Here is a 72089-nt window from a genome sequence, read left to right on the forward strand (position 1 = left end):
AACTGATAAATAACTAAATAAGGCAAGAATCAGTTCAGTTCAGTTCAGTTACTCAGTCAGAGTCTCTGACTCTTTGCCACCCCATGGACTGCAGTACGCCAGGCCTGTTTGTCCATCACCAACTCCCGGAGTTTACTCAAACTCATGTCCATTGAGTTGGTGATGTCATCCAACCATCTCATCCTCTGTGGTCCCCTTCTCTTCCTGCCTTCAATCTTTCCAAGCATCCAGGTCTTTCCAAATGAGTCAGTTTTTTGCATCAGGTGGCCAAAGTATTGGAGTTTCAGCTTCAGCATCAGTCATTCCAATGAATATTCAGGACTGATTTCCTTTAGGATGGACTGGTTGGATCTCCTTGCAGTCCAAGGGACTCTCAAGAGTCTTCTCCAATACCACAGTTCGAAAGCAATTCTTTGGTGCTCAGCTTTCTTTATAGTCTGACTCTCACATCCATACATGACTACTGGAAAAACCACAACTTAGACTAGACAGACCTTTGTTGACAAAGTAATGTCTCTACTTTTTAATATGCTGTCTAGGTTGGTCATAGCTTTTCTTCCAAGGAGCAAGTGTCTTTTAATTTCATGGCTGCAGTCACCATCTGCAGTGATTTTGGAGCCCCCCAAAATAAAGTCTGTCACTGTTTCCATCGTTTTCCCATCTATTTGCCATGAAGTGATGGGGCCAGATGCCATGATTAGTTTTCAGAATTATCAAAACACTTTTGAGAACACAATTCTACTTGGAGGGCTCCATGGAGGAAGCGTCTCATTTTCAAGAAAGGGATGGCGTTTCTTTTGTTTTCGTTCAATTCTTTCCTTCCTTTCTATTTTTTCCTAAAGAGAAAAGAAAAAAATATAAATTTATATACAAATATGACCATTATTTTAAACTCGAGTTGCTTGCTCAAGAACAAAATAATCATTATAAGGTATTTAAATGTCATTTGTTAGCTTTGTTAAGTCGTGTCTGATTCTTTTCAACCCCATGAACTGCAGCATGCCAGGTTTCCCTGTCCTTCAGTATCTTCTGGAGTTTGCTCAAACTCATGTCCATTGAGTTGGTGATGCTATCTAACCATCTCATCCTATGCAGCCCTCTTCTTTCCTTGCCCTCAGTCTTTCCCAGCATCAGGGTCTTTTCCAATAAATTGGCTCTTTGAATCAGGTAGTCAAAGTACTGGAGCTTCAGCTTCAGCATCAATCCTTCTAATAAATATTCAGGGATGATTTCCTTTAGGATTTGATCTTCTTGCTGTTCAAGGGACTCTGAAAAGTCTTCTCTGGCACCACAATTTGAAAGCATCAATTGCTCAGTGTTCAGTCTTTTTTATGGTCCAACTCTCACATCCATACATGACTACTGGAAAAATCATAGCTTTGACTATTTGGACCTTGGTTGGCAAAGTGATGTCTCTATTTTTTAATATGCTGTCTAGGTTTGCTATAGAGAAGGCAATGGCACTCCACTCCAGTACTCTTGCCTGGAAAATCCCATGGGTGGAGGAGCCTGGTAGGCTGCAGTCCATGGGTCACTAAGAGTCGGACACAACTGAGGGACTTCACTTTCATTTTTCACTTTCATGCATTGGAGAAGGAAATGGCAACCCACTCCAGTGTTCTTGCCTGGAGAATCCCAGGGACGGGGGAGCCTGGTGGGATGCTGTCTATGGGGTCACACAGAGTTGGACATGACTGAAGTGACTTAGCTTAGCTTAGCCATAGATTTTCTTCCAAGGAGCAAGCGTCTTTTAATTTCATGATTGCAGTCACTATCCAGTGACTTTGAAGTCCATGAAAACAAAGTCTGTTACTGGTTCCACTTTCTCCCCATCTATTTGCCATGAAGTGATGGGACCAGATGCCATGATTTTAGTTTTTTGAATGTTGAGTTTTAAGCCAGCCTTTTCACTCTCCTCTTTCACCCTCATCAAGAGACTCTTTAGTTCCTCTTTGCTTTCTGCCATTAGAGTGGTATCATCTGCATATCTAAGGTTGTTGATGTTTCTCCCAGTAATCTTGATTCCAGCTTGTGAGTCATCAGCCTGGCATTTCTCATGATGACCTCTGCATAGAAGTACAATAGGTGGGTGACAATATATAGCCTTGATGTACTCCATTCCCAATTTTGAGTTCGTTGTTCCATGTCTGGTTCTAACTGTTGCTTCTTGATCTGCATACAGATTTCTCAGGAGACAGGTAAGGTGGTCTGGTATTCCCATCCCTTGAAGAATTTTCCACAGTTTGTAGTGATCCACATAGTCAAAGGATTTAGCAGAGTCAATGAAACAGAAGTAAATGTTTTTCTCAGTTCAGTTTAGTTGCTCATTCATGTCTGACTTTTTGCAACCCCATGCCAGGCTTCCCTTTCCATCACCAACTTCTGGAGCTTGCCCAAATTCATGCCCATCCAGTCAGTGATACCATCCAACCATCTCATCCTCTGTCATCCCCTTCTCCTCCTGCCTTCCATCTTTCTCAGAGTGAAGGTCGTTTCCAATGAGTCAGTCCTTCACATCAGGTGGCCAAAGTACTGGAGCTTCAGCTTAAGCATCTGTCCTTCCAGTGACTATTCAGGACTGATTTCCTTTAGGATTGACTGATTTGATTTCCTTGCAGTCCAAGGGACTCTCAAGAGTTTTCTCCAACACAGTTCAAAAGCATTAATTTTTTGGCACTCAGCTTTCTTTATAGTCCAACTCACATCCATACATGACTACTGGAAAAACCATAGCTTTGACTATACATACCTTTATCTGCAAAATAATGTCTCTGCTTTTTAATATGCTGTCTATTAGGTCATAGCTTTTCTTCCAAGGAACAAGCATCTTTTAATTTCATGGCTGCAGTCACCATCTGCAGTGATTTTGGAGACCAAGAAAATAAAGTTTCTCAGTGTTTCCATTGTTTACCCATGTATTTGCCATGAAGTGATGGGACAAGATGCCATGATCTTAGTTTTTTGAATGTTGAACTTTAAGCCAACTTTTGCACTCTCCTCTTTCACTTTCATCAGCACACTGTTTAGTTCTTCGTTTTTAGCCATAAGGATGGTATCATCTGCATATCATGTATTTCTGGAAATCCCTTAATTGGTTAGAAAGCAATAGCAGCTAGGGAATGTTGCTGATTTATAAGTATACTATCAACAGGTATTAGCACACTACTTAATTTTTTAAAATATTAAAAGTGATAATATTTTAAAAGAATTATGTAAAATAGGAAGAAAAAGACCTGTAATTCCATAATTCAAAGAGAATAATTGTCAGAAGTTAGTGATGACTTTTGGAAAACAGGGTCTCACAAATAAATTACTAGATGCAAAGGTTGAGTATGTGATGGCAGCAGAAGATACTTCAGTGTTTACCAATATTTGAATATTGAGGCTCATATTTCTTTGCTTATTATTGAGCTTGAGCATCTTTTCACTTGTTTAGTCTTCTTGTGAATTTTTTGCACAATTATTTGCTCACCTAATTGCATGGGTATCAGTGTTTACAATTTTTAGCAATTTGCATATTTTCGTGTAATGCATATTATCCTTGTAGCATTTTCTCTACATTATTTTTAGTCCTTAATTAAAAAAAATTAATATTTAAACCATAGACAACTTTAAAGAGTAATACAGATAAAATCTGTACACTCACTGCCTGCCTTTTGAAATAAAACATGATCAATGCTTGCGCAGCCCTTGTATCCATTCTCTCAGTGCACTTGCTTTTTCTCTACCCTCCAGACCCAACCATTACTCTGAATGTAGTGCTACAGTTGCAGCACACCTCTTAATACCTTTATCATGCGTGCATTCATCCCAAATCACAAGTCTTTGGCAGATTTTAAAAATTTATGCAAAAAGGTGTTACTGTTGGACTCTCAAGAGTCTTCTCCAGCAACACAATTTGAAAGCATCAATTTTAAATCAATGCTAAATGGCATCAAGCTATATATTCTTTGGCAACTGTCTTCTTTATCATTATATCTCTAAGATAAATCTATATAGAGTCATAGTTCTAATTCAGTAGGGCACAGAATCCTAGTATATCAACATATCACAATTTACAACACACCTATTTTGGTCTTGAAGACATGATGTTCTAACGTTTTCTTCCCACACAAAGACAATGCTGCTGTAAATGTCTGATTTCTTGTGCTTATAAGTCAAGAATCTCCATATACATGCCTAGGAATGAAACTGCCAATTTGTAGGGTATGAATATGTACGGATTTGCTGGATGACAACGATTTATTTTCCCAAGTTGTAGGAAATTATTGTCCAACAACCTATCAATCAGCAGTCAATTCAGTTGCTCATTCGTGTCCAACTCTTTGCAACCCCATGAACTGCAGCACGCCAGGCCTCTCTGTCCATCAGCAACACCAGGAGCCCACCCAAACTGATGTCCATTGAGTTGGTGATGCCATCTAACCATCTCATCCTCTGGGTTCCCCTTCTCCTCCTGCCTTCAATCTTTCCCAATGTCAGGATCTTTTCAAAAGAGTCAGCTCTGTGCATAAGGTGGCCAAAATAGTGGAGTTTTAGCTTCAACATCAGTCCTTCCAATGAACACCAAGGACTGATTTCTTTTACGATGGACTGGTTGGATCTCCTTGCAGTCCAAGGGACTCGCAAGAGTCTTCTCCAACACCACAGTTCAAAAGCATCAATTCTTCAGCACTCAGCTTTCTTTATAGTCCAACTCTCACAACCATATATGACTACTGGAAAAACCATAGCATTGACTAGATGGACCTTTGTGGACAAAGTAATGTCTCTGCTTTTTAATATGCTGTCTAGTTTGCCCATAACTTTCCTTCCAAGGAGTAAGTGTCTTTTACTTTCATGGCTGCAATCACCATCTGCAGTGATTTTGGAGCCCCCCCAAATAAAGTCAGACATTGTTTCCACTGTTTCCCCATCTACATGCCATGAAGTGATGGGACCAGATGCCATGATCTTAGTTTTCTGAATGTTGAGCTTTAAGCCAATTTTTTCACTCTCCTCATTCACTTTCATCAAGAGGCTTTTTAGTTCCTCTTCACTTTCTGACATAAGGGTGGCGTCACCTGCATATCTGAGGTTATTGATATCTCTCCTGGCAATCTTGATTCCAGCTTATGCTTCCTCCAGGCATTTCTCATGATGTACTCTGCAAAGAAGTTAAATAAGCAGGGTGACAGTATAGAGCTTTGATGTACTCCTTTTCCTATTTAGAACCAGTCTGTTGTTCCATGTCCAGTTCTAACCGTTGCTTCTTGACCTGCATAAAGTTTTCTCAAGAGGCAGGTCAGGTGGTCTGGTATTCCCATCTCTTTCAAAATTTTCCATAGTTTATTGTGACCACACAGTCAAAGGCTTTGGCATAGTCAATAAAGCAAAATAGATGTTTCTCTGGAACTCTCTTGTTTTTTTGACGATCCAGCAAATGTTGGCAATTTGATTTCTGGTTCCTCTGCCTTTTCTAAAACCAACTTGAATATCTGGAAGTTCATGATTCACGTATTGCTGAAGTCTGCCCTGGAGAATTTTGAGCATTATTTTACTAGAGTGTGAGATGAGTGCAATTGTGCAGTAGTTTGAGCATTCTTTGGCATTGCCTTTCTTCAGAATTGGAATGAAAACTGACCTTTTTCCAGTCCTGTGGTCACTGCTGAGTTTTCCAAATTTGCTAACACACTGAGTGCAGCACTTTCACAGCATCATCTTTTAAGATCTGAAATAGCTCAACTGGAATTCCATCACCTCCACTAGCTTTGTTTGTAGTGATACTTCCTAAGGCCCAATTGACTTCACATTCCAGGATGTCTGGCTCTAGGTGATCACACCATTGTGATTATCAGGGTTGTGAAGATCTTTTTTGTACAGTTCTTCTCTGTATTCTTGCCACCTCTTCTTAATATCTTCTGCTTCTGTTAGGTCCATACCATTTCTGTCCTTTATTGAGCCCATCTTTGCATAAAACGTTCCCTTGGTATCTCTAATTTTCTTGAAGAGATCTCTAGTCTTTCCCATTCTGTTGTTTTCCTCTATTTCTTTGCATTGATCGCTAAGGAAGGCTTTCTTATCTCTTCTTGCTATTCTTTGGAACTCTGCATTCAGATGCTTATATCTTTCCTTTTCTCCTTTGCTTTTCGCTTCTCTTCTTTTCACAGCTATTTGTAAGGCCTCCTCAGACAGCCATTTTGCTTTTTGCATTTCTTTTTCTTGGGGATAGTCTTGATCCCTGTTTCCTGTACAATGTCACAAACCTCCGTCCATAGTTCATCAGGCACTGTGTCTATCAGATCTATTCCCTTAAATCTATTTCTCACTTCCACTGTATAACCATAAGGGATTTGATTTAGGTCATACCCGAATGGTCTAGTGGTTTTCCCATTTTCTTCAATTTAAGTCTGAATTTGGTATTCATGATCTGAGCCACAGTCAGCTCCCGACCAGAGCTCTTTTTTTTGCTGACTGTATAGAGCTTCTCCATCTTTGCCTGCAAAGAATATAATTAATCTGATTTTGGTGTTGATCATCTGGTGATTTCCATATGTAGTCTTCTCTTGTGTTGTTGGAGGAGGGTGTTTGCTATGACCAGTGCATTCTCTTGGCAAAACTCTATTAGTCTTTGCCATGTTTCATTCTGTACTCCAAGGCCAAATTTGCCTGTTACTCCAGGTGTTTCTTGACTTCCTACTTTTGCATTCCAGTCCCCTATAGCGAAAAGGACATCTTTTTTGGGTGTTAGTTCTAAAACGTCTTGTAGGTCTTCATAGAACCATTCAACTTCAGCTTCTTCAGCATTACTGGTTGAGGCATAGACTTGGATTACCATGATACTGAACGGTTTGCCTTGGAAATGAACAGAGATCATTCTGTTGTTTTTGAGATTGCATCCAAGTACTGCATTTCAGACTCTTTTGTTGACTATGATGGCTACTCCATTTCTTCTCAGGGATTTTTTCCCACAGTAGTAGATATAGGGTCATCTGAGTTAAATTCACCCATTCCAGTGCATTTTAGTTTGCTGATTCTTAGAATGTTGACGTTCACTCTTGCCATCTCCTGTTTGACCACTTCTAATTTGCCTTGAATCATGAACCTAACATTCCAGTTTCCTATGCCATATTGCTCTTTACAGCATTGGACATTGCTTCTATCACCAGTCACATCCACAACTGGGTACTGTTTTTACTTTGGCTCCATTCCTTCATTCTTTCTGGGAGATATTTCTCCACTAATCTCCAGTAGCATATTGGGCACCTACTGACATGGGGAGTTCATCTTTCAGTGTCCTTTCTTTTTGTCTTTTCATACTATTCATGGGGTTTTCAAGGCAAGAATATTGAAGTGGTTTGCAATTCCCTTCTCCAGTGGACCACATTCTGTCAGACTTCTCCACCATGACCCATACATCTTGGGTGGCCCCACATGGCATGGCTTAGTTTCACTGAGTTAGACAAGCTGTGGTAAGTGTGATCAGATTGGCTAGTTGTCTGTGATTGTGGTTTCAGTCTGTCTGCCCTCTGATGTCCTCTCTCAACACCTACCGTCTTACTTGGGTTTCTCTTACCTTGGACATGGGGTATCTCTTCACGGCTGTTCCAGCAAAGCACAGCCACTGCCCCTGACGTATACTTACTTTTTATTTTGTATTATTATGTATCCTATTGTTTGGAATTTTACTGTTGTTTTTTAGTCAGTAAGTCGTGTCCAACTCCTTGCAAACCTCATGGACTGTAGCCTGCCATGCTACATGTCCATGGGACTTCTCAGGCAAAAATAAAGGACTGTTTTGCTATTTCTTTCTCCAGGGGATCTTGCCGACCCAGAGATTGAACGCGCATTCTCTGAACTGTAGGCAGATTCTTTACCACTGAGCCACTGGGGAAGCCAGCTTAATGCTTAAGTCTTTTGAAGTATGTATTACAATAAAGAATTGTTTGAAGTGACTTTATGTCCAAATGTCATGAATAATCCCAATTGTTACTGCCTCACATCCATTAATTTGTGTTACTTTATTATATAGTACATCCTTACAGGTAACAGGTTCTGAGGAGTCCATGGTCTATTATTCTCCTTGTTGCTGCTGTTGTTCAGTTGCTTAGTCATTTCTGATTCTTTGCGACCCCATGGACTGCAGCACGCCAGGCTTCCCTGTCCTTCGCCATCTCCCAGAGTTTGCTCAACCTCATGTCCATTGAGTAGTAGATGCCATCCAACCATTTCATCCTCTGTCGTCCCTTTCTCCTCCCGCCTTCAATCTTTCCCAGCATCAGGGTCTTTTCCAATGAGTCAGCTCTTCGCACATCAGCTGGCCAAAGTACTGGAGCTTCAGCTTCAGCATCAATCCTTCTAAAGAAATTTCAGGATTGATTTCCTTTAGGATTGACTGGTTGCATCTCTTCACAGACTAAGGGACTCTCTAGAGTCTCCACCAAAACCACAGTTCAAATGCATCAATTCTTCACCACTCAGTCTTCTTTATGGTCCAACTCTCACATTTGTACATGTACATTTGGAAAAAACATAGCTTTGACTATACGGATCTTTGTTGGCAAAATGATGTTTCTGCTTTTTAATATGCTCTCTAGGTTTGTCATAACTTTTCTTTCAAGGAGCAACCATCTTTTAATTTCTTGGCTACTGTATGCTCTTTCATTCTGTTAAGCACCAAGACTTTACCATGGTCAAGTAGTATACAAGAAGCCATGCATGCCCATCACAAGCACGGAAATTGAAACTGTAATCAAAAATCTTCCAGCAAACAAAAGCCCAGGTCCAGACGGCTTCACAGCTGAATTCTACCAAAAATTTAGAGAAGAGCTAACACCTATCCTATTCAAACTCTTTCAGAAAATTGCAGAGGATGGTAAACTTCCAAACTCATTCTATGAGGCCACCATCACCCTAATACCAAAACCTGACAAAGATCCCACAAAAAAAGAAAACTACAGGCCAATATCACTGATGAACATAGATGCAAAAATCCTTAACAAAATTCTAGCAATCAGAATCCAACAACACATTAAAAAGATCATACACCATGACCAAGTGGGCTTTATCCCAGGGATGCAAGGATTCTTCAATATCCACAAATCAATCAATGTAATACACCACATTAACAAATTGAAAAATAAAAAACCATATGATTATCTCAATAGATGCAGAGAAAGCCTTTGACAAAATTCAACATCCATTTATGATTAAAAACTCTCCAGAAAGCAGGAATAGAAGGAACATACCTCAACATAATAAAAGCTATATATGACAAACCCACAGCAAACATTATCCTCAATGGTGAAAAATTGAAAGCATTTCCTCTAAAGTCAGGAACAAGACAAGGGTGCCCACTTTCACCATTACTATTCAACATAGTTTTGGAAGTTTTGGCCACAGCAATCAGAGCAGAAAAAGAAATAAAAGGAATCCAAAGTGGAAAAGAAGAAGTAAAGCTCTCACTATTTGCAGATGACATGATCCTCTACATAGAAAACCCTAAAGACTCCACCAGAAAATTACTAGAACTAATCAATGACTATAGTGAAGTTGCAGGATATAAAATCAACACACAGAAATCCCTTGCATTCCTATACACTAATAATGAGAAAACAGAAAGAGAAATTAGGGAAACAATTCCATTCACCATTGCAACGGAAAGAATAAAATACTTAGGAATATATCTACTTAAAGAAACTAAAGACCTATATATAGAAAACTATAAAACACTGGTGAAAGAAATCAAAGAGGACACTAACAGATGGAGAAATATACCATGTTCATGGATTGGAAGAATCAATATAGTGAAAATGAGTATACTACTCAAAGCAATTTATAGATTCAATGCAATCCCTATCAAGCTACCAACAGTATTCTTCACAGAGCTAGAACAAATAATTTCACAATTTGTATGGAAATACAAAAAACCTCGAATAGCCAAAGCAATCTTGAGAAACAACAATGGAACTGGAGGAATCAACCTACCTGACTTCAGGCTCTACTACAAAGCCACAGTTATCAAGACAGTATGGTACTGGCACAAAGACAGAAATATAGATCAATGGAACAAAATAGAAAGCCCAGAGATAAATCCACGCACATATGGACACCTTATCTTTGACAAAGGAGGCAAGAATATACAATGGATTAAAGACAATCTCTTTAACAAGTGGTGCTGGGAAATCTGGTCAACCACTTGTAAAAGAATGAAACTAGAACACTTTCTAACACCATACACAAAAATAAACTCAAAATGGATTAAAGATCTAAATGTAAGAGCAGAAACTATAAAACTCCTAGAGGAGAACATAGGCAAAACACTCTCTGACATACATCACAGCAGGATCCTCTATGACCCACCTCCCAGAATATTGGAAATAAAAGCAAAAATAAACAAATGGGACCTAATTAACGTTAAAAGCTTCTGCACATCAAAGGAAACTATTAGCAAGGTGAAAAGACAGCCTTCAGAATGGGAGAAGATAGTAGCAAATGAAGCAACTAACAAACAACTAATCTCGAGAATATACAAGCAACTCCTACAACTCAACTCCAGAAAAATAAATGACCCAATCAAAAAATGGGCCAAAGAACTAAATAGACATTTCTCCAAAGAAGACATACAGATGGCTAACAAACACATGAAAAGATGCTCAACATCACTCATTATCAGAGAAATGCAAATCAAAACCACTATGAGGTACCATTTCACGCCAGTCAGAATGGCTGCGATCCAAAAGTCTACAAATAATAAATGCTGGAGAGGGTGTGGAGAAAAGGGAACCTGTTACACTGTTGGTGGGAATGCAAACTAGTACAGCCACTATGGAGAACAGTGTGGAGATTCCTTAAAAAACTGGACATAGAACTGCCTTATGATCCAGCAATCCCACTGTTGGGCATACACACTGAGGAAACCAGAATTGAAAGAGACACGTGTACCCCAATGTTCATCGCAGCACTGTTTATAATAGCCAGGACATGGAAGCAACCTAGATGCCCATCAGCAGATGAATGGATAAGAAAGCTATGGTACATATACACAATGGAGTATTACTCAGCCATTAAAAAGAATACATTTGAATCAGTTCTAATGAGGTGGATGAAACTGGAGCCTATTATACAGAGTGAAGTAAGCCAGAAAGAAAAACACCAATACAGTATACTAATGCATATATATGGAATTTAGAAAGATGGTAACAATAACCCTGTATACGAGACAGCAAAAGAGACACTGATGTATAGAACAGTCTTATGGACTCTGTGGGAGAGGGAGAGGGTGTGAAGATTTGGGAGAATGGCATTGAAACATGTAAAATATCATGTATGAAACGAGTTGCCAGTCCAGGTTCGATGCATGATACTGGATGCTTGGGGCTGGTGCACTGGGACGACCCAGAGGGATGGTATGGGAAGGGAGGAGGGAGGAGGGTTCAGGATGGGGAACACATGTATACCTGTGGCGGATTCATTTTGATATTTGGCAAAACTAATACAATTATGTAAAGTTTAAAAATAAAATAAAATTAAAAAAAAAAGATTCAAATGTCCAGTTTTCAACAACAACAACAACAACAACAAAAAAGAAGAAGCCATGCATGAAGTGATTATAAAATCGAAACACATAAATTACTGTCCCTGTCCCTTAGGGAACTTTCAAAGTAGATGGTTAATAAACAAGTATGTAAACAACAGATAATTCCAAATTGTGTGAAATTTTATGAAATATATAAATAAGCTGTTATGACTGATAAAAAAAAATAAAAGGAAATTCTTACTTTCAAAGAAAAGTGGATTCAGGCATTCACTTTCAGTGAGATGTGATGGGTAAGAGGAGACACTGGTGATGTGCACTGAGGAGAGGCATCTGCGTGAGACTCTCACACAAGGAGAAGATGGGTAAATAGAGTGCCAGTGTGAACACAGCCTGGCAGGGACGGGAGAGGGTCCACGATGAGAATGACACGGTGAATGTGTAAGATCTTCTATCTACTGTGGCAGGTCATTGTAATATTTAGAACACAAGTTAAAAAAAAAAATTAATAAGAGCTGTCAACTGGTGATTTGGAGAAGGAAGACAGAGAGTTGAGAGGTAAACGGGGGACCAGGGCAACAGAGGAGGAGACAGCTATAAACAGAAGGAGAAATCGAGTATGCAGAATGCCCAGAGGTCTAGGATATGGGGCAGAAAAGAATACATCCTATAGGTTAAATGGTCTGGCAAAATCATAACTCTCAAAATGGAGTTCTGGGAAAGGGTTAAGATTGGAGTTTATTAAGGATGGAAAGAATATGAAGAACTAAGGAAGTATAAACAAACTTTCCAGAAGTTTAGCTATAAAAAAGAGTAATGAAATATGGAATTGTAGCTGGAGAGAAATGAAGAATTAAAAGTTTATTTTTATTTAGATTATATATACTGAGACTTGATGGGAATAATCCAGGAAGGTACAAGAATGTGGATTCATAGGTGAGTGAAATGGTAAGTTCATTGTGTGATTGGTATAATCCTGTTTCACATTATTTTGAAAATTTATCTTCCATAGTCTCACATTTTTATTATATCAGGTGAATTTTAGAACCATTTGGTTTCCCTGCTATACTCTCTTCCAAGAAATGACTGTGTATTTGAGAATTAATATAAAATCCAAACAGTGATATAGGAATAGCTGAAATGTTAATAGCATTTGGTATTTTCATCCTGCAGCCTTGACTGTCTGTTTCTTTAAGTCTATGCTAAAACTATAAAGCAGTTTCCTTGTATTCCAAAGAGCAGTGGTATCAGGGAACCCTTTGACAATCTCTGCTGAATGGCTTGGGAGGAGTGGCAGTTTGGTAAATTATTAGTTGTGTATGCTTCTTTGCAGCCATGAAACTAAAAGATGCTTACTCCATGAAAGGAAAGTTATACCCAAGCTAGATAGCATATTAAAAAGCAGAGACATTACTTTGCAACAAAGGTCCGTCTAGTCTAGGCTATGGTTTTTCCAGTGGTCATGTATGGATGTGAGAGTTGGACTGTGAAGAAAGCTGAGCGCCGAAGAATTGATGCTTTTGAACTGTGGTGTTGCAGAAGACTCTTGCGAGTCCCTTGGACTGGAAGAAGATCCAACCAGTCCATTCTGAAGGAGATCAGTCTTGGATGTTCATTGAAGGAGTGATGCTGAAGCTGAAACTCCAATATTCTGGCCACCTCACACAAAGAGTTGATTCATTGGAAAAGACCCTGATTTTGGGAAGGATTGGGGGCAGGAGGAGAAGAGGACGAGAGTGGATGAGATGGCTGGATGGCATCACTGACTCGCTGGATATGAGTTTGGGTGAATTCCGGGAGTTGGTGATGGACAGGGAGGCCTGGTGTGCTGTGATTCATGGGGTCGCAGTCAGACACAACTGAGCAACTGAACTGAACTGAACTGATGCTTCTTTTATCAGTACATAAAAGGAATTGAAAATGTCACAAGAAGAATATGTTAATACAAAGGTCCATTAGCATGCAATTATTCACATACAACAAAAGAAGTGAAAAAAAGTGAGACTTATTTTTGTCTTAACATTTTGCTCTTCCTCATCAGAATGTTTGCATCCTTGCTACTCCTAGTAAAGAATCTCCTTTCAGAATACTAATTGAGAAAATAAAAGCTGTAATGGGACCACTGTCAATCATCTTAATACTTTAGAGAGTGGGAGGCCCACTTAGCTAGGTGAGGGAAAAACAGTGACCATGCTGTGTTCTTAGAAACTGACTAAACCAACCTCTTTATCCATTCCATTTAACATGGGGAGAAAGAGGAACTTGAAGCAACTTTGAGTTTACCAGCAGATGCTAAAAAGTCAGGGCAGGAAAAGGGCAATTAAGTACCAACTTTAATATCAATTAAGATAAACTGATGTTATCTTGAGTAATAATTAAAAGAGGCTTGTTAAAGTTCTGTCGTTGTTTGTTGGAGAATGACTCTTTTGCTTTATTATTTTATTAAAGGTAACGAACTCCAATACTTTGGCCACCTCATGCGAAGAGTTGACTCATGGGAAAAGACTCTGATGCTAGGAGGGACTGGGGGCAGGAGGAGAAGGGGACGACAGAGGATGAGATGGCTGGATGGCATCACTGACTCGATGGACGTGAGTTTGAGTTAACTCTGGGGGTTGGTGATGGCGTGTTGCAATTCAGGGGGTCAGAAAGAGTTGGACACGATTGAGTGACTGAACTGAACTGAACTGATGAATTAATATGGAATTCCCTGGTTTTTCAGCTGGTAAAGAATCCACAATGTGGGAGACCTGGGTTTGATCCCTAGGTTGGGAAGATCCCCTGCAGGAGGGCATGGCAACCTACTCCAGTATTCTTGCCAGGAGAATCTCCATGGACAGAGGAGCCTGGCTGGCTGCAGTCCATGTGGTCACAAAGAGTTGGGCATGACTGAGCAACTACTGACACACTAAGCACATGAATTAATATGGGAAACAGCATGAAGCATCTTACTTGATCTTTGACTACAATTTTCACCCAAAACAGTGAGCCATCAAATGCTCACTACACAAGCTAGGCTGTACATCAAAATTTTGATATGTTCAATTCAGTTCAGTTCAGTTGCTCAGTCATGTCTGACTCTTTGCGACCCCATGAATCACAGCACGCCAGGCCTCTCTGTCCATCACCAACATCTGGAGTTCACCCAAACTCATGTCCATCGAGTTGGTGATGCCATCCAGCCATCTCATCCTCTGTCGTCCCCTTCTCCTCCTGCCCCCAATCCCTCCCAGCATCAGAGTCTTTTCCAATGAGTCAACTCTTCTCATGAGGTGGCCAAAGTACTGGAGTTTCAGCTTCAGCATCATTCCCTCCAAAGAAATCCCAGGGCTGATCTCCTTCAGAATGGACTGGTTGGATCTCCTTGCAGTCCAAGGGACTCTCAAGAGTCTTCTCCAACACCACAGTTCAAAAGCACAAGAAGCGCTCAGCTTTCTTCACAGTCCAACTTTCACATCCATACATGACCACTGGAAAAACCATAGCCTTGACTAGACGGACCTTTGTTGGCAAAGTAATGTCTCTGCTTTTTAATATGCTATCTAGGTTGGTGATATGTTACTTTATAGGAAAATTGAAGTAATTAGCTCTTCTGTATAGGAGTAATTTCCCATTCTCTCTGCAAGCAAATTTCAATAAGAAATTGGTAAGATGGGAAATAGATCTATACATGTTGTACATGGACTTTTTTTTAGGTAGCACTATAATATAGGGATATCAGTTCAGTTCAGTAGCTCAGTCATGTCCGACTCTTTGCGACCCCATGAATCACAGCATGCCAGGCCTCCCTGTGCATCACAAACTCCTGGAGTTCACCCAGACTCACATCCATCGAGTCAGTGATGCCATCCAGCCATCTCATCCTCTGTCGTCCCCTTCTCCTCCTGCCCCCAATCCCTCCCAGCATCAGAGTCTTTTCCAGTGAGTCAACTCTTCACGTGAGGTGGCCAAAGTACTGGAGTTTCAGCTTTAGCATCAGTCCTTCCAAAGAAATCCCAGGGCTGCTCTCCTTCAGAATGGACTGGTTGGATCTCTCTCAAGAGTCTTCTGCAACACCACAGTTCAAAATTCTTCAAGAATTCATCAATTCTTCGGCGCTCAGCCTTCTTCACAGTCCAACTCTCACATCCATACATGACCACAGGAAAAACCATAGCCTTGACTAGACGAACATTTGTTGGCAAAGTGATGTCTCTGCTTTTGAATATGCTATCTAGGTTGGACATAACTTTCCTTCCAAGGAGTAAGCATCTTTTAATTTCATGGATGCAGTCACCATCTGCAGTGATTTTGGAGCCCAGAAAAATAAAGTCTGACACTGTTTCCCCATCTATTTCCCTGAAGTGATGGGACCGGATGCCATGATCTTCATTTTCTGAATGTTGAGCTTTAAGCCAACTTTTTCACTCTCCACTTTCACTTTCATCAAAAGGCTTTTGAGTTCCTCTTCACTTTCTGCCATAAGGGTGGTGTCATCTGCATATCTGAGGTTATTGATATTTCTCCCAGCAATCTTGATTCCAGCTTGTGTTTCTTCCAGTCCAGCGTTTCTCATGATGTAATCTACATAGAAGTTAAATAAGCAGGGTGACAATATACAGCCTTGACGTACTCCTTTTCCTATTTGGAACCAGTCTGTTGTTCCATGTCCAGTTCTAACTGTTGCTTCCTGACCTGCATACAGATTTCTCAAGAGGCAGGTCAGGTGGTCTGGTATTCCCATCTTTTTCAGAATTTTCCACAGTTTATTGTGATCCACACAGTCAAAGGCCTTGGCATAGTCAATAAAGCAGAAACAGATGTTTTTCTGGAACTCTCTTGCTTTTTCGATGATCCAGAGGATGTTGGCAATTTGATCTCTGGTTCCTCTGCCTTTTCTAAAACCAGCTTGAACATCAGGAAGTTCACAGTTCACATATTGCTGAAGCCTGGTTGGAGAATTTTGAGCATTATTTTACTAGCATGTGAGATGAGTGCAATTGTGCAGTAGTTTGAGCATTCTTTGGCATTGCCTTTCTTTGGGATTGGAATGAAAACGGACCTTTTCCAGTCCTGTGGCCACTGCTGAATTTTCCAAATTTGCTGGCATATTGAATGCAGCACGTTCACAGCATCATCTTTCACGATTTGAAATAGCTCCACTGGAATTCCATCACCTCCACTAGCTTTGTTCATAGTGATGCTTTCTAAGGCCCACTTGACTTCACATTCCAGGATGTCTGGCTCTAGGTGACTGATCACACCATCGTGATTATCTGGGTCATGAAGACCTTTTTTGTACAGTTCTTCTCTGTATTCTTGCCACCTCTTCTTAATATCTTCTGCTTCTGTTAGGTCCATACCGTTTCTGTCCTTTATCGAGCCCATCTTTGCATGAAATGTCCCCTTGGTATCTCTAATTTTTTTGAAGAGATCTCTAGTCTTTCCCATTCTGTTGTTTTCCTCTATTTCTTTGCACTGATCGCTGAAGAAGGCGTTCTTATCTCTTCTTGCTATTCTTTGGAACTCTGCATTCAGATGCTTATAACTTTACTTTTCTCCTTTGCTTTTCGCTTCTCTTTTCACAGCTATTTGTAAGGTCTCCCCAGACAGACATTTTGTTTTTTTGCATTTCTTTTCCATGGGGATGGTCTTGATCTGTCTCCTGTACGATGTCACGAACCTCATTCCATAGTTCATCAGGCACTCTATCAGACCTAGGCCCTTAAATCTATTTCTTACTTCCACTGTATTATCATAAGGGATTTGATTTACATCACACCTGAATGGTCTAGTGGCTTTCCCTACTTTCTTCAATTTCAATCTGAATTTGGTAATAAGGAGTTCATGCTCTGAGCCACAGTCAGCTCCTGGTCTTGTTTTTGTTGACTGTATAGAGCTTCTCCATCTTTGGCTGCAAAGAATATAATCAACCTGATTTTGGTGTTGACCATCTGGTGATGTCCATGTGTAGAGTCTTCACTTGTGTTCTTAGAAGAGGGTGTTTGCTATGACCAGTGCATTTTCTTGGCAAAACTCTATTAGTCTTTGCCCTGCTTCATTCTGTATTCCAAGGCCAAATTTGCCTGTTACTCCAGGTGTTTCTTGACTTCCTACTTTTGCATTCTAGTCCCCTATAGCGAAAAGGACATCTTTATTGGGTGTTAGTTCTAAAAGGTCTTGTAGGTCTTCATAGAACCATTCAACTTCAGCTTCTTCAGCATTACTGGTTGGGGATAGACTTGGATTACCATGATACTGAACGGTTTGCCTTGGAAACGAACAGAGATCATTCTGTCGTTTTTGAGATTGCATCCAAGTACTGCATTTCGGACTCTTTTGTTGACTATGATGGCTACTCCATTTCTTCTGAGGGATTCCTGCCCGCAGTAGTAGATATAATGGTCATCTGAGTTAAATTCACCCATTCCAGTCCATTTGAGTTCACTGATTCCTAGAATGTCGACATTCACTCTTGCCATCTCTTGTTTGGCCACTTCCAATTTGCCTTGATTCATGGACCTGACATTCCCGGTTCCTATGCAATATTGCCTTTTACAGCATCGGACCTTGCTTCTACCACCAGTCACATCCACAAATGGGTATTGTTTTTGCTTTGGCTCCATCCCTTCATTCTTTCTGGAGTTATTTCTCCACTGATCTCCAGTAGCATATTGGGCACCTACTGACCTGGGGAGTTCCTCTTTCAGTGTCCTATCATTTTGCCTTTTCATACTGTTCATTGGGTATTACAGGGATATATTGTACATCAAAACAAGTTATTTTGTCTTATGTCTTTGATGAGTTTTTCTTCTCCACAGGATTGATTAGAATGAGAAAGTGACTAAACATTATAATAAAACTTAACGTACCTAACTTAGTATTTTACATTAGTCACGTATGACTTAGTCATTTGGCAAATTCTATCCAATTTTTGAGACAATGTGAAAATAAAAGTGAAAAGTGAGACATTTATATTCAATCACTACTCTAAAGGGCTTCCCAGGTGGTGCTAGTGGTAAAGAACCTTCCTGATAATGCAGTAGAAGTAAGAGACACGAATTCGATCCCTGGGTTGGGAAAATCCCACTTTAGTATTCTTGAAGAATCCTGCAGACAAAGGAGCCTGTTAGGCTACAAGTCCAAAGTATCCAGCATGACTGAACGAATTGAGCACATATGCACTACTCTTAGAGATACTAGTAGAATTAGCATGCATCTCCTTAATATAAGAAAATTTTTAATTTTTCTCAGTACAAAGCTTAAATAATAAAGCATTAAAAGTTCAGTCTAAGAAAGTCATCATAGAACATTACTATTCTCATTCAAACCACTGAAACCATTTTGATTGCCTTATTTTATTACTATTTCTCTGCACAGATTTAGCATTATAGCAGTATTAGTCAACACATACATGAGAATAAATTCTGTTGGTATTTTTATTAGGATTACATTAAATTTGCAAATTACTTCAGGGAAAAATTGACATCTTTATAATATCATTATAATACCATTTCTATCCGAGGGTAGTTTTGTTCTAATTTCTCAAATATTCATTTGTGTATTTCAGGAGTATTCTAAAGTTTTCTTCATACTGGTCTTGTGCATTTCCTAAGTTTATTCCTAGGTATTTCATCTTTTATCCTAACTTTAAATAGCCTGCTTTGGGTCCTGTGTGCTTCTCTAGTTACTGATTCTAAACTTTATGTGAAGAAACCTAGAATATTCAGAAATACTTTGAATGAAGTTATGAAGGGAGATTAATACAAACATATGAAAATATATAAAGTTCTGATAAGGGGAAGAGTATAGCACTGGAATATTTCTAGTGAGACTGACCAATGAAACAGGAAGTCAAGAAACAGACCCAAAAATATGGGAATGATCTAATGTATCTCAAATCAGTGTTGTTTCATGAAAGATGCATTTGGAAAAAATAAAGATGGAATCATATTTTCCATCATACACCAAGACAAGTTCTAAGTAGAGCAAATGTTAAAATTTTAAGATATTAAAATCATAATGTTATTAGAAGAAAAATGGGAGCTTTGACTTCAGATTTTGGAGAAGGTCCTTTCAACTATTCCTAAAATTGAGAAGCCATAGAAAAAGACTAATAGATTTGATACCTGAAAATAAAATAAAATTCTTCAGTAAATAATATGAGCAAAGTTGACAATACAATGCAATGGGAAAAAAAATTTTGTAACTCATATCAGATATGATAGGCTAATTTCCCTAGTACATATAAAAGCTTCTAGAAATCAATAAGAAAAAGACCAACGAAGAAATGTTCAGTTTATGTTCAGTGTAAAATGGACTCTTTATAGGAAAAATAAATACAATTAATACTTATACAAATGAAAAATGCTCAACCTCAATCCTAACCAGAGAATACAAAAATGCAAAAATTTAAAAAATATGCAATGATGCAAAAAAAAAAAAATGTCTGAATGACATACTTTTAACTTGCTGATATACAAAATACATGAATTTTTTAATCAGAAACCCTATTGGACCCTAATCCCTGTGGAGAAATTTTGCACTTTTTGACTAATATAAACTATTCAATCAGGCTTCCCAGGGTGGCACTAGTGGTAAAGAACCTGCCTGACAATGCATGAGATGAAAGCGACATGGGTTCGATCCCTGAGTCATGAAGATCCCGTGGAGGAGGGCATGGCAACCCATTCCAGCATCCTTGCCTGGAGAATCCCATGGACAGAGGAGCCTGGTAGGCTACAGTTGATGGGGTCGCAAAGAGTCAGACATGCCAAAAGCAATTTAACATACAAAATACTTATTCATCTGAAATGTATTTACTTATTCAAAAATCAATTAATACATATTTATACTGATGTTTTAAGATAGAAAATGTTATTTCGCTTGCCCTCAATGAAAAGCAAGTATAAACGTAAGTATATTGAAAGAAACAAAAAATATAAAGTCATTTATTATCATTTCTCCCAATCTTCACACTTGCTTTCTTTCATTTAAAAACCACTTAAGTTAGTCTCCTTGAGGTCATCAGGAAGATCAAAAGGAAATAAAAAATGAAATAACTTTCTCATTAAATACTATTTCACTGTGTGTTGGGACCAAGTTCTACATAAACTAACCTGGTATAGCTTCAGTAATACACTTGTCAGCTTTTTACGATTTTAGATATGAGAATTATTGCAAAGGATAAATGGGCAACAATATCATCACTAAAGTTTTAAGCCTGAGTGCTTTAAGGAATAGTAGAATCATTAATGATTCCAAGGTAATCAAGCTCAGACGGTATTCTGCTTGCGATGTGGGAGACCAGGGTTTTATCCCTGGGCCAGAAAGATCCCATGGAGAAGGGAATAGCAACCCACCCCAGGATTCTTGCCTGGAAAACCCCATGGACAGAACAGCCTTGTGGGCTACAGTCCATTGAGTCACAAAGAGTCAGACATCACTGAGCATACACACAATCATTAATAGAAATGAGTAGATTGAAGAAATTATGATATATGTAGAAGGAGAGGATGAATTCAACAAGGCAACTTCCAGGCAGAAAGAGTCAGTAGGCATAAGACAAACAGAACTGGAATTAGGGACAGAAAAGTCACAAAAAGTACATTTAAGATACACAACTGCATTAACAAAGAACACCTACCAGCCATTTTTCATATTCCTCGAGAGCTTGTTTATCTTTTTCTTTTTTCTCAGCTCTTTTCAGTTCTTCTTTTCTTTTCTCATGTATTTTTACTTTTTCCTTTTCCTTGAAAAAAACTTCCTTTTTTTCATTCCTATGTAGGGTAGTATAAAACATTGGCAAGTTAAAGGAGAATATATAATAAAGATGCCCTAATGTGTCTCTGGAATAAGATTGAGTACATTAATAACATTCAAGTAAATGAATTTTAGAAAAACCTAAAGTGTTACTAATTTCAGATCTATCAAAACACTTGCTATTTTAGATTACCATTTTTCAACAGCAGTTAAGTTATCTTTTCTTTTCTCAGCAACAGTTTCCTCCTCTTTCTGTTTCTTTGCTCTTTCATATTCTTTCTCTTTTTTATTTTTCTCCTTAAGGTATTCCATCTTTTTTGCTTTCCATTTTTCAAAAGCCTGAAGAAGTTAAGAATTACCTTCTTATTGAATGTGAATATAATAAAATAGTAAAAGCACAGTTAATCACTAATTTTAAAATATTTAAAATTAAGAAAGATATTAAAGCTATTGCATACTTGCAGTGCTTCTCCTTTCCTCATAGCATTTTCTTCTTCAGTTTTCTTCTTGTTTTTTTCCTCAAGCCTTTTTTTTGCAGCTATTTTCTTTGCTTCCTTTTCTTTCATGGCTTTCCAGGCCTCAAATGATGCTAAGGCTTCTTCTCTCTTAGCAGCTCTTTTCTATTTTGGAAAAATAATAGTCATATGTGTATGAATAAATATAAATTTACAAATATAGATATACATATAAGTATGTGTCTTTATTTTCCTTAATGTTCATCAAGTTAGATTTCAAAGCAATCTATTTTAAATGATTTAGAAAAATTAATTTTTAAAAAATGTTATCTGAATTATTCACTATATTTTAAAATGCCCTTTTCTAAGCACTTCTCAGATACTGATGTACTACCATGCATGGAAAGGAACTTTTTTTGGGAAGTGTACTGAACAAATGTTTTCAGAGTAAACTGAAATTGGTTAATTGGTAGTGTAAAGTGCTCATAATGAAATATTGCATTAAAAGAAAAATATCAGGGAAGTTACAGGCCGGAGAGGTAATTTAAAAAAAAAATTTAAATTACTAATTTTACCTCTCTGGCCTGTAACTTCCCTAATATTTTCCTTTTAATGCAATATTTCATTATGAGCACTTTGCACTACCAATTAACCTATTTCAGTTTAAAATTACAGTCAAAGTAAGATAAATTGGCCAAGTCACATAGTAAGCCACAGGTCTTTGCTTTAACCCTGAGTTTTGACTGACATCAGATCATACAATTCTTATTGCATAAACATGTCCCAAATGTTGAAAACATGGGCCAGACTGGAAAATGTTATTACTTTGCTTACTTCAGTCTAATCCCATGATATTCTGTTTGCCTTATAATATTGCTTAGGATTAAATGCTATAAAGTCTTATTACAGAGAAAACATAATTTAGAAGGAGAAGTATAGCCACCCTCACTGAGCTGTGAAGACCAAATGAGGCGTCTGGCACTGACTGTGGCAGATCAAGCTGAAACATGGCCCAGAGTCCAGGCACCACCCCTGCAGGGCTGCTCCACTCAGAGTTATTTCTATTCCTGGTAGTATTGAAAAACACAATGAAGGGTTTGTTTTGTTTTGTTCTATTTTCTTCAGTGGTTTTACATTAGTAGATGAGAAACAAATGAGCATGTTGTAGGCTATGGGGCAGGAGTTAGAGGCAGAAAGTGAAGTACAAGTGAGACTGAAATGAGAGCCCAGCTCCATTCAATGGGAAGGACAGGGGCAATCACTCAGGTAGAGGTTGGTCTTAAAGACACGAAAAAATTCATGATAGAAAAGGGGACAGTTCAGTTCAGTTCAGTTCAGTCGCTCAGTCGTGTCCAACCCATGAATAGCAGCATGCCAGGCCTCCCTGTCCATTACCAACTCCCAGAATTCACCCAAACTCATGTCCAGCGAGTCAGTGATGAAATCCAGCCATCTCATCCTGTTGTCCCCTTCTCCTCCTGCCCCCAATCCCTCCCAGCATCAGGATCTTTTCCAATGAGTCAACTCTTCGCATGAGGTGGCCAACGTACTGGAGTTTCAGCTTCAGCATCAGTCCTTCCAATGAACACCCAGGACTGATCTCGTTTAGGATGGACTGGTTGGATCTCTTTGCAGCCCAAGGGACTCTCCAGAGTCTTCTCCAACACCACAGTTCAAAAGCATCAATTCTTCAGCACTCAGCTTTCTTTATAGTCCAACTCTCACATCCATACATGACCACTGGAAAAACCATAGCCTTGACTAGACAGACAATTGTTGGCAAAGTAATGTCTCTGCTTTTCAATATGCTATCTAGGTTGTTCATAACTTTTCTTCCAAGGAGTAAGCGTCTTTTAATTTCATGGCTGCAATCACCATCTGCAGTGATTTTGGAGCCCCCAAAAATAAAGTTTGACTGTTTTCACTGTTTCCCCATCTGTTTCCCATGAAGTGATGGGACTAGATGCCATGATCTTTGTTTGCTGAATGTTGAGCTTTAAGCCTGGCTTGGAGAATTTTGAGCATTACTTTACTAACGTGTGAGATGAGTGCAATTGTGCAGTGGCTTGAGCATTCTTTGGCATTGCCTTTCTTTGGGATTGGAATGAAAACTGACCTTTTCCAGTCCTGTGGCCACTGCTGAGTTTTCCAAATTTACTGGCAAATTGAGTGCAGCACTTTCACAGCATCATCATCCAGGATTTGAAATAGCTCAACTGTAATTCCATCACCTCCACTAGCTTTGTTCGTAGTGATGCTTTCTAAGGCCCACTTGACTTCACATTCCAGGATGTCTGGCTCTAGGTGACTGATCACACCATCGTGATTATCTGGGTCGTGAAGACCTTTTTTGTACAGTTCTTCTCTGTATTCTTGCCACCTCTTCTTAATATCTTCTGCTTCTGTTAGGTCCATACCATTTCTGTCCTTTATTGAGCCCATCTTTGCATGAAATGTTCTGCGCTTCGGCTGTGACGGACCACGCAGAAGCCTGGCCAAGAGGAGCTACCCTGTGCTCAAGGTCAGGGGCGTGGGCCAAGAGGAGCTACCCCACGTCCGAGGTCAGGGCAGTGGCTGTGAGGAGATACCCCTCGTCCAAGGTAAGGAGCAGTGGCTGCACTTTGCTGGAGCAGCTGTGAAGAGATACCCCACGTCCAAGGTAAGAGAAATCCAAGTAAGATGGTAGGTGTTGCGAAAAGGCATCAGAGGAGAGACACACTGAGACCATAATCACAGAAAACTAGTCAATCTAATCACACTAGGACCACAGCCTTGTCTAACTCAATGAAACTAAGCCATGCCGTGTGGGGCCACCCAAGAAGGGCAGGTCATGGTGGAGAGGTCTGACAGAATGTGGTCCACTGGAGAAGGGAATGGCAAGCCACTTCAGTGTTCTTGCCTTGAGAACCCCATGAACAGTATGAAAAGGCAAATGATAGGATACTGAAAGAGGAACTCCCCAGGTCAGTAGGTGCCCAATATGCTACTGGAGATCAGTGGAGAAATAACTCCAGAAAGAATGAAGGGATGGAGCCAAAGCAAAAACAATACCCAGTTGTAGATGTGTCTGGTGATAGAAGCAAGGTCCAATGCTGTAAAGAGCAATATTGCATAGGAACCTAGAATGTTAGGGCCATGAATCAAGAAAAGAGGACAACTGAAGGTTAACGTCTGAAGACCCTTTATATTCTTGGCTAAGTTGTAATACTGAAGTCAATGTTTAAGAATGAAATAGGTACATGGTCACAAGAAAAAAAATATTCATAATCAATAGTGCCAAAGCTATTGCACACATATAAGAAAATTTGTATATCTTTGTTTTCATGTAAACCAGTTATATCAACTAAAAATGTATAAGGGACTAGAGAAATAAAATCAGAAATCATTTCTTTTATATACAATTTATTTCACCATTTAAAAAACAGGTGATTTAAAAATATTAAGCATTTGAGACTATTTTATTGACTTAAAAATCCAGAATATTTTTCATTTCTATATTTCAGAATACCTGTTCATTTTGAATCCTTAAGTTTTCACTTTCAATTCTTTTAATTCTGTGCATTTCATGTAAATAAATATTTTTCTTTTCTAACCACTCCTGTGAGAAGAAGAAAAAGGCTATATGTTATGCAAAGTTTTGGAAATAAATTAGAATTCTTATTTATTTCTGAAATATATAATTAAAACTTAAAAAAACTAAAACATAAACCTTACAAACTTTATATGTGCTAATATCATTCCTCTTTTTCTGATAATATTCTAATATATAACAATGAACAAGCATTAAGAAAATCATATCTATGTTATCTTTCTCAGTACTAGGAACAGATTTCACAGACTGACTATGATGACTGAATATATTAACATTTTCTCTGAAATTCACATGGACAATTTTCTATTTTCATATTTCTATGCATTAAAAATACATATTAAAATATATTTTCTATTTGTATTTTATATAACAAATAAGATCAAAAAAGACATCTGTTTGGAATTTTGAAAAATTAGAAAAGCTTTTTTCTAGGTAAGTTTGACTCAAATACAAAAACTCTCAGGAAAGAAAAAAATATTAAAACACTTGTTCATAACAATATAAACTTTAAGTTGAAAAAGTATAAAAACATAGATATACCTTAACTATATTTTGCTTTTATTATATTTTTATCAATTGCTATGGCAAATTCTCTTTCTTTACAATTATGATCAGTTAAGCAAAGTTTCAAGTAGCCCTGGTGGCTCAGATGGTAAAGAATCTGCCTGCAATAAGGGAGATGTGGGTTCAGTTCCTGGGTTGGGAAGATCCCCTGGAGAAGGGAATGGCAACTCACCCTAGTATTCTTGCCTGGAGAATTCCATGGACAGAGAAGCTTGGCAGGCTACAGTTCATGGGGGTCACAAAAAGTTGAACACAACTGAACGACTAACACACACACACAAGCAAACTTGGGAGGAGATTTGGATTGCTCAGGTATTATTAAGGAAATGAGTTAATAAATCATCATTTCTGACAGGTTCATTTTACTTCCTGATAAAAAAATCTTATGTGATTAATTCTAATTTTAAAAGAATATATATTTTCCTTTTTACCTGATAAACAGTTGCCCTTAGGTTATCTGCTCTGTCAGGTTCTGTGTTCTGTTTCTGTGAGGGCTTTTGGTCCAAGACTCTCAAAGTCCCTAAATAGTGAGAAGCTGGAGCTGTCGACGGAATCCTCCTTAGAGAACTAGGCTTCTTTAAGAACTCAGAGGTCATTAATCTGAAAAGATCCAAATGAATCAAGACAAACTATTACAATTACAATGGCAGAAGAAAGATTGAAACTACTATATCTAAAAACTGCATTATAATTTAATAAATTATAATTACTTTGAAAATGATGTGGTATTTTATTAGTACACAAAGACCCCTTCAATATAATTTAAATTTTATTACTTTATATATAGCTTCAAAGTAATTTTTCTTTTTATGTTATTTATAATTAAAACATTATTTAAAAACATGGACTCAAGTTACATGGGAAAAAACAATATTAATAAGTAGGTTTTAATAGTTTCTTGTATTATTTTGCTACATTGCTGCTGCTGCTACTGTTGTTTACTCACTAAGTCATGTTCAACTCTGCAACCCCATGGACTGTGGCCCTCCAGGCTCCTCTGTCCATGGGATTTCCCAGGCAAGAATACTGGAGTGGTTGCTATTTCCTTCTCCAGGGAATCTTCCTGACCCAAGGATCAAACCCCTTCTCCCTCACTGGCAGGCAGATTCTTTACTGCTGATCCACCAGAGAAGCCCCATTTTGCTACATAAACCATCTTAAATATAAAGTTAGACTAATAGCCTCTAACTTGGGGTTGGTGGGAAAATCTGGCTCACGATCTCTTCTGGTATATAAAGTTATTATACCAGAGCTACTTCATTTATTTTCATAATGCCAACAATGGCCTCCCTGCTACAATAGCAGATGTGAATAATTACAACAGAGACCATATGGCCTATAGGACCAGCCATACGTACTAATTGGCAAATTCACTGCAAAAGTTTGCTGACCCCTGTTCTATTTGATTAATGATAATTTAAAAGATGCAGAAAGTTTTGATTAGCACCTATGCGTTAGGCATCAGTATGAATGATGATCAGTTCTTATCATTTTAATAAACCAACTTAGTGCATAGAACCTCAAAGTTTAAAGTATAATTTTACATGTGTTGGACAAAGACACTTAACAGAGAAGGTGAATGCTAGACCTCAGCATTATTACTACTTTATATCTACTGTCTCAGGAAAAATAGGAGAAAGAAACTCCATCTCATGAGCAATGTAGAACATAGAGGATCCTTAATCAATCCCTTTTATAAAAGAATATATTCAACTAGGGGGATTGATCATTCTCATAAGAAGAAAATTAAGAATACCAAATGAAATTTACTTTCAGAAATAAAACTAAAACCTCCTTTATTGAAATATAAACCTATAACTGAAGGAAAATGAAAACTTTATTACCTGCCAGATGCACTGGATGCTCTATTATTTGTTGATTTTTTATTCTTCATATTTCTATCTTGAATTGCTTTCTATTAAATAGAAAAGCAAAAGATTACTCACTGTATATATCACAATTATAGTTAGAGGCCAACTGCTAGAAAGTCAATGTTTTTTGAGCATCTACTATATGTTAAGCATAGCGGTCATCAGGAACAAATAAGGATATCACATTTCAGGGAAACTCACTGATACTAAACACATAAATGATGTGACTCATGAAAGTGATAAAGTAGGGTGTAATAGCAGTGACAGAGTGGAGTTGAGGAGCTACTTTAATGCAGGTGATCAGGGAAGGGCCCCTGAGAATGTGACGTCAGAGCTCAGACAGATGATGGATAGAAAAGGGCCATGTGACAATCTGTGGAGACCTTGATAGCTGTGAGAAGCAAAAGCCAGTGAAAGATGCTGAGACACAGTGAGCGTCAGGGAGAGCTGAGGAGCATGAGGTCCAGAAAGAACCATGAGAGACCTGCAGGCAGTGGTGAGAAGCCTGCATTTTATTCCATGATGAGAGTCCAACAAAGAGACCTTAGAGGGGAATTACTTATTCAGACTTAGAATCACTTGGTAAGGAGAAGAATAAAGCCAAAGATTCAGTCAAAAGAAATATGTTATAATCTTACTTGCTATATATAAACTACCTGTTCTAATTTAGAATTACCTCTGTTAAACATTTCTAAAACCTTGTCTTTAAATTCCAGAATACCATTCTTCCTTTTAAGGAATGACTTTTCTACTTTCCACAGACAGATGGGTGTTAGCATGAACATGAGAGCACAGATGTAAACACATCCCTAACTTGGCATGAGTGTTTTTCCTAAGGAAATATACCTGTGATATGGCTTAATGAAGCTTCTCCTTAAAATGTAATAAAAATATAATAGCCTGTATTATAAAAGTCCTGTTTGACCACAAGTTTTCAGATAACTGTTATTTTCCCCAATAGTAAATACACATATCTACCAGTTAACTGCAGGAGAAACTGGATAAAGAAAACTCAGGAGAAATAGACACTAAAAATGCTCCACCATAAATTTTAACAGTATAGTACTCTAGTGTAATATAGTATATTGCTGTTTGTTGTCAACTCTTTGCGACCCCATGAACTGTAGGCTTCTTTGTTCATGGGATTCTGCAGGCAAAAATACTGAAGTGGGTTGCCATTCCCTTCTCCAGGGGATCTTCCCAACCCAGGGACGAACCCGTGTTCCCTGCATTGGCAGATTCTTTACCTCCAAGTCACCAAGGGTGCCTGCAGTATTGCACAGGGACAAGTAATCCTACGTATCACAAATCTGGTTCTCAAGGTAATGATAATAATATTCCTGATAATGACCCTGACCTTCCACTTAAATAGGTATGGATGCTGATAAATATTTCTTAAAAGATTTTTATTTTTAAAATTTTTTAGGTATTTAAAGATAATATCCAAAGGAATACCTTTCACTAATTGCAAACCCTCAGAAATTATCCCAGAGAGCTATATTTTTATAACGTGAAGACCTATAGAAATCTACCCACTTCTGGGTATATATTTCTGAAACATTTAAAAGAATATTATGATCATATGCCTCTGAAAATTTTAATGAAATGTTGGGCTTTGCTGTATTCACTCCAACATGTCTCTGAAGTGAAAATTCCACTGAGTAAGGACCACATGGAAGTATGATCTCACTGTCAGAAGATGAGTCTCACACAGACAATTCAGAAGTGCCTAACATGGGAGATAAAACATTTTAGAGTCCTATGTGGAGTTTTAAGGTATAGTATAGAAGGCATAATTTTATATAAATACCTGTGAAGACTCAGTACCTAAGATACTCTGAAGTTGTAGCGGTGGTGCATCTTCAGCTGTTAAGTCACCATTCATAATCAGTTCAGCTTTCTCCTTTTCTTCTTCAACGTCACCAACAGTAGTCACTTGACTTTCCTTGGGTTTCTCAAGTGCAGTAGTAACAAAGTCTATCAAAAAGGAGTTCTTTTCATTTTCGGTTGATTTCAAGGAATTATGGCTTTCAGTGCATTCTTCATTCTGATCTACTTTGTGACAAAGCAACAGAATTAAATCTCCCTTCTGAATTAATGAGGTGGATAACTGATGCATTTGCTTTCTGCTAAATGAAAACTGTCTCTGATCTTTCTTGTAAAATAGAAATGGAGAAAACAACCATATTAAACTTGAATAAGCATTTTTCCAAAGTGATCTATAACAGAGAAAATGGCTACTAAACCTATTAAGCATTTGGCACACCTTAGAAAAATACTATATAAGTAAACAGAATGGAATAACCATCTTGAAATATAGACATGCCACAAATGCTTGTATAAATCAAGTAAATGAGATAGCAATATCTATTCTATTTAAAAGCTTGTGTTTCTTAGCTGGAACAAAAGGCATAGATCTCTAAGCTACCACAGTTACTAGCAATGGCAGTTGTGAAATTGTACAGATACAGAGAAAACCAAGAATCAGTGCAATTCTGGAAGAGTCTACCACACAGAGAATAAAGTCATCTGCCAGAGTTTTACTCCCACTAAGATGCAGTGTTGCCTCTGATAACAAAAGGGCAGGAAAGGAAGGCCTAATACTCACCATCTCAGTGCTCTAGGGAAAGGCTTAGGCTCTGGCATGGAGGATTCAGTTTTGCTTTTACAGAATTGCTTCTACTATTTTGATTCTATTACACTTTAGAATGTACAACAGAAAATCAGTGCTTTCTGTGCTGATCACCAACTTTCAGTTCTACTAGTACCTGGCCAAACCTGTATCTTCACTGTCAAAGTCTTAATGCTGAGGCTTTCATTACAGCCATTTTTGGGGAACTTATTTTGAGGTAAGCTAGATATAATATCACCTTATAATTTCAATTATATGTTCATATTTGGACAGTACTCATGATTCAAAGTATCAATAATGTATTCTGCTAATCAATGTGACTTTGGAGCCAAAGATTCAAATTATGGCTCCATCACTGACCTTGGGTATATTTCCCAATATCTTTGCACTTCAGTTTTTCTCATCTGTAAAATGATAAAAATTATACTACATAGTAAGCACTTAATAAATGTTAGTTATACATCCCAACCTTAGAAACAGCTATGCCTTTATATGTCATAGGACTAAGGAAAGAAAGAATGTTTACTTATTCATACCTCACACTGACTGTGTGTTAACTATGGTCCTGTTATATGTGCTTTACATGTATTAATTAATTTAATTCTTACAACCACTCTACTCATGCCCATTTTAAAGATCCATACATAGGGCCAGAAAGGTTAGTTACCTTCTCATGTAGTTGTACCTGGATTTAAGTCTACCTTAGTCTCAATTTAAAAGTTCACCTAACCATTATGCTGAGTACTGGAGCAACAAATACATAATAATGGCTTACCCTGAGAGAATACTCTACTTGTGTCAAGAATTGAGTACGTGGCTAAAATGCATAGTGCCACTTAATTTTCACAACAGCCTAATGAGTTTGATTATTATAACTTGGTGGATTGAGGCATGAGGAATTAAGTTCTGCATCTATAACCACAAGGTTAGTAATTTGCATCGATGAGATTAAAACTCAGGCAAACATAAACATATATTGTTCCTGTAACTATGTGAAGTATTATTCTTTTGGCATACTTATAAGGCATTCTAAGCAATACAGAAGTTCACAAATAAAATAAGGTGGGATACTTTAATATAATCACCTGTAATGGAGGCTTTTTCTTCAGATCCTAGTGAAAAGGAATCTTTAACATTTTCTTTAACAGATGATGATGGTATACTTGTTAACCATGGATCCTATTTAAAGAAACTATGTAAGTTTACTTCTCAAGATTTGTGGAGGGCAATAGCAATAGTAAAACTACATCATAACTCTGAAATATGCATTATTAGTTTTCTACTGAAACACCATAAGGCTTAAGTCAAAGGAGGTTATAATATACTTTACTTTCAAGTTAAGAGCTAGTTCAGTTCTTTAACTGAAACTTCTAAATCCATTTTTAGCAATTTTCAAAACTACTGCTGCTCTAGAATCAAATCCCAGAAATACTTAAGTATTTGACATCTCTTTCTCTAAGTATATACTTCCTGCTGCTGCTGCTGCTAAGTTGCTTCAGTCTTGTCCGACTCTGTGCGACCCCATAGACGGCAGCCCAACAGGCTCCACCCTTCCTGGGATTCTCCAGGCAAGAACACTGGAGTGGGTTGCCATTTCCTTCTCCATATACTTCCTAAGAAAGCATAAAGATCGTAGGTCGAAAACCCTTGAAAGTGAAGTCGCTCAGTCGTGTCCGACTCTTTGCGACCCCATGGACTATAGCCTATCAGGTTCCTCCATCCATGAGATTTTTCCAGGCAAGAGTGCTGGAGTGGATTGCCATTTCTTTCTCCAGGGGATCTTCCCGACTCAGGAATCTAACCTGGGTCTCCCACATTGCAGGCAGACGCTTTATCGTCTGAGCCACCAGGGTTTGAAACAAATATTAATAGTTGTTCAAACAAAAGCAATTCATAAAACCAAGTGCGTGTGTGTGTGTTGTTGATTCAGTCATGTCTGACTCTTCGTGACTCTATGGACTGTAGCTCGCCAGGCTCCTCTGTCCATGGGATTCTCCAGGCAAGAACATTGGAGTGGGTTGCCATTTCCTCCTCCAGGGAATCTTCCTGACCCAGGGATAGAACTCACATCTCTTTTATCTCCCACATTGGCAGGTGGGTTCTTTACCACTAGTGCCACCTGGGAACCCAAAAACCAAGTAGATATTCCAAATATTTTAGATTAAAAAGTACATAGATTTCATGCACTTTAGTTTTCCTCAAAATTACTGTATCTGAAATAAAATAATTATATATGAAATGAAGGAGAAGGCAATGGCACCCCACTCCAGCACTCTTGCCTGGAAAATCCCATGGATGGAGGAGCCTGGTGGGCTGCAGTCCATGGGGTCGCTAAGACTCGGACACGACTGAGCGACTTCACTTTCACTTTTTCACTTTTATGCATTGGAGAAGGAAATGGCAACCCACTCCAGTGTTCTTGCTTGGAGAATTCCAGGGGCAGGAGAGCCTGGTGGGCTGACGTCTATGGGGTCACACAGAGTCGGACACCACTGAAGTGACTTAGCAGTAGCAGTATATAAAATGAAGTAATTATATTTGTGTTCCTATATGAAACATCGTTTTATAGGATAATACTCTAGTCTAAGGGTGATGATACTATAAGAAGTTTGATTTTTGTAGTATAAAATTTTTTATTTTTTTCCCATATATTTAATGTCAAAAGCAATAGAGAGAAACCATCTGGGAAGATGGCAGAAGTGCTAAAACACCAGAGTCTACCCTAATGAATGCAGCTTTACCCAAGGAGATTTGCAAGTTAGTAGCTTTTCTCCTGAGAACATTTCCCCAACTGTGTAGCTCTAGTAGTAGTAGGCTGCAACCCTACCAGACTTGCTTGAGGAGTCAGAGAATAGGGTTTAGGAATAGATGATCAGCCAATAAATTTGGAGAAGAGCTGCAGAGGGCAAGAACCCCAAAATCTGCATATAAAATCCCCCTCAAACCTTTGGCTCAACTATGTATGGCATGGAAAAGACCTCAGAGGGCCCTGTAAAACTGTAGTAGCTAGAAAGTAAAAAAAACTAAGCAGAAGTTTTAGTCAATGTCCATGGCAAGGGAGACAGAGTTGGAAATTTGAGTCTGGCCACAAAATCAGTATGATAGAACACATGTTCAGAGAAACATAATAGAATCCAAAATGTCTACAACTTATCATCCATAATATTCAGTATTCAATCAAAATATTAAGTAACAGAAAATAGTGACTTATACTATGAATACAAACAACAAAAATAGTCTATAGTAACCAACCCAGCGATGACCCAGATATTGCAATTGGCAAACAAGAACTTTAAAGTAGGTTTCATAAATATCTTCAAGCATTTAGGAGGAAAAATATATACACAGTGGTGGAACAAATGGGTATCTTATTACATACAAAAAATACAACAACAACCAAAAAAATTGGAAATTCCAGAGTTGAACAGTACTGAAAAAAAAAAAAATTACTGGATAGACTTAACAGCAGATCAGATATGGTAGAAAAAAGCAGTGAACTCAAAGTCTCTGAAGACAGAAACTGAAGAAAACAAAGGGTAAAAAGACTGAAGAAACAGGAACATGAACATGAGAGATCAGTGAGACATATTAAAAATGTCAATGCACTAGATTACAAACAAGAGAAAAGAAAACAGAAAAAAAAATTAACTTCCCATTTTCATGGAAAATATCAGTTTACAGATCCTGAAACCTCAACGAAACCCAAGCAGGATAAATATAAAGAAAAACTACACCTATGTACCTTGTAGTCAAATTATTGTAATTCAAAGAAAAAAGATAAAGTCTTGAGAAAAAAATTCTGAAAGTTGTCAGAAAAAAACCCCAAAATGTTATATAATAAGTACAACAAGATAAATTTCTGCTGATTTTCTAACAGAAATCATAGAGGTCAGGAAAAATGGAAACCTATAAAAAGCTGGAGGTAGCAGAAGAGACCTGTCAGCCAAGTACATATTCAGCTAAGTCATCCTTCAAAAATGAAGACGAAGTGAATTTTTTTAGATAAGTAAAGACTGAGCAAACCTGTCACTGGCAAATCTATATTACAAGAAAAATAAAAATAAGTTCTTAAGATTGAAGGGGAATAACATTAGAAGGAATATGAATCTAAAGGAAGAAATGAGGATCCTTAGAAATGGTATATAAATCTAAGAAAACTACAAATGTTTATTCTATTCTTTTAGTTCTTTAAAAGTCTAAGACTAAAAGTTTAAAATCATTCACCATAAAATAACCATTTGGTCAAAACAGAGATCACAAGGAAAATTAGAAAACATATTTAAAGGAATGATAATGAAAATGAAAGTGAAGTTGCTCAGTCATGTCTGACTCTTTGCAACCCCATGGATGGAGTAGTAGGCTACTCCATCCATGGGATTTTCCAGGCAACAGTACTGGAGTGGGTTGCCATTTCCTTCTCCAGGGGATCTTCCCAACTCAGGGATCAAACCCAGGTCTCCCGCATGGTAGGTGGATGCTTTTACCATCTGAGCCACCAGAGAAGTCTGATAATGAAAATAAATGTCATCAAAAATGGGTGCTGTCAATCAAGTGTTAGAGGAAAATTCATAGTTTTTATAGAAAGGATGAAAAGCTTAAAATGAAGGGACACATTTTCTAACTTAAAGATAAGCAGATTAAACCCAAAGAAAATAAAAGAAAGAAATAATAAAGATTAAAAATCAGTGAAACTGGATACAAACAATAGAGAAAACTAAGTCAACATTGGTTCTTAGAAAAGTTTTAACAAAACTGAGCAATGCCTATCAAAATTTAACAAAAAAGACAGAAAACACAAACTATACATTAGAGATGGAAGATGGAATGTCATGATAATTTTATTGCCATCAAAAGCATAAGGGAATATCACAAACAACTTTATAAATACAGCAGCTCAGAAAAAGTGGTCAAATTTCTAAACAGACAAAAATTACTAAACTGATGAAGTAGCAAATGTGAATACCAAAGTATCTATCCAAAAAAGGAAACAATCAAATTTAGTATCAAAGACCTCTCCACAAAGAAAATTCTAGGCCCAGATAATTTTGCTGGTGAAGTCTCCCAACTCTGGGAAAAATGATACCAAATTTTTGGTTTCATACCAAATTTTAGAAAACAAAAAGAAAGAGACACTCCCCAATTCATGTGATACCCATGCCTGACAATAACATTATTAGGAAAAAATTATAGTCTGCCTCCATAAATACAGATGCAGAAGTCTTAACAAAATATTAAGAAATAAAATCTCACACTAAAATAACCTACTATGATCGACCAGATTTTACCCCAGGAATACTGAGTTAATTTAACAGAAAAGTATAGATATGTATCATCATACAAACACACACACGAAGGAAATGTAGGAAGTGAGGCTGCAGCAAAATAGAAAGCGTCACCCTTTCCATATCCAGCTGTGACACCTGAAGGAAAGTAAGGCAGTAGAGAGAGAGGTACAGTGTCATATAAGAATTCATACATAGTTGAAGAGACATAAGCATAGTTGAATGTGGATGATAACAGACCTTTCCAGAAGCAAAGATAATGGATATAGGAGAAAGATTGACAAAAAATTAATGGAAATCCCTGAAAAGGCAGGCTTAAAGAAGATTCACAGCATGCTCGGGAAAATTTTATAATCAGGAATAAGAAAATTTTAGATTATTAAAAACAAAAGTATTTAATATGCCCAACAATAAAATAATAAATCTACATTATGAGCTATGTTACCGTCATTAAGGTGAATGTAGTCTCAAGATCACCTAGCAACACAGAAACACTTCATGAGCTCAGTGCTAAGAGATTAAAAAAAAAAAATACAAAACATTATGAATGTTAAGATGACAAATATGATAAAATAAGTATAGGAAAAATAGCCCCAAAGGGAATAAGAATAATGAACATTGTTTTTATTAAGTGGTGGGATTATGAGTAGATATTTTTCAATTAAACTTTCTGTCATTATATAATGTTACTTTAAAAACTTTAGGAATACTTTTTTCTTTAATCAAGGGACATAACATGCATCACAAAGAGGATTTAGTTAGGCATCACTACCAGTCTGAATAATGTCCCTCAAAATTCATGTCTATCCTGAATCTCAGATGGAATTAATTAAGATGAGGATATACTAGACTAGGGTGGACCCTAAGTCAAATGACTGGTGTCTATTTTTAGAGGAAAGTGAGGGGAGACACAGAGACCAAGGGGAAAAGGCCATGTGATGATGGAGACAGGGATTAGAGTGATGCAGCTGACAGCCAAGGCCCACCAAAGATTTCTGACAACCACCAGAAGCTGGAAGAAGCAAGGAAGGATTTCTCTCTAGAGCCTGCAGAGAGAATATGACCCCACCCACACTTCGATTTTGGACTTCTGATCTCCAGAACTGAAAAAAGACTTCTGTTGTTTTAAGTCTAATTTGTGGCAATTTGTTGTAACAGCTATAGTGAACTACCCCAATAACCACTTGGTCAGATGATCTTATTCAATATACAATAACTGTTTGGCTTTGATAAGCCCATCTCTTCTCCAGATTTTTATAACAAATTAGGACATAGCACACTAAAGTTAGAAAGGCTTATATCAAATTGCCAGCCTTACTGGTAAAGCTAACCTACAGGACAAGAGTGGAATAAGAAGCTTACTGTAATCACACTTCTGGTCTGAATTGGAGAGATCCATTCATTTAGTTGTGATACAAAGGACTTTCTCTGTCTCCCTTTGTACCACCTCTCTTACTCACATCTGAACCACAGAGTCAGAAGAAAGAAGCTTAGCCAGGTACTGTTTAGTTTTCTCCGATCTGCTTAAGCAGATTGTGGAGCAAGAATGTTCTTCCCATACTTATCCCTTCTGAAATGTGAGGTGGAAGTTTCCTAGCCATAGTGCAATTTAAATACAGGAGGCCAAGTGTTCTTCCCTAATGACAATACACAGTAAACTCCTGATGAACTGAAGGATCATATCTACTCCCATTGTGGTATCCCAAGAAAGATAGGACACTGCTGTGAACATTCAATATGCATTTGTTGAGTGATTAAAACCAAATGAATAAAATGACACCAGCCATAAATTATACAATTAAAATATGTGTAAATATATACTTGCAATTAAAGTGTTGCAAAGATTCTAAAGAACTGCACTATTTTTTCACATTTAACTTTCTCTGATATTGGATGCATTAATTAGCAGTTTTCTTCTTTCTTAGCAGTACACAAAATAATTCTGCATCTTTGCTCTATCTTACAATGCAGTTTTAGACCCAATAGAACATATTTTAAAAATTAAAGTTCCTTGTCATTTGCTGAAGAAAACATGTAAAACACACACAAACACACACATGCACGTACACAAATATTCTCTTTCTCTTATAATCAGATGCAAAAATCTGAATCAAAACACAATTCAGCAACAGTGCTAACCTCAGGATCAAGGTTTTCAGAGAATGCATTCCTCTCAGCTTCTGGTTGTCTGCCACTCAGCCTTGGGAGGAACGAAGGTGTGGAATGTCCCTCTAAATCTTCGTATGGGAGAGTTTCTTTATTGTTTCCTAGGCTATCTTTCTTCTCCCCATGGCTGTGCTTTTTCAACATGCTCCTTGGTCGAGGTGAAGGCTTAAATTGGCTGTCTGCTTCAAGGCTGCTGTTATTTTCTGCAGAAAAATACAATGCTTTAATACATTTAATACAGTAAAAAATATATATATTTTTAAGATGGTCATGGTTTCTCCTACACCCCAGGTGCCACCAAACTTCTCTCCTGTTTCCAAGCACCTAGCACCTTGCCTCTGTCCTGGAGAAGAAGCCCACACCCTTCTCTACAAAGAACTCCAGAAAGTAAAAGTAGGTGATAGTTGACAATCAAAAAAAATTTTTTAATGGCTGCCTTTCTGACAATAACTAGTATACTTCACTCTTGTGAGTAATTAACTATTCTATTTTATCAACTCTCATAGTATTAACAATTTTTTTAAACAAACAAAACCATGTCTTGATTTCAGCCTTTATAAAATGAGGCAGTTCAGCCATCAAACCTTTATTGAGTGTCTGCCGCCAGGCCCTGTTCACATCACTCACATAAACAGATCTCAGAATCAAGACACTGGCAATGGCCCTGTCCTAGGATTTTAGAGGTTGGGGAGGGAGATGATTGTAAACATATAAAATTATAAGACAAAGGTAAGTGCTGTAACAAGTATGAAGATGATGTCGGTACAGGGGTAGAAGAGCCAATGTCCCTGGAAAGAGGAATGGAGAACTCGACAACTTGTGAGCTGCTGTTCTCTGAGTCCATAAAACCTCTCCAGCAGTTATTAAAATTTCTCAGTTACTATTTCCACTACTTCTAAGTTTAAAACAACAATCTAATGCTGGTATACTTTCAGCCCTCAAAACACGATATACAGGTTTTTTACATGAACTTTTCCCTAAATTTCACTATATATATATATATATACACACATTTCTCCATTGTCCTACCAATGTATTCTTCTGACAAAGCTGCAAAATTGAATACCTTTCTCTTTTTTATCCATAAGTGGGGTTATAAATCTTGCTAGAAGATTCTACAGTCAGACCTAATTGGAACCACTATAAATGTTTCACTGCCAATTTTAGGTATGTCCTAAATTCTGGTCAAATGTCCAATTTAAAATCCAAGAGTTATCCTAGATTCCTCCCTCAAAATCCAAAGCATCATAATACCCTATTGATTCTACCTCTAAATATCTCTCATTTATCCTACTTTCTGCAACCCCACTGTCAGTTCCTTATCCAGTCTTGCCTAGATTACTGCCTCAGCAACATTTATAAAACACAAATCAGATCACACCACCCCTCTCCACAAAATTCTTCAGTGGTTTCCCATCATCCAGTCCTGCAAGTTCATTGCCTCCGAACAATATAAAAGGTTTCAGTCTTGTCCCTGGCTAGCTGTGCTGCCTCGTCACTGGCACACTCCCTTGGTAATCTGTCCTGATATGCCGGGCTCACTCTCCTTCTGCAGTTGGGCCACCTCTCTTGCCACCAAACTTTTACTCTCGTTCTTCCTCTGCCTAGGATGTCCACTTCTGGCTTCTCCTGACAAATGCTTGCTTGTCTTTGGAATCTCAGTTTACGCAGAATATTATATAAAGCTTGATAAAAGGTTTTGAGTCTTTTTTACTGTAATAACAACACTTAACAGGAGATCCATTCTCTTAACAAAATTTTAAGTGCAGAATACAGTATTATTACCTAAAGGCACAAAGCCATACAGCAAAACTCTAGAACTGTTCATCTTGCTAACTGAAACTTTACACATTTTGACTAGCAATTCCCATTTCCCTCTCCCTCTAGCCACTCATAACTACCATTCTTACATTGAAATCTTAACCCCAAAAGTGATATATTAGGATGTAGGACCTTTGGGAGGTGATTATGTCATAAAGGCAGACCTTCATGAATGGAATTAGTGCCCTAAAAACAATGTTCTAGAAAGTTCCCTTGCCCTTTCCACCATGTAAAGCTACAATGGGAAGCCTGCAACATGGAAAAGGACCCTAACCAACCATATGTGCCCTGTGATCTCAGACTTTCATCCTCCAGAACTGCGACAAACAGATTTTTATCGGTTATAATTCACCGAGTTTGAGGTTTCTGGTTGTGCTGACCTGCTAAGCTACTTCAGTCAGGTTTGAGTCTTTGCGAACCCGTGGACTGTGGCCCACCAGTCTCCACCGCCCTTGGGATTTTCCTGGCAAGAATACTGGAATGGGTTGCCATTTCCTCCTCCAGGGGATCCTCCGAACCCAGGGATTGAACCTGCATCTCCTGCATTGGCAGGCGGGTTCTTTACCACTAGCGCCATCTGGGAAGCTCCAGTAGTATTTGGGAAGCATTTGATGACAGCAGCCCAAACGAGTAAGGCAGTATTGAGGACTGGTGCCACATCTCTAATGCTGCACTCACAGTTACCGTCACAGTGCTTGTACAGTGAGACATATCATACAAACAACAAATACGTGTGCATAAATAAAATGATCTGCCTATGAACAAATGCTGAATAATAAAGTGAAGCGTAAAAGCATTTATAGCATGCTTCATTTATGCCCGATTGCTCTAAACCCTTCAGATACATAAACTCATTTAATTGTCTCAAACCCCTTGTGGTGGTTCAACTATCGGCCCCTTTCACAGATAAATAAAATGAGGAACAAAGAGCTCATGTGCCTATGGTTATAAACTCTAGTTTGTGGAATTAAAGCAGGAGCACCCTGGCTCCAATGCTAATGGAGTCAAGGTGCTCCTGCTTTAAAGTTAAAACAAAGACAGCATACCTTGTAAAAATTACTTACAATCACCATCAATGTGACCATTACCTGATAAAGTGAAAGAGTTTGATTATTGTACTTTTTACAGCAGAAAATTTAAGTCTGAATTTGGCAATAAGGAGTTCATGATCTGAGCCACAGTCAGCTCCCGGTCTCGTTTTTGCTGACTGTATAGAGTTTCTCCATCTTTGGCTGCAAAGAATATAATCAATTTGGTTTGGGTATTGAGCATCTGGTGATGTCCATGTATAGAGTCTTCTCTTGGAAGAGGGTGTTTGCTATGACCAGTGCATTCTCTTGGCAAAACTCTATTAGCCCTTGCCCTGCTTCATTTTGTACTCCAAGGTCAAATTTGCCTGTTAATCCAGTTAGCTCTTGACTTCCTACTTTTACATTCCAGTCCCCTATAATGAAGAGGACATCTTTTTTGGGTGTTAGTTCTAAAAAGTCTTGTAGGTCTTCATAGAACCATTCAACTTCAGCTTCTTCAGCATTACTGTTTGGGGCATAGACTTGGATTACTGGGATAATAAATGGTTTACCTTGGAAATGAACAGAGATCATTCTGTCATTTTTGAGATTGCATCCAAGTACTACACTTTGGACTCTTTAGTTGACTATGATGGCTACTCCATTTCTTCTAAAGGATTCTTGCCCACAGTAGTAGATATAATGGTCATTTAAATTAAATTTGCTCAATCCAGTTCATTTTAGTTCACAGATTCCTAAAATGTCAATGTTTACTCTTGCCATCTCCTGTTTGACCACTTCCAATTTGCCTTGATTCATGGACCTAACATTCCAGGTTCCTATGCAATATTGCTCTTTACAACATCAGACTTTACTTCCATCACCCATTTATATCCACAACTGGGTGTTGTTTTCTCTTTGATTCCGTCTCTTCATTCTTTCTGGAGTTATTTCTCCACTGATCTCCAGTAGCATACTGGGCACCTACCAACCTGGGGAGTTCATCTTTCAGTGTCCTATCGTTTTGCCTTTTCGTACTGTTCATGGGGTTCTCAAGGCAAGAATACTGAAGTGGTTTGCCATTCTCCTCTCCAGTGGAGCATGTTTTGTCAGAACTCTCCACCATGACCCGTCCATCTTGGTTGGCCCTACACGGCATGGCTAATAGTTTCATTGAGCTAGACAGGCTATGGTTCATGTGATCAGTTTGGTTAGTTTTCTGTGACTGTGGTTTTCATTCTGTCTGCCTTCTGATGGAGAAGGATAAGAGGCTTATGGAAGCTTCTTGATGGGAGAGACTGACTGAGGGGAAAACTGGGTCTTGTCGGGAGCTGGTGATTGACAGGGAAGCCTGGTGTGCTGCAGTCCATGGGGTTGCAAAGAGTTGGACACGACTGAGTGACTGAACTGAACAGCAGACAAGCAAGAACAAAGGAAACTTTCAGGTTCTAATATTTTGATAAAGCATTAAATGATAGCAATATCTTATGATATTAAAAATATTAAGTTCTAAATATGATAAAGAAAAAAGTCTAAAAATTTAGATAGAGCTAAACGTGTTAACCACATTACTTCTTTAATGAATAAATTATTCATTTATATATTCAAATACTTAAAGAATTCTACATGCCAGGCACTAACCAGCAGACTCAACTTTTTCCTTCAACTTGAATAACCTTGGAATAATGATTTCAAATATTTTATACCAAAATTCCATTTCCAGAAGCATCAAGTTTTCAGAAAGAAAAAAAAAGTCTATACATTATCAAAATGTCTTGTTTCACTATCAAATGTAAATGATTACCTATTTCAGTAATTATTTTTATACTACATATACTGAATTGCAAATGGTTAATGATTGTTTAAAAATTCAGTATTGCACATTCATAATCCTGGGGCCATCTTGTGGTCAAAGTACAGTATTTCTCTATTCATTTTGTCACAGGTTTTAAAAAAGGTATTAAATAGACAGATTATTGCTTATTATGTACCATAAAGTTTTAATTATATACTTATATCTATATCAGACTAAGTTTTAGCTTTTATAGTATGCTCACAGTTTCTTATTACCTAATGAAAAGCTTTTCAGAATCAGGACAAATAGAACAAACATAATCTATAAAAATAGATTTTTAAACTCAACTATGACTAGGGAATACTACATACTCTATCTTTCATAAAGATTCACTGTGCATATATATTTATTAATGGTTCCAAGAAGTTCTCTCATAAAGAAGTCGGTTTAAAATTTCTATAACTCTGTGTTTTCCCCTTAATACAATGAACAAACTGTGGAAAATACTGTGGAAAAAGGTGATTTATTGGATTATTCACTATTTGATTATGTTTCCCTTCTCTCCATTTTTTATTTTACTCAGTACACTGTCAAGGTACATTTTAGCAAGTAAATTCTGTTTCATTAGACCTTGTGCTTACACTTTTGTAGACGTTTATAGTGTGAGACATACTTTTGTGTGATGAGTGTGTGCTGTCATGGCTGACTCTTTGTAACCCCATGGGACTATAGCCTGCCTGCCAGGCTCCTCTGTCCATGGAACTTTCCAGGCAAGAATACCGGAGTCCTCCTCCCAGGGGATCTCCCCAACCCGGGGATCAAGCCCACCTCTCCTGCATCTCCTGCAATGGCAGGTGGATTCTTTACCACTGTGCCACCTGGGTACATTCTTCAAACAATTCTGTAGGAAGGGAGAGCAAGGTTCCTCTCCCTCCTCATGAGGACAGTAAGGCTTACCCTATTGCTAAGGTCAAACATAATTAACATACAGTGGCTTTTTCCCTAGTATCTTTGCTGATTCATATCTTCTCCTCATTTGAAAGTGGATAGGATTGTCAGGGGTGGAAAAAGGAGTGGGTCCCTAATACGTATCTGAAATAAAGCTTTTCCTGAGGTTATCAGTGCTATCTAATATATAAAGTATGAAATACTTACCAGTATTGTATTTAATGATGATATAAAGGAAAGAGGTTTTTGTGAAGGTTAGTATCAACTACTATTGTTTTCCATAAAACATAAAAAGACTGGAAGACCCCAAATCCTTCACCTTCTATGCCCTTGTTCCTGCATGGTAGCCCAGGGGATCTCACGGCAGTTGGTGCCTGATTCACTCCATCCCTGCTGCGCTATGCCCAGGGCTCAGTAGAAATGCGGAGAAACTACTGTAATGGTCATACCAGGAACTTCCCCACAGAAAACTGAGTTTTAGTGGATTTTCCTGGGGAACAGAGAAACCAAATGGAGATTCTCTTAAGGAAGTCTAGAGGCTTAAATGATAAGAGTAAGAACACCTCTCTTTCCCATCCCCATTTCAAATATACAAATGTCACATAGATATTCTTGCAAATGGCTGCATGGAAATGATTCTTTAGGACTAGCCCCAATGCTGCTCTCTAACCCTAATGTTTGGAGTGTGAGATGGATTAGAAAGGATTCCACTGTAGTTACAGTGCTAAAAGCAAAATTGGAGCTCATATGTCTAAGCGAGGCTGGATGTAGATGCTCAAAGTTCTTCCACCTCCTGCATTCATTCAGTCTTGCATCTCTGCTGATGCCTGATAGGAGGCCAAAGAACCTTTAGTCATCCACATCCAGCCTCGCTAAGGCCTATGAGCTCCAATTTTGTTTTTAGCAGTGTAACTACAATGGACTCTTTTCTAATCAATCTCATACTCCAGACATTAGGGTTAGAGCAGCACTGGGGGAGTCCTTAAAACAATCATATCCATACAGTCATTTGCCAGAATATTTGTTTGACATCTGTATATTTGAAATGGGGGTTGGAGGACGGGAGGGAGAGGTGTTGTTGCTCTTACCATTTAAGCCTCCAGACTTTCCTGAGAATTACGGCTTTCCTCTATGGTTCTGGGTTTCCCAAGTCGCACTAGTGGTAAAGAACCTGCCTGCCAATACAGGAGACATAAGAGACATGGGTTTGATCCCTGGGTTGGGAAGATCTCCTGGAGGATGGCATGGCAACCCATTCAGTATTCTTGCCTGGAGAGTCATATGGACAGAGAAGCCTGGTGGGCTAAGGTCCATAGGGTCACAAAAAGTAGGACACAATTGAAGTGACTTACTACACACACATGCACCGAACCTCTACACAGCCAGATCTCCAATTTATGGGCTTCCTTGGTGGTTCACATAATAAAGAATCTACCTGCAATGCAGGAGACCTGGTTTCAATCCCTGGGTTAGGAAGACCCCTTGGAGAAGGGACCCACCCCAGTGTTCTTGCCCTGAGAATTCCATGGACAGAGGAGCCTGACAAGCAATAGTCCATGGGGTCACAAAGAGTCAGACAGGACTGAGAGACAAACATTTTCATTTTCATTTTCTATACTTCTAGTATTTTTATTTATATCTGTAAAACTGAAATGTTAAGTCTGTCTTTTTTCTTAAATATTTATTAGCTCCTATGTAAAAATATTTTGTAATTATCTTAAAATAAATTTTCAAGAAATGCAATTACAGTAACCTAACAAATTACCGAAGATGTACTTTTGATCCACTCTAGTATTCTTGACTGGAAAATCCCATGGACAGAGGAGCCTGGCGGGCTATAGTCCATGGGACTGCAAAGAGTCCAACACAGCTTAGCGACTAAACCAAACCAAACCAACAAATTACCTGAAGATGTACTTTTGATTGGAAGAATTCTAGGTTTAGTTTCCATTTTAATTTTCTCTTTTTCAACTTCCTGTTGTTTACTTTGAGATTCAGGTAAGGGATTTACAACCATGCCTTCACCATTATCAAGTGCAATGTCATTGTTTTTGATAGAGACTACTGGCTCATGTTTCCTCACATCATTGCTTGATTTCTTCGTTTTCAAAAAAGACAGTTTTGGAGAATTGTTTTCTTCATCATCTGATATGTGAAAATTATTCATTTTTTTATTAACTGAATTTTCATCTACTGAGGTGTCAGAAAAATCACCTAAGGAAACAGAAAAATAGAAGAGAAAAATATTTTCAATAGTACATTTTAAAGTTTTGAAGGTTACATTCATCAAAAACATTACCTTGAAGACTAGATATGAATTTACAACTGTGAATAGATTTGGAACCCTAAGAAAACTCCTAACTTAGGCAGTCTATAAATTAAAAATTTCAGTTTCATTTATTTAAAACATACTTACTGAGTATGAATAGTGTATCAAGTCAAGCACTGTGCTTGCTCTAAGAGAAGTCATTCAAAGGTTCTTCAAAACAACAATCAGTCATAGACATTTAGATTTTGGACTGTAAAACTTATTTATTTAATTATTTATTTTCAAAAACTTCATCATATAAAATCAAGAATATTTGTAAATGGAAGAATTAGCTAATAATGTTTTTCCAGTAAAATTTTGGAATTGCTATTCCATCCATACCAGAGTATTAGATTTTATTATGAGAAGAATAATAAAGAATGCTAACTTAACTATCCAGTAATGATTTAACTATTGTTCTGGTACCTTTTACAGAGAACACCGAGAGTTATTCACTGAATATCAAAGAATAAAACACTGAATTTCAAGTTCAGAATTTTATATGTTTATCTTGAAATGTGAAATGTTAATATCTTGCATAACCAAAGAAACCAAATTAATCATACAGTACTGATATACTGGGTTTTTTAAACGGATTCCCTTTCACAGCCAAAAAACCTTGATTTAGAAAAAGCATTATAAAAGTGATTCTGATGTACCCAAAGTTCAGTTCTATGGTCCCTAATTATTACCTCACTGTAGGTCTCATAGGGTTGGCCTTAAAGATGAACTTATCATCTCCAATATAATTTACCACTGACAAGCAAATCTGCTATCAGTTAATTTTCAGTTTTGTATACACACTCAGAAAAAAACAAGGACAATCATACAACTTTTTGAAAATTAAGAGTGACTTTTTATTCATTAAAAAGCTGGAGACCTAAAACCAGTGAATTCACTGGTATTATTTTAAAATGGTGATTTTTGTTTGTTTGTTTTGTTTTCAGGTTTCGGCTATAAATAACTAAGGAAGCAAAAAGAAGACATTTCTTTTCTCACATTCTCACATACCAATCTCATCACTGTCAAAGTCATCTGAGTATTCAGAACTTCTTTGTCTGGCTGAGCGAGCTGTAATTGCTTTTATTAGCTCATCCTGAAATGAGATAATTAAAATCAGTCTCCACCCAAATGTGTACTCTCATATGTAGAATTAATTCTTTTAACAAATAATGCTTGATTAATAACTGCTTTAAAACTCAGATTTCGTTCATCCAACAAATATTTACCGAAACCCTACTTTATGCCATGCACCCAAACTCTAAGAGGCAACACAGAACATCACAGATGACCCCTTTTTTCATGGAACTTACAGTTAAACAAGAAACACCAAGAAAATTAATTGAGGGACTCTATCTGGACCAGGTTCATTATAAACTGATATTTGGAAGAAACTGGTATTCTTCATGATCTTTTGTTTCAGCATATTGCTATTAACAGATGTAATCAATACCATAAATTGAGACCTCCAATTCAAAATTGTAGCAACTGGACACAGAAAGCTTAAATGTTATTATGTTAAACCAGAAAAAAAATTAACAATATTTATATGAAAATGGCAATTAGAAGTTGCTATTTAACTTTCACAAGCGAATTTAATTTTTAATATACTAAGAACCTAGTATTTAGTTTGGTAGTCTTAAAGCCACACAGAAGAGCTGGTAATACTAGAGCCCAAATACAATCATCTGCAAAATCTCAAAAGAAACATAGGATTTACTCATGCTCTATATAGGACTGTTCTAGGATTACTTTCAAGTCCAATATTCCTAATACAGGTATTACCTTGTAAAATCATTCAAAATAAAAATACTTTACCTGGAAAGTAGTTCTTTTGGTGACTTTTGGACTCTTTGTATATGCCAAAGTTGTGCTAAAAACTTCATCAGACATAGTGTGTTTTAATTCTCGACCTTTATAAAATGGCTAACCAATGATAGGAATAATTCAACCTCTGATGATGGCTGAAACACACAAAAAACAAGTCAGAGATTTTTGCATGCTTGAGAATTTGTATTATTACATTTAATGCTTCCTTGGCCACCAGAAAGTGAAGTCGCTCAGTCGTATCCGACTCTTTGCGACCCCATGGACTGTAGCCTACCAGGCTCCTCCTCCATCCATGGGATTTTCCAGGCAAGAGAACTGGAGTGGCTTGCCATTTGACCACCAGAAAAGCCAAACAAAAACAAGAAAAGCATCATTGAGCTGCATGTTCACTTCAACAGAGTTCTTGAAAATAAATAGCAAATTCTACCAACAAACTGGTTTTCAAAGAGAAAAGAAAATTCAAACTTATCTTAAAGTAGTTTTACAATTATTTTATTATCCTAAATAAGTTTTACAGTTATTGCACTCACTTGAATAATGAGCGCAATGGCTTGTTGCCAATTAAAACAGAAACTTTTGTACCTATCTTCCATTCAAAAGTATAACATTGCCTACAAAAGAGGCATACTTATTTAAAAGGCTATTTTTATTTTAAAAATGAAGTCTACTTTTATTTAAAAGAAAGTGAAGTCGCTCAGTCGTGTCCGACTCTTTGCGACCCCATGGACTGTAGCCTATCAGGCTCCTCCGTCCATGGGATTTTCCAGGCAAGAGTGCTGGAGTGGGTTGCCATTGTCTTCTCCAGGGGATCTTCCCGACCCAGGAATCGAACCCGTGTCTCCCGCATTGCAGGCAGACACTTTACCCTCTGAGCCACCAGGGAAGCCCTTTATTTAAAAGCCATACTTATTTAAAAGAAGACTACTGTCAGCATAAAGGATCATCTAAGAACTTTATCATTTAAATTTTTTTTCTTTCACTCTTCCCTCTCACAAAAATGTTAATACAATTAGATAAAACAAAATGAAGTTGCTCCAGGAGGAGACTGCCGGGCCCCCTCGCTGCCCTCCGCAGCGCGCAGGGATCGCTCTGGCCCTACAAGGTGGCGGCGCCCTGTGCCTGACCGCTCGGCCCATTGCAGCCGACCCAGCAGCAGCCACTAGCCACGCCAGTGCACAGCCGAGCGCGGCTCCGGCCCCAGTTCTCCGCGACCCGCAAGTCCCGCCTTCTGTACTCACCTGGCATTCCTGCGGAGGGCAGCCCGCAATCTGAGAACCCAGCGGCTGGCCCCTCTACCCGGCCTGCCCCTGGCTGCTTTCAGAGACCTGACTTCTTAGGAAGCTCGGAGGCGAGACGAAGAACGGAGGTGGGGGGGCGGTTGCTAGGATACAAGATCTCTGGGAGGAAGTGACTTCTCCCGCCCAGGGCCTCGGGTACCTAACACCGCCCTGCAGCCCTACGTGTCACTGAGGCGACCGCCCAGAGAAAGGAAATGACGTCAGCCACTCTGGGTCTGGGGAGAAGGGTGTTTTACCTGTCGCCTATGCTTCAGTCGTTACCTAGGAGACGGCACCCGTCCGGCTGCCTGAGAGTTGGCGCCTGCGCACTGAGAGTTGGCGCCTGCCAGTGGAGGGGCTTGCTACATCAGCGCAAAGCATATCCGTTGTTTTGCCACAGTTGTCACAGACATGAAGTTCTGCGAATCGGAGTAGTGTACTGACGGACTAATGCACTGATAGATGGGACAGAAAGGCAAGATAATGACTTTTGCAGGTTCAGGAGTCAAAGGGCACATTTGAATCCTGGAGCACCTCTCTCTATCCATGTGATGTCCTGCAAGTTAAGGTCTGTATACCCTAGTTTCCTCTTCTGTATTAAAAAAAAAAAAAAAAGGAGGCTATAATATTAATAGTAACCGTAATAGCCATAAAGAAAGCTGAGCGCCAGAGAATTGATGCTTTTGAACTGTGTTGTTGGAGAATACTCTTGAGAGTCCCTTGAACTGCAAGGAGATCCAGCCAGTCCATCCTAAAGGAAATCAGTCCTGAATATTCATTGGAAGGAATGATGTCGAAGCTGAAGCTCCAATACTTTGGCCATCCCACGCGAAGAACTGACTCATTGGAAAAGACCCTGATGCTGGGAAAGATTGAGGACAGGAGGAGAAGCGGACGACAGAGGATGAGATGGTTGGATGCCATCAACGACTCGATGGACATGACTTTGAGCAAACTCCTGGATGTTGGTGATGGACAGAGAAGCCTGACGTGCTGCCGTACATGGGGTAGCAAAGAGCCGGACACGGCTGAGTGACTGAACAGAGGTGAACTGGCGTTGCTGTGAGTATTGAACGAAGTTATGCAGATGGAGTACTTGAAAGATTGCCTGGGATTGCATTCCATTAGTGTTAGATAACACTCCATGTAACTCAGCCACAAAGGGCCTGGACAGAAGTCATTCCTTGGCCACACAGCTTAAAACCCATTCTAAGTGTTTCTTTAATATAAATTCTTTGGGTATGTACTCAGTGGATATTCTGGCAAAAATTAAATCAGTCAACAAAATAAACTAAAAAGGCAGAGGACTGTGTGCTGATAAAGTAACCAAAAATAACAGCACTTAACTAGCGTAGGTAATCCTTAACAAAGTAAACAAAAGAAAAAGTTCTTTAAAGACTTACAAGGATTTCTACTATTTTTTTTAATTTAGAAGAAGCTTAATCCTAATTGAATTGTCTGAATTTATTATTCATTGACTAGTAAATTAAACTTGTTCTCAGTATTTTCCCCCCACCTCTGAATTTTTTTCACTTCTTCAACAATTTATTTATAAAGAAATCACAGTGGATACAAGTTTAATAAATCAATATGTTGAAAAACTAAATGTGCATAACAAGAAATACTAAATTTAGTTTTTTAAAAAAGACAGTTCATGCTTTTAACAGTCTGTGCAATACAACTTTTTAAATACAGTGTTCAGTTTATGCTCAACTTGTTTGAAAAATTTAGTTTGATCAACATTTGCTTAACTTCGATGTTTTCAAGAAATTCTTTTTTAACTTTTTACTTTGTATTGGATTATAGCTGATTATCAATGTCGTGATAGTTTCAGGTGAACAGTTAAGGGACTGGGCTTCTCATATACATGTATATATTCTCCCCCAGACTCCCCTTCCATCCAAGCTGCTACATTACATTGAGCAGTGTTCCATGTGCTATACAGTAAGTAGGCTGCTGTTGGTTATCCATTTTAAATATAGCAGTGAGTACACGTCCACCCCAACTCACTAACTATCCCTTTCCCTCGTGCTTTCCCCCCTACAACCATAAGATTGTTCTCTAAGTCTATGGGTGTCTTTCTGTTTTGTACATTCATTTGTATCTTTTCTTTTCAGATTCCACATAAAAGGGATGTCATATGCTATTTTTCCTCCTCTGTCTGACTTACTTACACTCACTATGGCAATCTCTAGGCCCATGTTGCTGCAAATGGCATTGGTTTATTCTTTTTAATGGTTGATTAATATTCAATTGTACATTGAGAAACCTATATGCAGGTCAGGAAGCAACAGTTAGAACTGGACATGGAATAACAGACTGGTTCCAAATAGGAAAAGGAGTACGTCAAGGCTGTATATTGTCACCCTGTTTATTTAACTTATATGCAGAGTACATCATGAGAAACGCTGGGCTGGAAGAAGCACAAGCTGGAATCAAGATTGCTGGGAGAAATGTCAATAACCTCAGATATGCAGATGACACCACCCTTATGGCAGAAAGTGAAGAGGAACTCAAAAGCCTCTTGATGAAAGTGAAAGTGGAGAGTGAAAAAGTTGGCTTAAAGCTCAACATTCAGAAAACAAAGATCATGGCATCTGGTCCCATCACTTCATGGGAAATAGATGGGGAAACAGTGGAAACAGTGTCAGACTTTATTTTTTTGGGGTCCAAAATCACTGCAGATGCTGACTGCAGCCATGAAATTAAAAGACGCTTACTCCTTGGAAGGAAAGTTATGACCAAACTAGATAGCATATTAAAAAGCAGAGATATTACTTTGCCAACAAAGGTCCGTCTAGTCAAGGCTATGGTTTTTCCAGTAGTCATATATGGATGTGAGAGTTGGACTGTGAAGAAAGCTGAGTGCTGAAGAATTGATGCTTTTGAACTGTGGTGTTGGAGAAGATTCTTGAGAGTCCCTTGGACTGCAAGGAGATCCAACCAGTCCATTCTAAAGGAGATCAGTCCTGGGTGTTCTTTGGAAGGAATGATGCTAAAGCTGAAACTCCAGTACTTTGGCCACCTGATGCTAAGAGTTGACTCACTGGAAAAGACTCTGATGCTGGGAGGGATTGGAGACAGGAGGAGAAGGGGACAACAGAGGATGAGATGGCTGGATGGCATCACTGACTCGATGGACGTGAGTTTGAGTGAACTCCAGGAGTTGGTGATGGACAGGGAGGCCTGGCATGCTGCAATTCATGGGGTCACAAATAGTCGGACATGACGGAACTGAACTGAACCATATCTTCTTTATCCATTCCTCTGTCAATGGACATCTAGGTTGCTTCCATGTCTTGCTATTGTATCAGCGCTTCAATAAACATTGGGATGTCTGTATCCTTTCAGATCATGTTTTTCTCTGGATATATGCCCAGGAGTGGGATTGTGGGACCCTGCATATGTCCATATGGTAACTCTATTTTTAGTTTTTTAAGGAACCTACATACTGTTCTCCATAGTGGCTATACAAATTTACATTCCCACTAACAGAGTAGAAGGATTCCCTTCTCTCCACAGTTCCTCCAGCATTTATTGTTTGTATTTTTTAATGGTAGCCATTCTGGCTGTTATGAGGTGATATTTCATTGTAGTTTTGATTCATATTTCTCTAATAATTAGCAATGTTGAACATTTTCATTTTCATGTACCTCCTGACCATCTGAATATCTCTTTGGAGAAATATTTGTCTATGTCTTCTGTTCTCTTATTGATTGGGTTGTTTGTTTTGATGCTTTAAGTATCATGAGCTGTTTGTAAATTTTGGAGACTAATCCCTTGTTGGTGATATCATCTGCAAATATTTTCTTCCAATCAGTGGGCTGTCTTTTCATTTTGTTTGTTTCCTTTGCTGTGCAAAAGCTTTTGTGTTTAAGTAGGTCCCATTTGTCTTTGTTTTTATTTCCATTATTCTGCACATGTATCAAAAAAATATTGCTGCAATTTATGTCAGAGAGTGTTCTGTTTTCCTCTAGGAGTTTTATAATGTGCAGTCTCACATTTAGATCTTTAATCCTTTTTGAGCTTTTTTAAAAATATGGCATTAAATAATTATCTAATTTAATTTTTACTTGTAGCTGTACAGATTTCCCAACACCATTTGTTGAAGAGACTGTCTTTCCAACATTGAATAATCTTGCCTTCTTTACCTTAGATTAATTGACCATAGGTCCATAGGTTTATTTTGGGGGTTTCTATCTTGTTCTATATCTTTATTTTTGTACCAGGATCATACCATTTAAATGACTATAGCTTTGCAATATAGTCTGAGGTTAGGAAGCCTAATTCCCCCAGCTAGTTTTTTTTTTCCCCCCTAAAGTTTGCTTTGGCTACTCAGGATATTTTGTGTCTCTATACACATTTTAAGGTTTTTTTTGTTGTTGTTGTTCTTGTGTGAAAAATACCATTGGTAATTTGATAGGGATTGCACTGAATCTGTAGATTGCTTTGAGTAGTGTAGTAGTCATTTTGACAATACTGATTCTTCCAATACACAAAGTGATATATCTTTTCATCTCTTTATGTCTTCCTCAATTTCTTTCATCAGCATCTTATATTTTTCAGAGTACAGGTCTTTTGCCTCCTTAGGTAAGATTATTCCTAGGTATTTTATTCTTTTTGATGTGACAGTAAATGGAATTTACTTAAATTCTCTTAAATTTTTCTTCCGGATCATTCATTGTTAGTGTATAGAAATGCAGCAGATTTCTGTGTATTAATTTTTTAACCTGCAACTTTACCAAATAAATTGATGAGTTCTAGTAGTTTTCTCATTGCATCTTTAGGATCTTATATGTACAGTATCATGTCATCTGCAAATAGTGACAGTTTAAATTCTTTTCCAATTTGGATTCCATTTATTTCTTTTCTTCTCTGATTACTATAGCTAGGACTTCTAAAATTATGCTGAATAAAAGTTGTGAGAGTGGACATCTTTGGCTTGTTCCTGATCTTAGAGCAAATACTTTCAGCATGTCACCACTGAGTATGATGTTAGCTTTACTTTTGTTATATAGGGCTTTATTATATTGAAGTATGTTCCTTATATCCCAGTTTCTGGAGAGTTTTAATCATAAAAGGGTGCTGGATTTTGTTAAAAAGCTTTTTCTGCTTATATTGAGATGATCATATGGTTTTTATTCTTCAATTTCTTGATGTGGTGTATCACATTATTTGATTTGTGGATATTGAAAAATCCTTGAATCCCTGAGATGAGTCCCACTTGATCATGGTGTATGATCTTTTTAATGTATTGAATTTGGATTGCTAGTATTTTGTTGAGAATTTTTGCATCTATGTTCCTCAGTGATATTGGCCAGTAATTTTCTTCTTCTTCTTCTTTTTTGTTTTTTTGTGGTATCTTTGTCTGGTTTTAGCATCTGAGTGATGGTGGCTTCATTGAATGAGTTTGAAAGTTTTCATTCCTCTGAAATTTTTTGGAACGTTTCCAAAAGGAAAGGTGAAACTTCTCCAAATAGTTGATAAAATTTACCTGTGAAGCCATCAGGTCTGGGACTTTTGCTTGTTGTTAAACACATTTTCAATTTCAGTGCTTGTGTTTCATCTGTTCATATTTTCTATTTCTCCCTGGTTCAGCCTTTGGAGATTGTACCTTTCTAAGAATTATCCATTTCTTCTATGCTGACCATTTTATTGACATACACTTGCTCATAGTAGTCTCATGATCCTTTTGTATTTCTGTGGAGTCAGTTGTAACTTCTTTTTCATTTCTAATTTTATTGATTTCAGTCCTTTCTCTTTCTTCTATTGATGAGTCTGGCTAAAGGTTTATCAATTTTGTTTATCTTTTCAGAGATCCAACTTTTAATTTCTTTTATCTTTTCAGTTGTTTTCTTTATATCTATTTCATTTATTTCTGCTCTTTCTGAATTCTTTCCTTCTACTAACTTTAGGTCTTGTTTTTTCTTCTTTTCTAGCTATTTTTAATGTAAGATTAGGTTGTCTACTTGAGATTTTTCTTGTTTCTTGAGGAATGATTGTATTTTTAAGAGCTTCCCTCTTAGAACTGCTTTTGTTGTATCTCATAGGTTTTGGACCATTTTGCTTTCATTTTCATTTGTCCCTAGGTATTTTTAAATTTCCTCTGATTTCTTCAATGATTCATTGATTGTTTAGTAGTATATTGTTTAGCTGTCATGTGTTTGTGTTTTTATAGTTTTTTTTTTCCTAATTCTTTACATAGTGTTATGACCAGAAAAGATGCTTGATATGATTTCAATTTTCTTAAATTTACCAAGGCTCACCTTGTTGCCCAGGATGTGGTTGATCCTGGGGAATGTCCCTTGTGCACTTGAGATGAATGTGTATTCTGCTTTGGGATGGAATGCTCTACAAATATCAATTAAGTCCATCTACTCTAAAGTGTCATTTAAGGCCTGTGTTTCCTTATTAATTTTCTGTCTGGATGATCTCTATATTGACGAAAGTGAGGTGTTAAAGTCTGCCTCTATTACTGTATTACTGTCAATTTCTCCTTTTATGTTTGTTAGTATTTGCCTTATATGTTGAGGTGCTCCAATTTTGGGGTGCATATATATTTATAATTGTTATATCTTTTTCTTGGATTGAAACCTTGATCATTATGTAGTGTCCTGGAGAAGACTTGAGAGTCCCTTAGACTGCAAGGAGATCAAACCTGTCAATCCTAAAGGAAATCAGTCCTGAATATTCATTGGAAGGACTGATGCTGAAGCTGAAACTCCAATATTTTGGCCACCTGATGTGAAGAACCAACTCATTGGAAAAGACCCTGATGCTGGGAAAGATTGAAGGCAGGAGGAGAAGGTGATGACAGAGGATGAGATGATTGGATGGCATCACCAACATGACGGAGATGAGTTTAAGTAGGCTCTAGGAGTTGATTGTAGACAAGGAAGCCTGGCATGCTGAAGGTCATGGGGTCACAAAGATTTGGACAAAACTGAGTGACTGAACTGACTTTGTCTCTTATAGTAGTCTTTATTTTGAAGTCTATTTTGTCTGATATGGGTATTTCTACTCCACCTTTCTTTTGATTTCCATTGATGTGTAATACCTTCTTCCATATTCTTACTTTCAGTCTGTAAGTGTTCCTAGGTCTGAGATGGATCTCTTGTAAACAATGTATATTTGGGTGTTGTTTTTGTATCCACCCAAACAGTCTATGTCTTTTGATTTGTGCACTTAATCCATTTACATTTAAGGTAATTATTGATGTGTATGATCCTATTACCATTTTATTAATTGGTTTGTTTTGTAGGTCGTTTCCTTCTCTTGTATTTCCTGCCTAGAGAAGTTTCTTTAGCATTGAATGTAAAACCAATTTGGTGGTGATGAATTCTCATAACTTTTGCTTGTCTGTAAAGCTTTTGATTTCTCCATCAGATCTGAATGATAGTCTTGCTAAATAGAGTATTCTTGATTGTAGGTTATTCTTTCTCATCACTTTAGTGCCATTCCATTCTTTGGGCTTCCCTGGTGGCTCAGCTGGTAAAGAGTCTACCTGCAATGCAGGAGACCTGAGTTTGATCCTTGGGTTGGGAAGATCCACTAGAGAAGGGAACAACTACCCATTCCAGTATTCTGGCCTGGAGAATTCCATGGACTTTATAGTCCATGGGGTCACAAAGTCAGACACAACTGAATGACTTTCACTGGGCTTCCCTGATGACTCAGCTGGTAAAGAATCTTCCTGTAATACAGTTGATCTGGGTTCAATCCCTGGGTTGGGAAAATCCCCTGGAGAAGGGAAAGGATACCCACTCCAGTATTCTGGCTTGGAGAACTCCATGGACCATGTAGTCCATTGGATCACAAAGAGCTGGACATGACTGAGTGACTTTTACTTCACTTCCCTTCTGGCTTGTAGATTTTCTGTTGAGAAATCAGCTGATAACCTTATAGGAGTTGTCATGTATGTTGTCATTTTTTCCTTGTTGCTTTTAATATTTTATCTTTGTTTTTAGTTTTTGTCAGTTTGTTTACTATGTGTGCTCTTCCTTGAATTTAGCCTACCTGGGACTTTTTGTGCTTCCTGGATTTGGTTAACTGTTTCTTTTCCTTATGTGATGGAAATTTTCAGCTATTATCTCTTTAAATATTTTCTTGGATCCTTTCTCTCTCTCTTCTCCTTCTGAGACCCTTATAATGAGAATGTTGGTGCATTTAATGGTGTCCTAGAGGTCTCTTAGGCTGTCTTCATTTCTTTTCATTCTTTTTTCTATTGTTTTGCAGCAGTGATTTTCACCATGTTTTCTATCAGGTCACTTATCCATTCCTTTGCCTCAGTTATTTTGCTGTTGATCCCTTCTAGTATATTGTTCATCTCTGTTTATTTGTTCTTTAGTTCTCCTAGGTCTTTGGTAAACATTTCTTACATTTTCTCCATTCTTTTTCCAAGATCCTGGATCATCTTCACTATCATTATACTGATTTTTTTTTCTGGAGATTTGCCTATCTCTACTGCATTTAGTTGCTTTTTTCTGGGGTTTTATTTTGTTCCTTTGTTTAGGCTATAACTCTGCTTTTTCATTTTGATTAACATCTGTGATTGTGGTTTTTGTTCTGGAGACTGTGGAGTTGTACTTCTGGCTTCTCTTGTCCACCCTCTAGTGGATGAGGCTGAGGCTTGTGCAAGTTTACTGATAAGAGAGACTGTTGGTGGGAAAAACTGGCTCTTTCTCATGTGGGCAGGCCACACACAGTAAAATTTTAATCCAGTTGTCTACTGTGAGTTGCTTGGCCTGTGCAGACTTGGAGTCTATAGACTGTATGGTAGGGCTAATGGTGACCTCCAAGAAGACTCACACCAAGGGGTACCTCCCTAGACTGCTACCTCCAGTGCCCCCATGCATGTAACAGGCCACTGCTGACCCATACCTCCATAGGGGACCCTGCCACACAAGCAGGTGGGTCTGATTCAGTCATCTGTGGGGTCACTGCTCCTTTCCCCTGGGTCTTGGTGCACACAACATTTAGTTTGTGCCTTCTAAAAATGGAGTCTCTATTTCCCCTAGTCCTGTGGGAATCCTGTAATCAAATCCCACTAACCTTCAAAGTCAGATTCCCTGGAGATTCCTAGTCTCTTTGCTGGACCTCCACGCTGGGAAGCTGACATGGGGCTCAGTACCTTCACACCAGTGGGAGAACTTCTTGGCATTACTGTTCTCTAGCTTGTGGGTCACCCACTCAGCGAGTATGGGATTTGATTTTAGCATGATTACACCCCTCCTACTATCTCACTGTGGCTTTTCCTTTGTCTTTAGATGTGGAGTATCTTTTTTTGGTGGGTTCCAGCATCCTCCTGTTGATGGTCTTTCAACAACTAGTTGTGATTTTGGTGCTCTTGCAGGAGGAGATGCGCAATGTCATTCTAGTCCATGACCTTGAACCAATCTTCTGATGTTTTCAAAAATTTTTAAGTGAATGTCTGCATCAGAGAGTTTCATTTACCACTTACTGTTAACTTCCTGACTCATATAAGTTATTAACCAACAAATATGATTTCATCATAGTACCTATATCCACAATGAGAGGACCATGTCCACATTTTCCTTATATATGAAGTACTAATTTGCTTATGTTGAAATATTTATATTCACTCAAAAACACTCATTTTTTTCATCTATTTGGTTAATATAGTTTGTACTTAGATATGGTTTAAAAAATAAAATTCAGAAAAATTAAAGAGCCTTGAAGGAAAGAGAGTATCTTTTTTACAAACCCACTAGATTTATATTTTCAACTTAATTCAAAATAATTAATGCAGGATATCAAGTCTATGCCATATATAGCTACAATAAACAAGACAGTTAACCTGAACTAGCTAAGTTCTTCATAAGCCCTAATGCACAGTGGCTTTCACTATTATCTTAAGCAGCAGAATATTATGTACTTTATTAATACTTTCAGGTAACCAATATAATAATATGTTAATAACAGCATTATGTAAACCTGAATTAATATTGGGTTGGCCAAAGGAAACGGAATGAACTTTTTAGCCAATAAACTGATAGTACGATGTTGTTTAATGTACAGTTTGCAATAAATAACTTTTGAATGAATGAAATCAAGAATAAACAAAAAGCATTTTAAGTTGAAAAATAATTTTTGAAACACTCCTAAAACAGCTTATAGATACTCAAAATGAAACACTCCAACACACAAAATTTCAGTAGCTTATTTAACATTTTCTCTATATTTTATTTTTCTAATATGCATTTGATCACAGCAAACTTTTTTAGAGTTCAGTACTCTTTCCATTTCTGAACTTTGCCTTTGTTCATTCAATAAGTAAATAAGTATATCTATAACATTCTGTGTCAAATTTGGTGAGTTCCAAGGCAAAGCAGACTAAGTTCCTGTTTGGGGATCATATACAATAGAGAGAGCTAGGAGACTGGGTAAACAAATAATGACTATACATTGTGAGAATTTCTCTATCAGAGTACATAATAAGAAACTCTCAAGAGAGAAAAATTCATCCTGGAGGTCCTAAAAATTATTCAGAGAAAGTGAATTTGAGTTGATTAATGAGTTAAGGAGATAAGGAAGGATTAGTAGTCTATTTTAAGCAGAGGAAATGATCTATGAATATGGAGGCTCACACTGTGCTGTTTGCTGAGCAAGGAAGGGAGTAAGAAGGCCCATTTCCAGATCAAGAAGCAACTAAGAAATCATTCTTCTACAAAAGATCCCTGCTTCACCTGAGTAGGCAAATTATTATGTTCTGTGACTGGCAGCATGAGTTAGAGACAAAGGATCTTGTACTCAAAGATCCTTGCACTCACTACTGGTTGAAAACACAAAGCACCCATCTAACATTTTGAGAGGTGTACTACAAAAGCAATTCCCTATGGGTGTCAATTGATAAAGATTATACTTACATTAAACACTGAATGCCCATGTTGGCAGAGAATAGGAAAAAGCACCCAGATTCAAGTGCATTTGCCAGTCAATACTTGTGGCTTATAGAAGGCTTATAGAAACAAGAGGCTTATAGAAGGGAAGTATTAGAATCTTGGGAAAGACAACCATGACCAACTACATTGGATAAAGTGTTTATCAGTTTCTTATGAGTCATGGAAAACTGGCCATTGTTAGTCACATATTCCAGTATATATTCTTTTGAGTTGTTATGTAGAAATACATGAGTTATTATGTAGCAAGAGAAATATGATTCCTCATGGTTCCAGCTCAGAACTTGTCATTCTGAACATATTAATTTTGTTATTAGGATAATGTCCTTAATTAAATACCCCTTACAGATATTGTTCTAGACAAAGATAAATGATCTGAGTGGACACCATTTTTACTACCTGTATGTTACTAACTGTCCTATACTTTACTCGTATCACTTCATTTATTCCTTATAAAGCTCGGTGAAATTGGTGCTTTTTATATCTACATTTTACAGGTGAAAATGGAAGGCACGAAAACCATTTTTCCCCAAGATATTATGGCTAATAATTGATAGGAGAAGGATTTGGACTTAGGCAGGATAACCTAGAGCCAGTACTCTTCACAATGCTCTTGTTGGCGGGGAGGAATGTCCCTCCAAAATCAATGTTGTAATCACCAGAGCATGTCAAAAGGGACTCTGCAGAATGATTTAGTTAAAATTTTTAATGTGCAGAGATTATCCTGGATTATCTGGGTGGGCTCAACATAATTACAAGGGTCCTTATAAAGAGAATCAGGCAAAGTAAGAGTCAGAGAAAGAATGTAATGACAATGGAAGTGGAGATTGGAGTGATTTGGGGCCAGCCATCAGAAAATGTGGGCAGCCTCTTAGAAGCTGGAAAAGACTAGGAGACAGATTCTCCACTAAATTCTTCAAAGGATTTAACCCTTTTTCTCATTTTAGATTTCTGCCCTCATAAGTATAAAAGAATAAATGTGTGTTGTAAGTCACTGTTTGTAGTAATTTGCTATGACAGCAATAGGAAATTAATACAAGAATTGTGCCAAATTTCATATTCATGATATTTTCAGTCAACTTCCTGCTACTCAGAATGGGAAAAACTGGGCATTATTTACCTATTTCTATGTTAATATGTCTTATTTCTTTTTCTGCTCCACATTACAAGGAAGCAGGGCCAATCATGGTCTATCCAGGAGTTAAAAGCTAGTGTTAGTCTGGTACATGGCTCCCTAGGACACTGACTAGGGAGTTAATACAATGTCTTAAACTAATTGAAATTAATATTTTGCTGTGTAGGAAAATGGAAAAAAAAAACTAGAAAATAATTGAAAGGTGACTTGAAGGTTAAAGAAACTGGAAAGAAACTAAAAGAAAGATATTGTTATTGAACTTAGGTTTGGCTGCTTGCCCCTTGAAAGCCAATACTGGCAAGTTGGAAAGGAAAGCTTGCATTGTGCAGGAAGTCAGCAATCTGGGGAGAAGGTGGATGCATATCCAAAAGCCAACTCCCAGCTGCCAACCAGGGAGCAAGAGCTATTCAAGGGGTGTTTCAGTAGTGGAAGGAGGGCACTACATGCAGAACAGCAGTCAGCTCCGACAGTCCTCTTGGAATTGGTCATGCAGTGGTCTGATCAGCGTCTTCTTGATTATTTTAGGTACAGTTAATCTTCAGCTCCAGGGTCAGTTTGTTCCCATCTCCTTGAGTCTTCTTCTTAAAATGGTGCAAAATGGAGCATCTTATGTCACGGGCACTGTCTGGGCCCCATGCAGAGGATGTAGGGTGGGACACAGGCTGTCAGAGGGTTTTGCTCAGTTACAGTGTCACCCACGAAGCTCAGGAGAGCTGTGACATGGCCATGGAATTGCAGTGAAGCTAGAAAGGAATGGATAGATTTTAAAGTTTTTTAAATAATATGACTAGAAATTTAGTGAAAAATGTGTGCTAGGGAAGTAATAGAGTAAAAGGAGACAATATGATGTTAGGTTTGGACTTGCTGTGTTTGAGGAGCCTGAAATATATGGCAGTGGGTGAGAGGCTGGGAAAATAAGGAGTGGAAATGGAAGGGAGTAGGGAACATCAACCTGGGTGTGAGCAGGGGCTATGGGAAGCCCAAGAAGGGAAGTGACTGCTAGAGACATTGAGGGAAAACCAAAGGAGATGGTCCACAAATAAGGGAGTGCCCAATGCTGTCTGAATCATCACACAGAGACAGGAATTGAGAGTTTGATTTTGTCCCTTAGGAAGCCCCTGGTATTTTCACAGTACCCAGGTGCGGACAGTTACAGTAGAGAAATAAGAGATGTGTTAGAGATGCTGGTACCTGCAGGAATCCGTTGTGCACATCCTGTCCCAACCCTGCATCCAGCAGCATCAAGCTAGTGGCTTGAAATCAGTCATGGTGGAATTTTCAAGCACCACAGTGTTACAAATCAGGATATTTATTCTCCCCTCCCCCAGATTAAACACTTACCTGCATTCAAATGGGTGAGAAAGAAGGCGAAGCATAATTGCATTACATCTAGCAGTTAATGGGAGGTGAGAAAAAGTGGGATGGAGAGACACAGGTATTGTTTCCAGAAGTTAGTGGGGCAAGGATTCTTTCTTATGGTATGGTATGTGTGTATGTATGTATATATGGCATATATGGTATGTAAGGTATGGGAACATCTCGAGACACAGGTAGGTTTGAAAAATAGTTTTGTCTGTGAAATGTCCCAGACAAGACTGATTTGCTACACAGACTTCATTATATAATTACAGTTTTCAGAAATTTTCACTACTAATAAAACTTCATATATAAAAACTCATATTATTCCTCAGGAGTTGGCCTAATGTTCTCTCTTTCCTACTGTAGTGGCAAGTGGGGCATAATGTATTTCTGCTCTTTCTTCCATGTGTAGCTCCCCCTCTTGTTTGTCTTTTTGAAATTACTTGGTGCCTTCCTGCTTTGTCTTTTTAGCACAAATCTGATTTGAGGATAGAGAAGAAACATCACTGATTTACATGTTTTTACATAAGAACTTTATGAATTTCTGGGGAAAGGCATCACAGAGTGGGAAGTCTCCTTATAACAGATCATCCCTTTCAGAATTTTCAAGGAAAGATAGGCCAGAGCCTGGTGATAAGTGATGAAAACAAAACAAAATCTTCAACACCAGGCACAGAAGCTAATTCGGTTTAGCATTGTACTGCAATTATTCCTTCTTTTTCTCTTTGGAAAGTTTATTTTATTTTATTTTATTTTTCTCCCTGAAGGGGAAAGAAATCCTATGGATGCATTAGTAACCAAATTCCAGAAGATGGCAGCAAAGAATTTAAACAGAATATAGAAGGAACATAATCACTAATACTTTGGGGATATTGTAGTTTGCTTTGAGTGTTAAAAATTACACTGGGCTTCCCAGGTGGTGCTAGTGGTAAAGAACCTGCCTGCCAAAGCAGAAGACATAAGAGACACAGGTTCAATCCCTGGGTTGGGAAGATCCCCTGGATAGGGATTGGCAACCCACTCTAGTACTTTTGCTTGGAGAATCCCATGGAGAGAGGAGCCTGGCGGGCGATACTCCATGGGGTCACACAGATTCAGACAGAACTAAAGCAATTTAGTATGCATGCAAACTATTTTAAAATAATTTATAAAGATTTTAATGATCAACTTTTTCTGTATCAGATCAGATCAGTCGTTCAGTCGTGTCCGACTCTTTGCGACCCCATGAATCACAGCATGCCAGGCCTCCCTGTCCATCACCAACTCCCGGAGTTCACTCAGACTCACGTCCATCGAGTCAGTGATGCCCTCCAGCCATCTCATCCTCTGTCGTCCCCTTCTCCTCTTGCCCCCAATCCTTCCCAGCATCAGAGTCTTTTCCAATGAGTCAATTCTTCTCATGAGGTGGCCAAAGTACTGGAGTTTCAGCTTTAGCATCATTCCTTCCAAAGAAATCCCAGGGCTGATCTCCTTCAGAATGGACTGGTTGGATCTCCTTGCAGTCCAAGGGACTCTCAAGAGTCTTCTCCAATGCCACAGTTCAAAAGCATCAATTCTTTGGCGCTCAGCCTTTTTCACAGTCCAACTCTCACATCCATACATGACCACAGGAAAAACCATAGCCTTGACTAGACAGACCTTTGTTGGCAAAGTAATGTCTCTGCTTTTGAATATGCTATCTAGGTTGGTCATAACTTTCCTTCCAAGGAGTAAGCGTCTTTTAATTTCATGCCTGCAGTCACCATCTGTAGTGATTTTGGAGCCCAGAAAAATACAGTCTGACACTGTTTCCACTGTTTCCCCATCTATTTCCCATGAAATGGTGGGACCGGATGCCATGATCTTTGTTTTCTGAATGTTGAGCTTTAAGCCAACTTTTTCACTCTCCACTTTCACTTTCATCAAGAGGCTTTTGAGTTCCCCTTCACATTCTGCCATAAGGGTGGTGTCATCTGCATATCTGAGGTTACTGATATTTCTCCCGGCAATCTTGATTCCAGTTTGTGTTTCTTCCAGTCCAGCGTTTCTCATGATGTACTCTGCATAGAAGTTAAATAAACAGGGTGACAATATACAGCTTTGATGTACTCCTTTTCCTATTTGGAACCAGTCTGTTGTTCCATGTCCAGTTCTAACTGTTGCTTCCTGACCTGCATACAAATTTCTCAAGAGGCAGATCAGGTAGTCTTGTATTCCCATCTCTTTCAGAATTTTCCACAGTTTATTGCGATCCACACAGTCAAAGGCTTTGGCATAGTCAATAAAGCAGAAATAGATGTTTTTCTGGAACTCTCTTGCTTTTTCTATGATCCATTGGATGTTGGCAATTTGATCTCTGGTTCCTCTGCCTTTTCTAAAACCAGCTTCAACATCAGGAAGTTCATGGTTCACATATTGCTGAAGCCTGGCTTGGAGAATTTTGAGCATTACTTTACTAGCATGTGAGATGAGTGCAATTGTGCGGTCGTTTAAGCATTCTTTGGCATTGCCTTTCTTTGGGATTGGAATGAAAAGTGACCTTTTCCAGTCCTGTGGCCACTGCTGAGTTTTCCAAATTTGCTGGCATATTGAGTGCAGCACTTTCACAGCATCATCTTTCAGCATTTGAAATAGCTCAACTGGAATTCCATCACCTCCACTAGCTTTGTTCGTAGTGATGCTTTCTAAGGCCCACTTGACTTCACATTCCAGGATGTCTGGCTCTAAGTCAGTGATCACACCATCGTGATTATCTGGGTCGTGAAGATCTTTTTTGTACAGTTCTTCTGTGTATTCTTGCCATCTCTTCTTAATATCTTCTGTTTCTGTTAGGTCCATACCATTTCTGTCCTTTATCGAGCTCATCTTTGCATGAAATGTTCCTTTGATATCTCTGATTTTCTTAAAGAGATCCCTAGTCTTTCCCATTCTGTTGTTTTCCTCTATTTCTTTGCATTGATCGCTGAAGAAGGCTTTCTTATCTCTTCTTGCTATTCTTTGGAACTCTGCATTCAGATGTTTATATCTTTCCTTTTCTCCTTTGCTTTTCGTTTCTCTTCTTTTCACAGCCATTTGTAAGGCCTCCCCAGGCAGCCATTTTGCTTTTTTTCATTTCTTTTTTATGGGAATGGTCTTGATCCCTGTCTCCTGTACAATGTCATGAACCTCATTCCATAGTTCATCAGGCACTCTATCTCTCAGATCTAGGCCCTTAAATCTATTTCTCACTTCCACTGTATAATCATAAGGGATTTGATTTACATCATACCTGAATGGTCCAGTGGTTTTCCCTACTTTCTTCAATTTCAGTCTGAATTTGGCAATAAGGAGTTCATGGTCTGAGCCACAGTCAGCTCCTGGTCTTGTTTTTGCTGACGGTATAGAGCTTCTCCATCTTTGGCTGCAAAGAATATAATCAGTCTGATTTCGGTGTTGACCATCTGGTGATGTCCATGTATAGAGTCTTCTCTTGTGTTGTTGGAAGAGGGTGTTATGACCAGTGCATTTTCTTGGCAAAACTCTATCAGTCTTTGCCCTGCTTCATTCCATATTCCAAGGCCAAATTTGCCTGTTATTCCAGGTGTTTCTTGACTTCCTACTTTTGCATTCCACTCCCCTATAATGAAAAGGACATCTTTATTGGGTGTTAGTTCTAAAAGGTCTTGTAGGTCTTCATAGAACCGTTCAACTTCAGCTTCTTCAGCATTATTGGTTGGGGCATAGGCTTGGATTACTGTGATATTGGATGGTTTGCCTTGGAAACAAACAGAGATCATTCTGTGGTTTTTCAGATTGCATCCAAGTACTGCATTTCAGACTCTTTTGTTGACCGTGATGGCTACTCCATTTCTTCTGAGGGATTCCTGCCTGCAGTAGTAGACACAATGATCTTGAGTTAAATCCACCCATTCCAGTCCATTTCAGTTAAGGAAATGTGATTAATATGATAAGAAAACAGTTTTTAATAAATATTTTAAAAAGACTTCATGTAAGATGTTCATCAGCCAGTCCATTCCCTACTCTTACAAACTCAGCCATAATCATTGTTAATAGTTAGTACTCTTTTCTATACTATTTTTTATATGTACATAAAAATGTTTATATTGCATGTGTTCTTCTATTACCTGATCTCTTTATTTGATTGTCATTTCATGTTAATAAAAAGCTGAATTGTGCATTATTCTATGATTATAGAAATGGATTATAAAGTGTCAGTGACAAATAGATTCAAGAGACTAGATCTGATAGACAGAATGCCTGAAGAACTATGGACAGAAGTTCGTGACGTTGTACAGGAGGCAGTGATCAAGACCCACCCAAGAAAAACAAATGCAAAAAGGCAAAATGTTTGTCTGAGGAGGCCTTACAAATAGCGGAGAAAAGAAGAGAAGTGAAAGGAAAAGGGGGAAAGGAAAGATATACCCATATGAATGCAGAGTTCCAAAGAAGAGCAAGAAGAGATAAGAAAACCTTCCTCAGTGATCAATGCAAAGAAATAGAGGAAAACAATAGAATGGGAAAGACTAGAGATCTCTTCAATTATAGGGACCAAGGGAACAGTTAATGCAAAGATGGGCACAATAAAGGACAGAAATGGCATGGACCTACAAGAAGAGGTGGAAAAAATACACAGAATAACTATACAAAAAAGATCTTCATGACCCATATAATCATGATGGTGTGATCACTCACCTAGAGCCAGACATTCTGGAATGTGACGTCAAGTGGGCCTTAGGAAGCAACACTACTAACAAAGCTGGTGGAGGTGATGGAATTCTAGCTGAGCTATTTCAAATCCTGAAAGATGATGTTGTGAAAGTGCTGCACTCAATATGCCAGCAAATTTGGAAAACTCAGCAGTGGCCACAGGACTGGAAAAAGTCAGTTTACATTCGAATCCCAAAGAAAAGCAATGTGAAAGAATGCTCAAACTACCCCACAATTGCACTCATCTCACATGCTAGCAAAATAATGCTCAACATTCTCCAAATCAGGCTTCAACAGTACGTGAACTATGAACTTCCAGATGTTCAAGCTGGATTTAGGAAAGGCAGAGGAACCAGAGATCAAATTGCCAACATCGATTGGATCATAGAAAAAGGAAGAGAGTTCCAGAAAAAACATCTATTTCTGGTTTATTGACTATGCCAAACCCTTTGACTGTGTAGGTCACAGCAAACTGCAGAAATTCTTCAAGAGATGGGAATACTAGACAACCTTACTTGTCTCCTGAGAAATCTGTATGCAGGTCAAGAAGCAACAGTTAAAACTGGACATGAAACAATGGACTTGTTCCAAATGGGGAAAGGAGTATGTCAAGATTACATACTGACACTCTACTTGTTTATCTTATGCAGAGTATATCATGTGGAATGCCAGATTGGATGAAGCACAAACTGGACTCAAGATTGCCAGGAGAAATATCAATAACCACAGATACGCAGATGACACCACCTTTATGGTAGAAAGCAAATAAGAACTAAAGAGGCTCTAGATGGAAGTGAAAAAGGAGAGCAAAAATTTGGCTTAAAACTAGACATTCAGAAATCTAAGATCATGGCATCCGGTCCCATCACTTAATGGTGAATAGATGGGGAAACAATGGTAACAGTGACAGACTTTATTTTGGGGGGCTCCAAAATCACTGCAGATGGTGACTGCAGCCATGAAATTAAAAGATGCTTGCTCCTTGGGAGAAAAGCTATTCCAACCTAGACAGCATATTAAAAATTGGAGACATTACTTTGCCGATAAATGTTCATCTAGTCAAAGCTGTGGTTTCCCACAAGTCATGTATGGAGGCGAGAGTTGCAATATAAAGAAAGCTGAGCACCAAAAAAATTGATGCTTTTGAACTGTGATGTTGGGGAAGATCCTTGAGAGTCCCTTGGACTGCAAGGAGATCAAACCAGGCAATCCTAAAGGAAATCAGTCCTGAATGCTCATTGGAAGGACTGATGCTGAAGCTGAAACTCCAATACTTTGGCCACCTGATGCGAGGAACTGACTTATTGGAAAAGACCCTGATGCTGGGAAAGATTGAAGGCAGGAGGAGAAGGGGACGATAGAGGATGAGATGGTTAGACAGCATCACCGACTGGATGGATGTGAGTTTGAGCAAGCTCTGGGAATTGGTGATGGACAGGGAAGCCTGGCATGCTTCAGTCCATGGGGCTGCAAAGAGTGGGACATGAATGAGTGACAGAACTGAACTGAACTGAAACACTAACTAAACCATATGTACATTAATTATCTTGGTACTTACTCCCAAAATCTTTTTCAAGAGATCTGCAACATACATTCCAATGTAATACATTATAAGATTTTTTTAAATTGTAATGTTTATTATATTTTGTATTGGGGTATAGATGATTAAAATGTGATAATTTCAGTGACTTGGCCATGCATATATAAGTATCCTTTCTTCCTCAAACTGTCCTCCCATCCAGGCTGCCACATAGCATTTTTGAGCAGAGTTCCATGTGCTATGCAGTAGGTATTTGTTGGTTACTAATTTCCAATATAACAGAAATATAACAAATATCCCAGACTCCCTAACTATTCTTTCCCCTCAGCAATCATAAGATTATTTTCTCTGTCTCTTTCTGTTTTTTAAGGAAGTTCATTTGTATCATTTCTTTTTAGAGTCCACATATAAGAATGTCATATGATATTTCCCCTTCTCTGTCTGACTTACTTCACTCAGTATGACGTTCTCTAGGTCCATCCATGTTGCTACAAATGGCATTAGTTCATTCTTTTTTAATGGCTGAGTAATATTCCATTGTGCATATATGTACAACATCTTCTTTATCCATTCCTCTGTTGATGGACATTTAGGTTGCTTCCATGTCTCGGTTATTGTAAATAGTGCTGCAATAAAAATTGTGATGCAAATACATAAGATTTTTAATTGAAATGTATTCATTAGACACCCTTATTGCACCCTTTTAATATGCCCTTTGCTTTGTTAAAAATTTTCTTCTTATTTTATTCTATGTAAGTCTAGTTTTTGTCTCCTTTAAATACAATTGAATGTATGGCCACAGAATTTAAAAAAAAACAGATAGCAAATAAAGGCATAAATATAAAATATTTTCTTCAGCTTTTTAAAGGAATATTAAGGGCTAAAGGAAAAAGGAATTATTTAAAATATAACTGGAAAATATTTTACTGTGGGTAAAAACAAAATTTTTCAAATTTTCTTAATTCTGTAGCTATTATTCCTAGCATTAGGAAGATTCTATTTAGTATAGTTCTCTTAAGGAAACCCGTTTTGTCACAAGAACTAATAATAGCATAAATCAAAGCTCTTTATGTTTAAAACAGACAATGATGAATGCTAAAACATGGCTAAATATTTTATGTAACTTCAAACGTACTGCATTTGGCCAATTATGGATTTAATTTTAGGCATTTTATATACATGTACTATAGCCAAACTTAGAGTAAACATTGATGAAACCTCGTATTGTGCCAGCTTCTTAACCTTTAGATGAACTTTTTTCATTCTCTGAGTAAATATATAAGATGATGCTTTTATTCCTTGGCCTGGATCCAGATTTCAACTTTCTGTTTTATAACAGCATGTTCATGCAACCCGTAGCCACTGATTTCTTGTCCTATTATGGAGAAAGAATAACGAATCTGCCTGTAAAAAATCTGACAGTCTTCTTTTTCTGAAACTTTTATCTTTTCTCCTACTTCAATTAAAGCTCCCCAAATATTTCCTTTAAAAAGGCAATACTGTACCTATTAGACAAGACAGATTTCCTCTGTTAGCTGCCAGTGAATCTGTTTTGCTTCTGTTTGTATTATTTTGTATTTATTTTATTAATAATAATAATAACAATAATAATAATTTTATTATTCTGTTTTTAAATTTTGGTGTGTTCTCTCTGGGGTTGGTTGTGGGGTGAAAATTAGTGTTGTCTGTAAATTTATATATAGTACAGACTATTTTGAGAGGGCTTTTATTGCAAAATCCAAATCTTTGGAAAGCTTAGGCTCACATTTTTGAAAAATGCATATTCACTGTTTTAGATGAACTGAGACAATAATGTAATGAGAGGTGACTTTGCACCTGCCTTACAAAAATCAGGTTGAGTTTATATTTAAATGCGTTTTAGACTATTGCTTTGGACAAAGCAATTCCGAAACTTTATATCTCAGTTAGAAGTCCACTATATAGTTGACACTATGCCACACTTGTGACAAGACAGTGGGAGTCCAAGAACACCATAGAAATTACAACATGAATCCTTACATGAATCTATTTGACAATCTTATGGGAAAACACCTGCTTGAATACTTCCAATATACATGGACTAAATATATCAGTACATAGTGCATAGTTCTGGAGAAGGCAATGGCAATCCACTCCAGTACTCTTGCCTGGAAAATTCCATGGACAAAGGAGCCTGGTAGGCTGCAGTCCATGGGGTCGCTAAGAGTCAGATACAGCTGAGCGATTTCACTTTCACTTTTCACTTTCACGCATTGGAGAAAGAAATGGCAACCCACTCCAGTGTTCTTGCCTGGAGAACCCCAGGGACAGGGGAGCCCGGTGGGTGGCGGTCTATGGGGTCGCACAGAGTCGGACACAACTGAAGCGACTTAGAAGCAGCAGTGCATAGTTCCTCGTTGGGCAGCTTTAATTATCACAATTTTATTCTTCATATTAATTCAAATAGATTTCTTCACTTTGTGTACCTTGATCCTAGTTCTATTCTGAAGAGTTTTGGAAAATAATTCTAATATTCCTTTTACTGAATAAAACATAACCCTCAACTTTTAGGTTGTGAAAAATTTGTAAGTCCACAGGAGCATTAACTGGTGAGTGAGACATGAGAGATGTGGAAGTTCCCCTAAGTTGTCCAATTGGATTTCTTCTTCATCAGAAAACACTTACTGCAGTATTCTTGGAGTGAAAAGAAACAGCCTCTATGTAATTTATCAACCTTATTTTTTTCAAATGTCATAATTTTTATATTAAAATATAAAGTGATAAAATTTTTCTAACCATATTTACCTGCATATCAAAAGATGCTATCTTTTTTAAAAAAGATAATCCATACTCAGACAAAATTTCTTTGACTTACACTTATGATTGCTGGGTATTTAACTCTAGAAAAAGTATTGCTATTGCCAACTAAAAGTCTATATTGATAAACTGCATATATTTTCAAATTACAATGAAATATTTGTATGGAGAGTAATATACATGCAGTTAGTTCACTTTTAAGATTAGTCTATAATAGTTACCAAAACTGTCCTAAGAAATGTGACTTAATGAAGATTCAAATGGAGTAAAAGATTAGTCTCTTAAGTATAACGTTTATTTCACCACTCATGAGAGAACACAAGCATTCCATGACTATAGAGGGAGTCCCACATTTCTTGGTGTGCTCTCAGAGTCCAGTACATTTTAGACAGGAAAAATTGACTGTGGAGGAGCTCACCACTGTGTTTAACATGTAAAGTTGGAGGAGCTGTAGCCCAATGAGGTGTTGACTGGAAAAAAAGCACAATCTAAAAGTTGAGAGTTATGTTTTACTCAGCAGATATTCAAACCTGGGAGGCAGACTTCAAGTCCCAGAGATAACATTTCAAATAACCCTGAAAAAATTCTCTGAGGAGGCAAGGGGCATAGCCAGGATATATAGGAGTTTTGCAATAAGAGCAGGTATCTGAAATTCAAAAGATAAATATTTAAATAAATATTTAATTAAAGAAAACCAGGTATCTCAAGTTAAGGAATTTAGAGCTTTTCTATGTATGGGAAGATGTGAGAGTTGAGGCTTGCTGAAATTATTCCTTGGGTATATACCTCAGGTATCTGGGGTCAGCCTCCTGTTCTTTCTCATTCTGTTTCCTCAGGGTGTACCCTT

The 72089-nt window shown here is 38.0% G+C and overlaps 1 protein-coding gene across 5 annotated transcripts; it reads right to left on the minus strand.

The window, feature by feature from the left end:
- Window positions 1-572: 572 nt before the first annotated feature.
- On the minus strand, window positions 573-49012 carry MAP9 (microtubule associated protein 9). 5 transcript variants are annotated; one of them, XM_025268225.3, is made up of 14 exons: window positions 48769-49010; window positions 47519-47664; window positions 46712-46796; window positions 45298-45606; window positions 37792-38021; window positions 31456-31549; window positions 29549-29793; window positions 27712-27782; window positions 26299-26467; window positions 25220-25309; window positions 21715-21876; window positions 21450-21595; window positions 21141-21273; window positions 573-836 (listed from the first exon to the last, which is right to left on the minus strand). In XM_025268225.3, the coding sequence occupies exons 2-14, from the start codon at window positions 47591-47593 to the stop codon at window positions 714-716; spliced, it is 1932 nt and encodes a 643-aa protein (XP_025124010.3). In that variant the 5' UTR covers window positions 47594-47664; window positions 48769-49010; the 3' UTR covers window positions 573-713. The 5 variants fall into 5 exon arrangements, with proteins under 5 accessions (XP_025124010.3, XP_025124011.3, XP_044786524.2 ...); XM_025268226.3 differs by having other exon boundaries at window positions 29549-29790; window positions 48769-49007; XM_044930589.2 differs by lacking the exon at window positions 573-836 and adding an exon at window positions 18739-20233 and having other exon boundaries at window positions 29549-29715; window positions 48769-49012.
- Between the last annotated feature and the right edge of the window lie 23077 nt (window positions 49013-72089).

Source organism: Bubalus bubalis, chromosome 17 (genome assembly GCF_019923935.1).
Source record: "Bubalus bubalis isolate 160015118507 breed Murrah chromosome 17, NDDB_SH_1, whole genome shotgun sequence".
In the NCBI taxonomy this organism is placed as follows: domain Eukaryota; kingdom Metazoa; phylum Chordata; class Mammalia; order Artiodactyla; family Bovidae; genus Bubalus; species Bubalus bubalis.

Coding starts and splice junctions, on each gene's coding strand:
- MAP9 (XM_044930587.2), bottom strand. CDS start 47,593: ATGTCTGATGAAGTTTTTAGCACAACTTTGGCATATACAAAGAGTCCA. Junction 46,797..47,518: donor CCAAAAGAACTACTTTCCAG/GTAAAGTATTTT, acceptor ATCTCATTTCAG/GATGAGCTAATAAAAGCAAT. Junction 21,877..25,219: donor TAAGGATTCAAAATGAACAG/GTATTCTGAAAT, acceptor TTTCCAAAATAG/AAAAGAGCTGCTAAGAGAGA.